The 70,670-nt window shown below is 33.2% G+C and overlaps 7 protein-coding genes and 1 long non-coding RNA gene across 9 annotated transcripts in view; 4 read left to right on the forward strand and 4 right to left on the reverse strand.

The window, feature by feature from the left end:
* The first annotated feature begins 16,578 nt into the window (after positions 1-16,578).
* Positions 16,579-17,510, forward strand: LOC136067491 (uncharacterized). Its single transcript, XR_010628962.1, has 2 exons — positions 16,579-16,760; positions 17,382-17,510. It is a non-coding gene; the product is annotated as an uncharacterized LOC136067491 (long non-coding RNA).
* Positions 17,511-17,857: 347 nt separating this feature from the next.
* Positions 17,858-20,413, reverse strand: LOC136067493 (uncharacterized). Its single transcript, XM_065773441.1, has 3 exons — positions 20,320-20,413; positions 19,383-19,485; positions 17,858-18,534 (listed from the first exon to the last, which is right to left on the reverse strand). The coding sequence occupies exons 1-3, from the start codon at positions 20,383-20,385 to the stop codon at positions 17,873-17,875; spliced, it is 831 nt and encodes a 276-aa protein (XP_065629513.1). The 5' UTR covers positions 20,386-20,413; the 3' UTR covers positions 17,858-17,872.
* A 1,881-nt stretch (positions 20,414-22,294) lies between these two features.
* Positions 22,295-23,740, forward strand: LOC112029655 (uncharacterized). Its single transcript, XM_024062347.2, has 4 exons — positions 22,295-22,454; positions 22,642-22,809; positions 22,901-23,008; positions 23,165-23,740. The coding sequence occupies exons 1-3, from the start codon at positions 22,335-22,337 to the stop codon at positions 22,955-22,957; spliced, it is 345 nt and encodes a 114-aa protein (XP_023918115.2). The 5' UTR covers positions 22,295-22,334; the 3' UTR covers positions 22,958-23,008; positions 23,165-23,740.
* A 12,348-nt stretch (positions 23,741-36,088) lies between these two features.
* LOC112029658 (SNAP25 homologous protein SNAP33) lies at positions 36,089-41,479 on the forward strand. 2 transcript variants are annotated; one of them, XM_024062351.2, is made up of 6 exons: positions 36,089-36,305; positions 37,471-38,085; positions 39,780-39,873; positions 40,071-40,201; positions 40,863-40,960; positions 41,149-41,479. In XM_024062351.2, the coding sequence occupies exons 2-6, from the start codon at positions 37,576-37,578 to the stop codon at positions 41,246-41,248; spliced, it is 933 nt and encodes a 310-aa protein (XP_023918119.1). In that variant the 5' UTR covers positions 36,089-36,305; positions 37,471-37,575; the 3' UTR covers positions 41,249-41,479. The 2 variants fall into 2 exon arrangements, with proteins under 2 accessions (XP_023918119.1, XP_065629515.1); XM_065773443.1 differs by lacking the exon at positions 36,089-36,305 and adding an exon at positions 36,479-36,602.
* A 4,247-nt stretch (positions 41,480-45,726) lies between these two features.
* Positions 45,727-46,262, reverse strand: LOC112029639 (uncharacterized). The gene has a single exon (XM_024062326.2). The coding sequence runs from the start codon at positions 46,157-46,159 to the stop codon at positions 45,875-45,877; it is 285 nt and encodes a 94-aa protein (XP_023918094.1). The 5' UTR covers positions 46,160-46,262; the 3' UTR covers positions 45,727-45,874.
* A 1,630-nt stretch (positions 46,263-47,892) lies between these two features.
* Positions 47,893-51,749, reverse strand: LOC112029649 (heparanase-like protein 1). The gene is made up of 9 exons (XM_024062340.2): positions 51,498-51,749; positions 51,197-51,233; positions 50,839-51,022; positions 50,547-50,692; positions 50,232-50,465; positions 49,633-49,825; positions 49,370-49,495; positions 49,138-49,237; positions 47,893-48,512 (listed from the first exon to the last, which is right to left on the reverse strand). The coding sequence occupies exons 1-9, from the start codon at positions 51,705-51,707 to the stop codon at positions 48,123-48,125; spliced, it is 1,620 nt and encodes a 539-aa protein (XP_023918108.1). The 5' UTR covers positions 51,708-51,749; the 3' UTR covers positions 47,893-48,122.
* Positions 51,750-54,070: 2,321 nt separating this feature from the next.
* LOC112029650 (heparanase-like protein 1) lies at positions 54,071-59,635 on the reverse strand. The gene is made up of 10 exons (XM_024062341.2): positions 59,260-59,635; positions 58,089-58,349; positions 57,921-57,957; positions 57,566-57,749; positions 56,654-56,802; positions 56,339-56,572; positions 55,584-55,773; positions 55,384-55,509; positions 55,159-55,258; positions 54,071-54,621 (listed from the first exon to the last, which is right to left on the reverse strand). Exons 2-10 carry the CDS (start codon positions 58,308-58,310, stop codon positions 54,229-54,231), a joined length of 1,635 nt encoding a protein of 544 aa, XP_023918109.1. The 5' UTR covers positions 58,311-58,349; positions 59,260-59,635; the 3' UTR covers positions 54,071-54,228.
* Positions 59,636-69,814: 10,179 nt separating this feature from the next.
* LOC111994725 (uncharacterized) overlaps positions 69,815-70,670 on the forward strand; it is a 10,016-nt gene continuing 9,160 nt past the window's right edge. Inside the window, exon 1 of the mRNA XM_024026604.2 lies at positions 69,815-70,444. Coding sequence (XP_023882372.1) covers positions 70,385-70,444 — 60 coding nt within the window. The 5' untranslated portion in view covers positions 69,815-70,384. The remainder of the gene's footprint in view (positions 70,445-70,670) is intronic.

Raw genomic sequence — 70,670 nt, forward strand, 5'->3', positions numbered from 1 at the left:
TTTTATAAGGTTCAATTCTTAATATTTTTCTAAAATTTTTTTTTTTACTTGTTTAAAAATAAATAGGCTTGGGAGGGACCACACCCTTAATTTTAGGCACTGTGGGCACTGTTCTACTGCTACAATTTGGTTTTTTGTTTGATATGCTAGCAACTCTGATTTGGTTAGTAACACAAGTATGTGGGTTATATAATATTTGCTTAATTTAGCAAGATACGATATCGTTTTCAAGCGCCAGAGACTCCAATTTGGCTGATATTTCAGGCATACTTCAACAAGAGACCATATCATAGGACACTCCGATTTGGCTTGTAACACAACAACAACTTAGGAAGATACGATACTAAGTTAAAGCTAATCAAATACTGGTGACTTGAACTATTAAACTCATGACTAATGCTTTGTTACTTTCAATTGTATGAAATGCAATACTAACGGTTTCCAAAAAAAGATACGCGTGTTGTTAAATTTATTTAGCAGCAATAACGGATTCATGAATGTCTTGCAATGTTGTGTCCAAATCAGCCTAAACAAAATTTGTGCTACGGCTGTCTTGCAAGATACTCTTCAATTAAAATTTATGCTTCATTACTAGTTTTAGTAGCACCATATTTAAGGATGATAATCATAAACAGTTTATTTTTTTTATTTACTTCCAAACTTTTGGAATATATATATATATATATATTTTAAAGTAAATTAATTTTGGTTCTAGGCTTTATACAGTTTTAATAATGCTATTTAATAGATTCTGAAAAACAAAAATAGTAAATTAAAAATATAGAAAGAAAAAAGAAATGAACCTTATAACAAAATTTTTATAATCACCTTATAATTCTTTTGCAAAAGGTTTAGAGTTCTAGTGCAATTTTTTTTTTTTTTTTTTTTTTTATACAAGATGGAAATTCTACTCTAACCTATTTTAAGTGTATATATACATTAATCTCATAATTAACAAAGCCGCAAAAGATAAACAGCATAAACATAAACATAACAACAACAGTTTCATAATAAAAAAATTAAAAAAATATAAATAAAATTTTGTAATTTTTTGCTTTCTAAAATATAAACTTTTGTTTTAAACATATGTAATACAAGTTAAAAAAAAAGGGGAAATTATATCAATTTATTGATATCACGATCCAAATTTGTGGCTCTTTTTAATAGTTTTAGTGGCAGCATATTTATGGATGACAATCATAGGCAAAACTATCTTTGGAATCATTGGGTTTAAAATCTAAGGGACATTGATTAGTATAATTGGAATCATTTTCACATTAGGGCAATTACTCTCTTATCACTGTATTCAAAGTTTTATTAAGGTCAATATTTTATTTTTGGTTTGATTTAATTCTATTATTCATATACTGTTATTTCAATTCAATTTATTTAAACCCTGCTTCTAACAATTCTAAAACAAAACAAGAAAAACTCATTACAACTGCAGTGGAATTGCACCTGTGAATTTAGCTTATTTTTGTGCCATTTTATTATATTCTACTGTTATGTTTTTTTATGAAACTATTTTTGGTATGTTTATGTGTATGTTTATTCTCATGTTTATCTTTTGCGGCTTTATTAAATATGAAATTATTGTACATATATCTTATGACTAAGTTAATTATCCATATATATATATATATATATATATATATATATATATTTTTAAATTATTTTTTTTCCAAAAATTTGAAAAAAAAAAAAGAAAAGCAAAGAAAAATAAATTGTTTATGATTATCATCCTAAAATGAGTGATTTAATTTGTAGGTTTTATGCAATTCTAATAATTTTATTTAATAGATTAAAAAATGTATCTAATAAATAATATATTAAAAGTATAGAAAGAAAAAACCATTTTCCTATAATTTTTATGCACGTAAAAAATTAAGAATTGAACCTTATAACGTAATTTTTTTAGTCACTTTATAAACTTTTGCAAAAATGTAGAGGAAAAAAAAACATATCTTTCAGGGTTTTTTGATACACCATTACATGCCCTATTTTTGTGACACACTAACTTTCAGGTTTTTACTCTTTTGATCACATATAAACACGAAAAACCACTAGAATGCTTGATTTGCCCCCAATCATGATATGAGCATGATGGAGATTCGAAAGTAGTCAACTCCAACACAAGAATTTGCCCTAGTAGATTCAGAAGCTATCGAGTGTTTCTCATATGCTGGCAAAATAATAACGACTTTGAAAAAGAATGAAAACTAGAATGCTAATTTTTGTAAGTACGTGTAGTTTATGGGATTTATTATCAAAATTCTCACTTAAGAGAATATATGCAAGCTGTAAATGCTCGCCATGGCAGATCCTAGTCACTATTGTGTACATGAAAGGGTATGACTAGATTGCAGTGGGTATGCAAATATCAAATGGCTCAGGGTCAAGGCAATGGCAAGCAAAAGTGGTAAACAAGAATTAGGTATTTGCTTGGAGGTAATGAAATTTGAAGAATACTTTAATATAATCCTTCCGCAAAAGGATAGAATGCTCGAGTATTGGATTAAAACATGCACGAATGTAAGATTTATGGTTTGACATTTTTTTTTCTATGAAGTTCTAATGCAAATAATCCAAACATGTACAGGAAAAAAAAGGACAAATTTTTTTAGATAACTAACAAAGCAAAATATAAACATAAACATTCACCTAAACATAAACACATGTGCTTCTTATATAAATCATGGAAGGTTGATTAAGAGATGAAAAGGCAAATCAATGTATCTATGTCAGGTTAAGAATGAATACAAAACTCTTAAAGTCCCCAAATACATCAATTGGACCAAAAAAAAAAAAAGAGAGAATATAATTTTTTTTTTTAAGATTTGGAATTCTAAAAGATATTAGAATAAAAGAGTATTCCCTCAAAAAAAAAAAAAGAATAAACGAGTAGATATCGAAAATGGTTGTGAGGGCTATTAATTACTCAAAATTGATCCTTAAATTACTCTACTTAGTGGAGGTTAAATGTACAAAGTTTTGACCTTAATTATCTGTAATTTTTTTAAGGTAAAAACTACAAACTTTTGTAAAATCTTATATATTCGTCTCCCATAAAAAAAATATTCATTCCCCACCATTAACTTCATTGCCTCTTTAGGATTCCTCACCATATAAATCTCATCACATTTTAACGTTTATTATTTCTTCTTCTACACTTAATAGCCACCACAATGTTCAGCTTAGTCAAGCTTTGTGTCTCTTCATTTTATTTGTTATGGTATTTTGAATCATACATGGTAATAATGATAGAATAATTAAGGTTTACAATTGAAAATAGTGGTTTAATTGTGGAAATTATTTTACTTTTATATTTCTTGGCCTCAACGGTTTTTTTATCATTAATTTAGGATTATATATATATATATGATGTTGTTTTTATTATTTAAAATTATAATATACTATTAAATGCTATTAGTAAAAAAAAATACTACTATAATTTTTTTAACTAATTTAGGATAACTAATTGTAATAACTGAAATCAATTAGTGGAAGGTTAGAGAAAGTATGAAGCAGCATCGGGTCAAGCCATAGATGGAGGGAAAACAACTTTATTTTTTAGTAAAAACACAAGGGCAGATGTCAAGCTTAATATTCAAGCTATGATGAGGGTTCAAATCATGATAAACTGTGAATAGCACCTTGGATTACCTATGGTCACCGGCAAATCCAAGGTAAACACTTTTAAAGGTGTAAGGGAGAAAATAGCCAAGAGAGTAATGGGATGGAAGGGAAAATTTATCTCTAAGGCGGGTCGGGAAATTTTGATCAAAATAGTGGCCCCGGCAATCCCAGCCTACACCATGAGTATTTTCAAGATTCCAATGAACTTATGTGATGACATAAATTGCATTCTTGCAAAATACTGGTGGGGGCAGTTGACAAATGAAAAGAAGATCCATTGGATTAGTTGGAAAATTTTATGTAATCTGAAAAATATGGGAGGAATGGGTTTCTGTGATATACAAGCTTTCAATTTAGCTATGCTTGCTAAACAAGCTTGGAGATTGCTTCATCATACCCACTATCTCTTCTATCAAGTCTACAATGTGAGGTATTTCCCAAAATGCTCTTTTTTGGAGGCTAAATTAGGACACAGCCCTTCCTATGTTTGGCGCAGCTTATTGGCAGCCAGGGAACAAATTGTGGAGGGATCTAAGTGGCGTGTTGGAGATGGTAGACATATTAAGGTGATGTCGCATAGATAGCTCCCACATCCCTCGGCTCTGGCTGGACAAGTTTCTACCTCATTGTGTGTTCGTAATCTCGTTAACGAGCAAACTAGGCAATGGGACCGTGGGAAACTGCAGGATTTATTTGCCCTACCTACTCACCAAGAAATTTTGGCTATACCTCTACCAAATTTGGGCTCCAACGATAAGCTTATATGGCAGGAAAATAATGCTCAGAATTTCTCTATGAAAACAACTTATTAGGTGGCTCTTTGACTTAAACAACAGCCTAGGGGTGCAATGGTGGCTCCGTATGAGTAATGCTACATTCACAACATTTTTTACAATAAAATTCAATGTGGTAAGTTATTACTAATTATAATTTGGGTCCAATAATGATATTATTTTTTTACTCACCAATAATAGTTTTTTACATAAGATTTACTGTAAAAATATTGTGAATGTAGTATTACTTCAAAATTAATTCTGCCCCCAAACATAATCCTTAATCCCTTTTTTAAAAACAAGGCTTAAATAATAACAAAAAATATTAGCCCAAATAACTAAACATAAACCAAACAAAAACAAGACAAGACCAAACAACAAGAAGCTAGCAAGTTATTCAACAAAAAGATAAAAATTGCTAATCATTTAAATTTGTAGCTCATTCAACTTATTCAATAAAAATAATCTCTAATTTCATTTTTCCTTAAAAAATGGTACTAAGAAAAATATTGTGGCTGTGAGTTCTCTTTGATAATAACAACAGTTTTACTCTTTTTGGCTTTGTAGTCGCAACAATTTTGCTCTCCTTAGCGACTCAACTCGCAGTTGTAGCAAATATTCAAGTTATTGTTTTATTAGATTTTGAATAATTTAAATTTCTTACTGACCATGATTTAGGGCATTTCAAGTAACTATATGCCTATATCTTAATCCATGTGTAACTAATTAGTTAGTTAGACGATTTCTTAAGCATTAGCTTATAGAATTTAGACACTTGTCACCTATCTAGAGGCTACCAATGCCAAACAACTAGTATAAGTAGGAGAATGTAAGCTTTTTGTAAATCAGTTTTGGTAATTGAATGAATTGTTAGCCTTTGTGTGCTATTTGGAACTAAGTGTTCTTGCAAAGGTACTTATACACCTATCAATTTGTTATAAGTAACTCAGCCCTTTCATTATTTCTAAACTATACATAAACAACCTATCACATTCCCTGCATCAGTTTGAATCAGAGATTGAGATCCTTAGGATTCAAGTTCGTTTGCAATTAGTTTCTTCATTTTCTGTCCAAGAACCTATCAAAATTCAATCTTGATTGCTTTTCCTAGTCTAAAATACATCTCTTACCAAAACCAAAGCCTTCATAAGTGCTAGCAATTAGTTTGAGTAGCAAGAAGCAATGGTTTTCGAGAAGACAAGGAAGGATAAAGGCAAGAAGCAAGCTGTTCTTGCAATAAAGGAAGATGATAATGCAGCCAATGGACCAATGTGTAGAAGGGTTCAAAATGGCTTAAAAGTTGAAGTGGAATTATTGAGGAGGTAACAACAAGCCTTGATTGAATAATTGAGAAGAGATAGGAAGATATAATAGCAATACTACCAGTATGATACTGCTGGAAGTGTAGCTATATAAGGAGGACTATGAACAACCTTTTGTTCATATTCCTAGAAGAAGACAAGAGAGGTGTGGCCACAATCCTGTGAGGGTTCAACCAAAGATGCCAAACAAGAATTGGGAATCAAGATTTGAGATTGGATTCCCTGAATTTGATGACAACTTGGATCATGAGGAGTTTGTGGATTGGCTTAGCCAAGTTGAAGAGATCTTTACTTGTTATGATATTCTAGAATCCAAGAAAGTTAAATTGGCAGCAAGGAATTTGAGAGGCAAGGCAAGATCTTGGTGGGAGTAGTTTGGAGATTCAAAGATTGAGGGAAGAAAAAACCAAGATTTAAACTTGGGAGGAGCTGAAATAGAAACTCATGATGTAATTTTTTTCGTACAGCCACATCCAAACCCACTATAGCAACTTGTACAATTGCTGGAAAAATTCAAATGTAGCAAATAGAGCAATGTTGATTAAGATTCAACAAACAAAGAGATCACAATCAACACCTTTCAATTCAAGAACCAGCCTAAGTGGTGGTGCTGCATCAAACTTCACTAAGCATTGGAGGTAGCCAACCAAGAATGTTGAGATTGGGTCAACTAGCGCTAGATCTAATGAAGTTTCCAAGATACTAGCCAAGAACCAGCTTATTTTATCAAAGTGTGAAACCTTGGTGGTTGAAGAGATATAAGATCTAGATTTGTTAGTTGAAGAGTTAGAAAGTCAAGACTTACAGGTTAAAAAGTTAGAAAGTCAAGACTTGCTGGTTATTTTTAATAGCTACATTGAAGAACAGATTGGTGAGGGAGGACAAGAATTGACTAAATGTATAATAAGTATGGTAGAATCTATGCATGTTCAGTATGTGAAAGAACGAGCAAATGTTGTTGTTAACGAAGCAAATGACTCTCCATTAGCAACAAGGGTTATGCAAGTTCTAAAACAAGAAGTGGAGGATGATAGACAACATAAAGGTTACGTTCTTTGTGAGGAGTAGCCATGAATGGGTTCCATCTTTTACATAGATGAGAAAAATCATATGAAGCTATCATGAGCAAAATGTGCAAAACACATAGCATGTACAAGCTAGTGCATCCACAGTCCTTGCAACCAAAGAAAGGGAAGGCAAGCCCCAAGCCAATGGTCAAGATGAAGAAGGTTGATTCACCAATGAAGAATAAAGCCTTGTAGTGTCAAAATATGCATGATTGATCATTAGCGAGGCAAAACATTTAATGTTCAATTTGGTGTACATGTTTTACATTTGAAAAGTCAACCAAATGTTCAATTTGGTGTCCTCTTAATGTTCAATTTGGTGTCCTCTTAATGCAGATGCATCTACATTGGTGTTGCATTTGTGTAGGACTTGGTTGTGCAGAAGCAGCAGCCTTTGGTGTGCCGCAACAATAGCAAAGTTATCATACAAGGCAACTGTATCATCCTGTAACTTCATACAAATCTTGTGGCAACCAAGAGCACTTGAGGTCAAGTGCTTCTTAAGAAGGAGAGTCCTGATGTGAGGCATTTCAAGTAACTATATGTCTATATTTTAATGCAAGTAACTATTTAGTTAGTTAGTTAGTTAGACGATTTCTTAAGCATTAACCTATAGGATTTAGACACTTGTCAACCATCTAGAGGCTGCCAGTGCCAAACAACTAGTATAAGTAGGAGAATGTAAGCTCTTTGTAAATTAGTTTTGGTAATTAAATGAAATGTTAGCCTTTGTGTGCTATTTAGAACTAAGTGTTCTTACAGAGGTACTTATCCACCTATCAATGTGTTCTAAGTAATTCAGCAATTTCATTGTTTCTAGACCATACACAAACAAACAATCACATGCCCTACATCAGTTCACCCTAAAAATAATTCCTAGAGCCATCACTGTAGGGGTGACCACTAACCACTCGCTTGCGCACTTGAATGGTAACACATGGAAAAAAAAATCTGGTGGGACCCATGAATAGCTTATTTAGCTAAAACTGAAAATTTTTTACTGAAAAAACTGTAGATAAAGCTAAAAATTATATGAAATAGTATAGTGAAACTCATTAATAGTACCAAAAAGTACAATGAAACCTATGAATAATAGCAAAAATAAGCTCAATAGTAAAAAAGTTGCCCAATATAAACTTATCCGAAACGTAACCTTAATGTACCCCCAAGGTTCAAAACTTTGTGTAGATAGCCTACTAAAATATCTTCCCAACACGAGACAAACTATAGCAGAGGAAGTTGATAGTGGACTTACAATGTGAATTCTGTTGCCAACATCTGGAGACCGTTTTGCCACGGTTCTACGGGAGTGCCCTTTTGCTCGCTTGAAATTTTTGGGCTATGGTTTGGGGTAGAATACAGCAATGTTCAAATGTTGCCTCAGATTTCTTTTCTTACTCTTATGAATGCTACGTGATAAACTAGACCAGAGGGATACAACAAACTGTTTTTTTTTTTTTTTTTTTTTTTTTAGAAACAGGTAAGTCAATATTATTAAGGAAAATTTGTCTAGAGTACATCATCCAATTTTTTTTTTTTTTTTTTTTTTTTAGAAACAGGTAAGTCAATATTATTAAGGAAAATTTGTCTAGAGTACATCATCCAAATCAGGTGTTAGCTCTTCTAACCACACATTGGTATTCGTAGCTAGAACTACTCTCTTAGTTAGGGCATGGGCTAATCTGTTAGCCCCTTTACGAACGTGAATAAAATGACAGAAATGCATACATTGACTAGCACTTTGTATATCTAGGATAATATGACCCAACTGGGACCTATTTAACTCAGAATTATTAATTGTCGAGACAACTTTTAAGGAGTCCCTTTCCACTTCAGCTCGCAAAATACTGATCTCTTAAGCAAATGTGAGAGCACGTCTTGCAGCCAAGGCTTCTACCATGTCCACTGATCTTGGAAGGCGGATTCTCTAACTGAAGGCAGCAAGTATTTTTCCATCAGAGTCTCTGATAGCAACACCCAGTCCTGCCCAACCCAAGTTGGCGAACACTGCACTGTCGAAGTTTATTTTGTACATACTCGAAGGAGGTGGCTACCACTTCGTCGTTGCTTGTGTGGTAACAGATCGGTGCTGTTAAAAGTTGACGTCTCAGAATTCCTGCAGCAGGTCTTGAGCCCTTTGAATAGTCTCACCAACATCCCATACTTGCTGACCCTTCCTGAGCTTGTTACGTCTGCCCCATATACACCACGCAACCTTGGCAAATAAGGCCGCTGTACTAGATGTCACCTCTGACAGCACAAAAGAGACTAGATCACAGAAATTATTGAAGTGTCTAGCTCTGGGGAAATTAAAGGTGGGGTCAGAGAGCCAAATGCATTTGCCGTGGTCACATATCCATAAACAATGCATGGCATCCTTGGGGTGGTCCTCACACAGATTACAAGTACCATTTACAAGCACATACCTATACTTAAGGTTAGACCGGGTAGGTAGAGCCTCACCTGAAGCCCGCCACATGAAGTGCCTAACCTTATTTGGAACCTGGAACTTCCAAATACCACTCCATAACTACTTTGAAGCTTTCAGATTAGAAGTACCAGACATGGTGAAAGGCCATGGCTAGCATCATATAAGCACTCCTCACCGTATAGGAGCCATCTAGGGTTTGGAGGCCATATTAGCAGATTTTTTGAAGTGCGAAAGCTCACCGGGATACTCTTGATACAGTTTGCCTCCAAGGGAATAAAGTTTATGTCTATTAGTTCTTCATCCCAGAGCTGTGTACCAGGGATAAACAGATCATGGACAAACTTTAAGGAGAGATCTCTCTGTGGCGAAACTATGAGTCCACCACCCATATCATCAATCCACCTGTGACCCCAAATGTCAATTGTAGTGCCATTACCTATCCACCACCTAGCCCCTTTGCAAATCACTACTCTAGTCTGTAAAATGCTCTTCCAGGCAAAGGAGCAGTGAGGAGTGATCTCAACATCAAATATTCTTCCATTAGGAAAATACTCAGGTTGGAAAACCCTATAAAGCAAGGTGTCCTTCTCATGATACATCCTCCACACCTATTTCCCTAAGAGAGCATTGCTAAAATCTCTATCACAAAAACCCATCCCACCAAGAGACTTCGGGGAGCATAAGGTGGACCATTTAACCCATTGCATCTTCTTTGTATTGCGTTGGTTTCCTCACCAAAATTTACGAACCATGGCCTCAATATCTTTTAATAGCCCAATCGGTAGGCAAAACACACTCATGGAATAAGTGGGGATAGATTGGATAACTGCTTTTATCATGACTTCCTTGCCAGCCTGGGAGAGTAGCCGCTCCTTCTACCCTTGCATTTTGGACCAAATTTGCTCCTTGATCTGATTGAAGCACACTTTTTTCTGTCTTCCAACAAAGAAAGGTAAACCCAGGTACTTCTTATAGTGTTTGATGGCCGGAACTCCCAACAAAACCTAGATTTCTTTTGCACTTCCTCCGATGTGTTTCTGCTAAAAAAGATGGTGGTTTTGTCTTTGTTCACTTGTTGACCCGAAGCTACCTCATACCATTCCAGAAGTTGTTGAATTTTGGCACACTTAACTGTCTTGGATCTGCAGAAAAGGAGGCAATCATTTGTGAAGAAAAGGTGAGTAATTTTTGGGCCTCTACGACACAAAGCTAGCCCCTTAATCTCCCCCTCATCCGCTACCTTGTTAAGGAGTGCATTAAGACCTTCTGCACAAAATAGGAAAAGAAAAGGAGATAGCGAATCACCTTGCCTCAACCCCTTTGATGGTTTTATAAATCCTTTTGGTTCACCATTGATTAGGATTGAGTAGGTAACAGTTGACACACATTCCATAATCATAGCCACCCATGATTCCTAAAAGCCCATCCTTACAAGGATTTTTTCCAAAAAAGCCACTCCACCCTATTGTAAGCCTTGCTCATATCCAATTTTAGGGCCATATAACCCTCTTTTCCTGAACATTGGGTTTTCATATAGTGCAAAGACTCAAAAGTAATCAAGATGTTATCTGTTATAAGTCTATCTGTAGTAAAGGCACTTTGAGCTTCTGACACTATAGAATTAAGAATAGGCTTAAGTCTATTAGCAATAACTTTACTGGGAATTTTATAAAGGACATTACATAAGCTTATGGACCTATACTCAGTAATATTTTTAGGATTGCTAACCTTAGGAATCAAAGTAATGAAAGTGTGGTTTATAGACTTGAGAAGTTTACTCAAATTCAAGTATGATAGGACAGCTTCTGCAACTTCTCCACCAATGTGCTGCTACAAAGAATGGTAGAAGAAAGGGGGCATTCCATCTGGCCATGGTGCCTTAAAGGGTGCCATTTGTTTGATAGCCACATCCACTTCTTCCCTACTATACGGTTTTAGTAACTTACCATTCATGTCATCTGTCATCACCTTCTAAACTCCTTCCAATACATGGTCAATGTCTGTAACCCTTGAAGAGGAGAAGAGCTTAGTGTAGAAATCCACAAAAACACTAGAGAGCACCTCATCTTTGGTCTGCCATTGCCCATTTGAATTTCTAACTCCCTTTATAAAATTTTTCCTTTTTCTTTGAGTTGCCACCCCATGAAAATATTTTCTGTTTTTGTCACCTTGAGCCACCCATTGGATTCTAGATCGTTGTCTCCACATCTTGCTCTCCTTGTCAAGCAGAACATTTAGCTCTCGGCGAAGCTGAATCACCACCTCGTAACATCCACCCCTAGTTGCGGTTTCCTCTACCTTCCATAAGGCCTCTTTCTTCTTGGCAATCTGATTTTTAACACTACCAAAATGTTCTTTACTTCAGGACTTCAACATTTTCTTACACTTCTTTAGCTTCTTTGCTACTTTAAACATTGGTGTGCCCTCTTGCTGAAACTACCAGACTCTCAAAACCGTATCACTACATCCACTATCACTGAGCCACATTTCCTCAAAATGAAATGGCTTTAGGAACCAATGTTGAGACTCATTATTTGGATTAAAAACCAGACTTATAGGGCGATGATCAGATAAGTGGCAATGGAGATGTATAACAGTAGCTACTGGGAATTTTGAAACCTAATCATAATTTGCCACGCCTTTATCCAGGCGTTCCCAAATCACATATTCATGCCGTCGTCCCTACCAAGTAAATTCCGGACTAGTATAACCAAGATCAACAAACCCACAGAAATCAAGAGCGTCTCTAAAAGCCACCATTTGTGCATTAGGTCTGATTCTTCCTCCTTGCTTCTCCTCGGTATGGAGGATTTTGTTAACGTCGCCCATACAACACCAAGGCAGATGTGGTTTAGCACGTAACATGCGAAGTATATCCCAAGATTCATCCCTGTAGTTAGTATCTGGCTCCCCATAAAATCCGGTAAAGCACCAAGATTCAGACGTACCACCATTTACTACTGTGTCAATATGATTTTTTGAAAAACTATCAACCCACACGGCATTGTCTATCTTCCATAAAAGAGCTAAACCACTACTTCTTCCTTGACTAGGAACAATGAAAAGGCCAGCATATTTAATCTTGCAATGTAACCTTTCTAACTGATCCTTCTTCTCAGACCAGGTCTCTGATAAAAAGACAATTAGGGGATCTTGTGCTCGAATGAGTTCTTCAAGCTCCTCCTCTGTCCGTAGATTTCCAAGCCCATGGCAGTTTCAGGCAATGCAACTCATTGTTCTCGACGGGGCCGCCTAACAGCCTCTACTGTTGTAAATTGATTGTTTGTGGTGACACAGCGTTTCTTTCCTAGGAAGAAGTTTGTTGCACTTCGTCTACATCTCTGCATGGTCTTTTTTCTGAATAGGTGCTAATTGGACTTCATTGGACTGTCTTTCTTGAACTAATCTTTTCCAACCATGGCCCTTCATCTCTATTTCTTGTGGCTTACACTCCTGGTCCATTACTTCTCTATTATCTTTGTTGGGTCCATATATAAAGGTGAGGATATTTTGGCCCACTACCCTATCCAAATCCACAATGGGCCCCTTAATGCTTGGACCTCCCACTATAGAGTCAAACTTAGAGATATTTGAGTCAGTATCATTCAAAATTTCCTGGAAATCATCCTTCCTATCTGAGATGTGCGCCTTATCATTTGAAACCCCTTAAATCTCGGACTCGTGATTAATGCTTGGCTGGAATATCGGAGTAACTACCTTACCACCACGATCCGTTTCGCTACCCTTCTCCTCCATTTGATCCACGGTGCTCCTCTCCCTAGCTATCATGCTCCCTTGAATCATCATCCACGCCCTCTACTCAAACTACTGCACACTTTCTGCTATTCAATATTGGAGCTTGGAGCCATGCACCATACTGCCTATCCTCCTTAGTTAAGGAGCCATTACTGCTAATCCAGATCTCGCAATCCTTATCACTGTGGGTCAATTTGCCACACCAAAACAGATGTTTGGCAGACATTCATATTTAAAGCTAATCCAACCAACCTCCCCTTCTTGCATCTGAATCTTTCGTCCTCGACAGAGTGGTTTGGAAGTGTCAACCTTAACTTTAATCCTCATAAAACTATTGCAATCGTGGTTACCCCACTCTCGATACCCCTTCTGAACTTCACCAATAACCCCACCAATTCTTGTTGCAGCCTCCTGATTCATCTCACCCATGGGGAGATCGTGTAACTGAACCAAAAAGGACGTTTTGTCAAAGACTAGATCCCGTATAGCAACACCCCTCTCTAATCTACAAAGTGAGACTAGATACTTGTCATAACTCTAAGGTTCACCCATTAAAACCCTATCCGCATCTGCTTTCTCGAAGAAGACAAATAAAACCAACGTACGTGCTATGGCTTCCATGTTTAAAAGACGATGAGTAAAGAATTTCGCCGCTATTGTCTTGCCCCCTATCATATCAATCGTACTACCATTGTACTCACACCCTTCTTCCTCTGAAAGTGAGAGTATTTTCCATCTTATTGATAAGTCCTCCATGAAGTCTTAAAAACAGGAACGCTAGAAGAAAACACTCACACTTGTGATCAAAAACCAGCGAGGAAAACAGAGAAAAGCCTAACCCTAGGGTAGGCACGACTTTCTACTGATGCGGCTAGGGTTTGGAGTGGCCACCCCCTACCTCAAAGAAACTTTAAATGCCTGTTTTTTTATTTTATTACAACAAATTGTTATCTGCATAATATATAATGTTAAAATTGGAATTTTATATTTGGTTAATAAAAACAATCATCTTGAGAGTCGCATAGCATTACATTCTGACCATCTTGGCCCATGAGTCATTAATTTAATTAAAAAAACAAATACGATGATTTTTTTTTTTTTTTTTTGGCCCTAGAAGGACCAATTGGACCATACATAACAAAACAAAGATCATATATATTATGTTATATGACCAATCAGAATGTGATGATTGTGGTTATCTAAGTGAAGTGTGACTGTCACTAAAACTAAAAACCCTCCTAAAAATAAAATTTGAAAATAACTGTAAAATTGTTAACAATGTTAGCGGTATCCATGTTCAGATCTCTTTATCTAGTTGGGTTTATTTGTTTGATGAGACATTAGTAGCGCTAAAATCTATGCAAAAACATTAAAACCATATTCATTAGATTTTAGGGCCCTCTTGTAGTAGAGTAATGTGTTTAAGTTTTGTGAGAGAGTGTAATGTGTTTAACAGTTAATTTGTTTTTCAAAAAAAGTATTCATTAGGTTTTATTTATTTATTTATTTATTATTATTATTATTATTGTTATTGTTATTATTATTATCTTACTTAGGAGCATATTATATGGTTCTAAATTTGTCATATTTTTGTTTCTAAATTTTTTATATAAAATTTTTGAAATATTCTCTTACATTTTTCTCATCTTATACTCCAATAAATTGTTGTTATTTATCTTTTTAATCATAGATCTCAAAAAACTATACAACATTTTTAAAAATAAATAAATAAAATCCCTCCAAATGGAAATTAAGTTTAAAAAAAAAAAGTTTTCACATTTTGAAGGCATGATCACACGAGTCTTAATTTTTTTTTTTTTTTGGTACTTAAATAACACAAGGTAAGAGAGAATGGGTACAAACTTAACTTAAAAATCATGATAACTTTTAAAGGATGATAAAACAAGTTACATCATATATATCATACCTTCTTAGGTAATGCAAGACAACTATCATTTTTTTTTTTAGAAAAAAAAACACACACAGTATTTAACTACTTACGTCATAAAACTCAAAATATACTACTCACAAAATCCTAAAATATGTTCTTTATGACAAATTATAGACCGACTTTTTAGTTTTGTTATTTTAAACTGTAGAATTTATAAATCATAATAATTTAAACACTTTGCCCATAAGTACCAAGAACCACTAAAAAAACAATAAATGCAACCTATTTATTGCGAAAATTTTCTTTTTATTATTTAGGGATTATTAATTACACGGCATTGTTTTGGTTTGAGCGCTTGTATATTTTTCCGTATTAAAGAGATGAAGAGGGAGATAGAGGACATGAAAAAATAAAAATAAAAATAAGAAAGAGTGAAACCGATATTTAAGATGAGTGAATTGAAATAATGAGTGTCAAAAACAGTTTCTTTGTTATTGGCTTTTATTAGATGCGGACAAAGTGTTAATATTGTCATAACTTATAAAGGTTGAGACTTAAAATGACAAAATTTAAGGAGTTTAAGTGATTGCCCGTCAAGGTAAGAGCCTGTAGCTCAATATGCACCTTGTACAGTTTTCAAACAAACGTTTAGGATTCAAATCTCCTCGTCCCTAACTATCAAATAATCTTCAATTATCAAATCATATATATATATATATATGAGTTTTACTAATGTATGCCCTTAAGGTATATGTTAGTAAACCATTTTAGAAAAATTTTTATTAAGAATTGAAAAAGCTATCAAACTTTTTGACAATTTTTTCAATTTCTGATAAAAAATTTCTGAAAATAGATTATTAATGTATACCCTAAAAGCATACATTAACCAAATCCAATAATAATGACATCATTTGTGGTGTCTCATCTTAAGTCTATTGAATCTCACCTCCGCATCTCCCTCCCTACTATCTACCTGTCAAAAAAATTGACAAATTAGAAACTTAGAATTTAATTTGTCATAACCATAAACCGAAATGTTTTTTTTTTTTTAAAAAAAAAGGAATTTCTCTTGTAATGTATTACTTAGAACACTTACATCAATCCATGTATAATAACATAAGAGTAATGTTTGTACATCCAACATTAGTCCATCTAAAATTGTGTAATTTAGATTGTTCCTATAGTAATCATATAAATATAGACAACTACTATTCACATGCAAATCTATTTTTTAATATTTCTTCATTCATATACACAAAAAGAGAAAGATAATTTGAAAAAGTAATAAAAAACTGATAAAAAATAATATTTTAATAAAATATAGTATAAAATAGACAATCTAATATAAGTATTTTTAAAAAGTTATTGCATAAAAAAAAAATTCTTATACAAAAATAAACCAAAAAAATTTTGCATGCCTAAACTGACAACAACACTAGGTCGAAAATTTCAGACATGACAACAACTCATGACAAAAGGTGTACACAACTTTATGGAATTGGCAAAAGCAAAATAGTTTAAAATTTAAATTCTAGAAGCTTTTCCTCCCAAATTAGGACCAAAATATTTTTATTTTTTTATTTTTTTTTTAAAAGACCAATTTTTTTTTTGTACCTACCCACTTTAGGTGGGCCGACCCGAATAAGTCGCCAGCTCAAACCGCTCCCATTCAAATCACTTGTCCAAAGTCCAAACTCCATAAGTGCAGTTTGAACTTTAAGCTGTCCGATAATATTAATATTAGTATCACCCAAAATTTAACAAAACTCTCTCTCGGAGTTTCAAAAAAACTTTCCCATTTGAAAATAAATATATATATCACAAATCCTAATCTCTTTGCCTCAAATTTGAAAACTTTCCAGACTCTGACTCACGCTTCCGAAGGTAAATATATATATATATATATATCGAAGAAATTTTTGTATTTTTGCTGTATTAGTATGTTATTTTTATTTGGATTATTCATGAATTCATGTTGAAGGCTTTCGCTTTATCACCAAATGATTCAAACCCATGTTGAATTTTAGCTTTTCTTTTTATAAATTACCATACCCATTACTGTTAAAGTATTTGATTCTTCATTTCTGGGTCAGTGAATGTTAGAAATTTTATTTATTTGTTTTTTTAATTGGGAGAAGATATTGTGTAAATTGTTAGTGGAAACTATACGTAAATTATAGGGTACTTGAAATACGTTTTTTGTTTGTTTTGTTTTGTTCTTTATGGGATTTTATTTCTTATCTTGTGTGGAAAATTTGAAAAATGACCCATATTTTTGAAGTTAATAGAGTCATGGGCCAGAATGCATTGTGTTCTTGTATTCCTGAAGGGACAATTATAAGCAATTTCTCACTTTTTTTTTTCTTATGGGTTTTTCTCTTTTTTTTAGAAGATTACATGAATATATTGAATTATCTATGTTAATCATTTGTTTACTATTAATGACATTAATTAATGTTGTTCTTATGTTGTGACGGGCTCTGATAGTTTAGTAAATGAATACAGGGTAATCATACATTTTGAACGTTTGTTTTGCTTTTCTGTGCACAAATGTCTCATTGCGTGAAGAATGATAGTGAGTACTCTTCTGACGTTGAGGAACTCTTACAGATTGGGACTAGATTTAGAGAGGTATATTTCGTGCCCATTTACCTACTTTTATGTATGTTTTTAAGGATGTTGTTAACGGAAATTTAATTTGTGGCCTTAAAATTATCTTAAGTGTACTTTTTTATTGATAAATTCTCCTAGAGTACTGTAAGCAGCTAGTTATTGAGTTGAACTGTTAACATTTTTGTTTTTTTTTGTTTTTTTTTTTTTTTGTTTGTTGTTTTTTTTTTTTTTTTTTTTTTTTTTTTTTTTTTTATAAACAAAGATTTATGGTTAGAGACTACAGATATATGGATAGCAAAAGTGCCTCTGGCAGGTGTAAAGAGCAGACAATAACAAAAGATTCTTCCCTTTCTCAGCATTATAATATTATCAAAAAACATTCTTTACTGGACATGAATCGCATACAAGTTAATTAGTAAACAAAAACAATTATAAGTTGAAATGTACCTAATTTCTTTATATATACTAAACTTGTTCTCTGGTTTACTCAAGGAAGTCTGAGACTTCTGATCTGATCTGTCCTTGTTTCCCAGCCATTCTTCAATTTTTTGACAAAATACCCTGGCATTCATTTCAGATTTATCAAGCTTTCCCTTCAGTTCCTTATTTTCCTTATCTAGGTGTTCCATAATTTTCTGTGCACTTCGAAACTGAATCTCAAGCTCTTCAATCAAACCATTCATCCCAGCTTTTTCTTGAACAGTTTCTTCCTGGATTTTCTTAGCCTCAAGGCAACTCTGCTCCAAAGCCGTGATATCAAGCCTCATGCTTTCTATTTCACATTCAGACTCTAATGCCATGGATGAGATTGACTCCTCTAGTTTCCCTATGCACAAATTTGAATTTTGTAGCTCCACTTCTTTGCTTTCCAGTTCCTGCAACAAGAACAACTGCTCTGAAGTGGATCTCTTCAGCTCCTCCCTTAGCCTGTCAACTTTCTCCGGTAAATCTTCCATGTCTGATAATTTCAGCTCAAGGCTGTGTACATGTTCTTCCAGGCAGTTCACCTCTGTGTTCCTTACATTTAGTTGATCCTGCAGGTAATCTGTGATGAATGTTGTGATTGGTTAAGCCAAAGAAAACTGTTAACATGTCAAGTCATGGATGGAGGACAGCATGCTGCCAAGGCCATCAATGTGCACACATCATTTTATTGTCATTGATAACTACCATAAAGGATACGTCCTAAAAAGCCCAGATGGCTGAAAAATATTGGAAAGCAAGAGTTAAAAAAGTGGAATCACATAATAACATGTGTGTTGAACACAAATGATCTCATTGTTGGAACCATAGATACATTAACTGCTTTTCCCTAAAGCCTGCGTAATCACTCATGAACTGTTTACAAAAGAGGGCATTTGGCCCTAACTCTTGATATAATTGATCAGAATACCTTATAAGGGATTAATTGGGGGTTATAATATCATGAGGAATTGCATGATACTGTTTCAGTTTCTACATTGCCGTAACTACCATACGAGCCCCAAAAGAATTTGGAACACATTCATCAAATAATAGAATGCTTACTTTAGAGGAAATAATACATTACAACACATTCATCAAATAATAGAATGAAATCAATGTCATCCATGGTTTGTATACCAAACAAAAAATGGAATAGAGCCTGAGGAATCAAATATAGACAACTTTATCAAATGCCACTGAAAAATCTATCATTATCAAAATGCATGTTTCAGAGATGGCAATTTATAATACTAAGAAGACATCATCAATTTTTTTCATGGGTAAATACACACACACTCAATGAGTCTTTTATGCAAACAAGCTACAATAGTTCCACACACAAGGAAATCCTGTTAAAAACAATCAAAATCAGCTGCAGAAACTTAACAACTTAAGCAAATATTTATCTTGAAATACAAGAATAACTACCTATTTCTTGAAAGCAGTTCAAAAGCTCTTTTTCCAACTTTTCAATGTGTTCCTTGTCTTCTGTACGAGCCTCTGACAATGATTTCACGTGTAGCTCTAGTCTCTGTGTCAAACAAAAGTCTGAAATCAGATACTATGCTGGAGATGATAGTTCTAGAACCTTACAGATATTCTGCCAGAATATATTTTCCTGGTTAAACAGCAACAACTTTTTTATAGACCAAAGAAGAGTAATGGAGCGGAAAGTTAAATCCACAATATTTTGTTTTTCCTTTTATATCCTTTAATTTCCCCACCATTTTTTGCCCTCGTATCAACATTTTTGCTTCAAATTAGGGAATTTCTTCACATGCTATTCTGAAAATTATAATTAGAAGATTTGTGGACAATTTGGAAAACAACTATGTTTGATCTGGACACTCCTTTTCCAGCAACTGATTCACAAAATAACCAGAAACAATTACAAAGGTATGTGTCACTTACAATATATACTAAGTTGGACCATTCAGTCTATCTTATTAGTTTACATGTCATAATATTCATTTCATTAAGAGGTAAGTATTCAAGAGGATTGATCATAACCGGCCTACACAATGTCACAACAGTCAATTATTCTCTTTGTAATCCACTATTTAATTCATGCAGTTCAAAGCATGCTACAACTGCATTTGAAAATATTATATTTTGTAACAACAATTTTTTCCCTTACTTCACTAGTTTCTATATTACAAGAAAATGTAAAAAGTAACAAACTGAAAGTAAATAGAAAATAAAACATGTAGAGGCCAATGAAATGGAAAAACAACATGCACGTACATAGTTCATTCATCCAAAGAGGAATCAAATAAATGACTTAAACATATCAAAGAAAATGAATTTTTTCTGTTTCACAATCTATTGAAATTAATAGAAAAGTTCTATAGAATCAAAACATTACCCTGATCAGATCAAAGCTTTGGGATTGTGAATCTTTCAGCATGTCCTTTTCTTTTCTTAACTGCATACAATTAAATAAATTGATCAGTAATAAAAGAGAAAGGTATCAATTGGCAAGACCACTTATAGATATCCAAATTAAAATATGAATTGATAACAAAAAAACATTGGCCCAGCCAATGGCTTGAAAATATTACTAAACTAAGGTCTTCCCAAATAGGACAAAGTGACAGCCAGGTTCTTTTTCTTTTTTTGTATGAATAGTAATTTTATTCAGACCAAGGATGCCTGCAAAGCAGGATACAAACAAGCAGCATAGCTGCAACTAGTCAACAATTACAAACACTACACACTGAAACTAGCAACAGCAAACAACACAGATTACATTTGAAGCCTAACAAAATATGAGTCTAACTGAGCACCCTCATGGACTGAATCCAGAAGCTTCCAGATGTAGCAGAGCTTCCTGTGACCTTAGGACCTTTCTCATAGCAGCCAACTGAAATCTTAAAGCCTCCTTTATTTGATGGATCAACTCTTCTCAATTCTAGCCCTTTCACCAGAAGCACAAGCATTCCCCTCCAACCAAATGAAATAGATTGAGGCAGTCCACACTAATCTGCTTAAAGTAGCCTTAAGACAAGTTTGTGTAGTAACAAATTTATCTTCGATGGATGCATCAGCTTATCCAAATTAGTTAATTAGACTAGAGAAGCTACAATCAAAGAAAAGACAGCTTATGTCTTCTACTTCACTCTGCTACTGAGAGGATCACCACAGAAACCCTTAAAAAAGCAACCTGTCCTTTGCAAAGAGTCTATTTCAACAGCCAGCCTACAAATGAAGGAACACTTTAAAACTGATTTCTGAACTAGATAGCTACCCACCAAGAAACTTATGGCAGTTTCCCTCCAATCATTTTAATGTTTCCTTGCAATAACAAATCCCACTTCTAGATGGAATCCAAAATGGCCAGTCAGCTTCACATAACAGAATGCTAGATAAGCCACTTTGAGTCTGAGCTAGAGCTTCAGATTTTGCGGGGAGCATCTTCCAGGTACCATTCAGCAGCACATCTGAAACCTTGGCTTTATTACCACCAGCAACATCATAAAGCATCTTTGACCAAATCTCACATAGAGAGGACAAAGAGGGTGCCAACAATTGAACCAGAGCAAGATACAGTCAACAGAACCAACTTTGAACTGAAACCACTGCCTCACACTTCTCTTAACAGAAGAAGGGATGGGAAAAAGTCACTGCTACTTTCAATTAAATTGTTCATGCAATCTAAGACAACACCTTGGTAGATTTTNGGTAATCACTCTGGCTCAATAAATCTACTTATGAAGGGTTTTTTTTTTTTTTTTTTTTTGGGATCTTGGACTGGGTAGTTACTTCTTATGGGATTTGACTTTGTCTTGATGTCTTCCTTGGTGGATCCATTTTTTTGGTGTTTTATAACAACTCTTGGTTGATGTTGCTTAAAAGTAACGAGTGGAATATTATGTAGTTTCAGTTACAATCTCTTCGAGGATAATCAAATGCAATTTATTTTTCAGAAAAAAGAGGTCCAAATGAGGAAAAAAAATGAATATTATATATATTGGACAGGGGGGTTCGGGGCAGGGGGAGCGGAGGGCATGGATGTGTGAAACTGCACATTGTTGACTTTCAAAATTTGCACCATTTTGGACGATGTTGGAAGAGGAAAGAAGGAATTCCTCAACTTATCTTCAATAGATTATAAACCATCAATTCTATTCATTTGGCACCTGCGTTTTAGGCCTCTAGTGGGCTTATCTTTTTAATTTTATAGTTTTTGACCCAAAATCCAAATGAGGAGATGTTAAACATGTATTTTTGTTAAGATTATCTTGAGGAAAAAATGCTGCATTAAGTTTTGTTTTTGAAGTCCTGAAAAGTTTTACTAATTGTATAAGTTTATATTCAGTTTCCCTTCTTTTGACATATGTATGATATTTTGATAATTTCTGAAGCAGTTATGGAGAAGTCATGGGTCAACTCCTCTCAAAATTGGCAATGGTACAGGCACCTGATGCAGATTCAAGAAATGAGATGGAGAAGATGTCACGACAGATCCAAGACTATGAAATTCTTGTGAAGCAACTTAAGGTATGACCATCCATGGAAGTGCCTCCTTTAACAGTATATAAGTGATCAATCTCAGTAAGCTGCATAAATAAATTTCGGTTACTAGTGAGATTGAGTACCCTAGGTTCCTCTCTTTTCTGGACTTTGGGGTTTTATGACTTGGTTTTAACCCATAGAAGTTAACATACTAACGGTTGCTACTTGCCAGGAAGAATTGAGAGAGGAAAAGTTAAGAGCAAAGGAAGAAGCAGAGGACCTAGCTCAAGAGATGGCTGAGTTTAGGTACCAAATTACAGGTTTGCTTGAAGAAGAGTGCAGGCGCCGCGCTTGCATTGAGCAGGCATCTTTGCAGAGAATTGCAGAATTAGAGGCACAGGTATTGATGTTTAAACTTGCAATCTTTCATGTAAGCATTAAAAGAAATACACTTAAATTGTAAAAGTTATAATCTTGTTTTTGCGATCAAGGTTCAAAAAGAAAAGAGGAAACCCTACACTGCTGTCATGCCTTACAATGAAGCATAGAGATTATCAAAAGCTTTCAGGGACCCATCATCCATGTACAGAAGTATTGAGGTTTGTATCACTTTAAAGTCTCTTCTAAATTGCTGATAATTCACTTGTAAAAGCACTCTTAACAGAATCACTTTCACTGTTTCTAGCTCATAAAATGATACTTCTTATCCATCTAAGGTGCTTCGTATTCCTGAATGCCTGAATCTTTCTGTGCAGGGGTTATGTGGTACTCCAGATGGAAACAATGCATGAAGCTGTCAAGATTGCAAACCTGGGAAGTCTGTCTATAGATTGTTTTGTGAAATAAGTTTTATAAAGCAAAACTTATTAATTGGCTTCCAAAGATGATGCAACAGTCCATAAAGCAGCCATATGTACCAAGGGATTGAAGAGTTTAGGTAACATAGGTTCTGTAACAAGTGGAATTTGTAATCGTGAAATCGATTGTTACCGCAGTATTATTGGTAGTTCTAACATCAATTAGTGTCCTTGTATGCGGTGCAAAGCTAAGTGATCATAACAATTATCACCACAGCAATGGAGCACACTGCAGATAACTTTTTATGGCTACAAAGCGCTTGCGTCAAACTTCTTTCTTTCTTTTTTTGGGTTTTTGTTTTTTTTGGGGGTGAGGAATAAGATTCAGCAATTGATGTAATCTTGTGGATATTCGAAGATTACAAAATGGCAAGGTCTTGTGTGTATTCACTTGCCATTTTTAATCTGATTGTCTATGTCAATGTGGTTGGCTTTTCATTACCATAAATCTCAATGAATCTATGATTTTTTTTTTTTAATACAAGATAGAAATTATACTCTACTTTAATTTAAGTATATATGTGTACCATAAATCTCAATGAATCTATGATTTTTTTTTTTTTTTAATACAAGATAGAAATTATAGTCTACTTTAATTTAAGTGTATATGTGTGTGAAGCTCCTTTTTAGATACTTGAATCCCGGCCTTTACTCCCAACACCCCACAAGCACTTACGATTAAAACTAAGATCAAAGTGTAACATTGATAAATAGTACTCTTTGAATAATTGAGCATAATTAATGACCAACATTTGCACATTTTTGTTAATATTTTTCTTCTCAAGTTTTGTAACCATTAAACTATTTAGACAATCTTCTAAGGCCCCTAAAATAAAATATGTTATATCTCTTTGTTTTATAGTATTGCACAAAAATAATTATAGAAAAAGTGAAACCTCTTACTTAGATTTTTTTTTTAGATACATCTTTTATTGATCGATATAATGTCTTGTTTATCTTATGATGTAAAATTTTTAATTAAGGCTTAAAATTTTAATAAATAAAAATAATTTTAAAAATATTATTCTCTTTTTGAATGCTCAACATTTTATTCATAGGTTTTACTATGTTTGTAGTAGTTTAAGAGTATTAAAAAAAAATTATCTTTCAAAAATTTTACTCTTCTTAAGTCTTCATATTTCATTTCAATCTTGTAACTTTACTTTTATTTATTTCAGTCTTCTATGTTTCAGATTTATCCAATTAAGGCATTTCTGGCCTTTCTGTCAACTTTTATTAAAAAAAATTTTGAAAAAAAAATCTAGAAAATATTTTTCAATTGTGGGTACCTAGGATGTACGGATCTTCGGGCCAAGGGCTTTTTGCCTTGTAGCCTTTTACACCGCATCCTCGGCATGTCCTTCAACGTCCTAGGACATCCTTGGACGGCTTCGCAACGTCCTAGGCATGCATGGCAACGTCCTAGGCATGCTTGGCAACGTTCTCGAACGGTGTCCTAGGAGTCCCACATCGAAGGAAAACCCCCTCACTTGCTGCATTATAAGCTGTGAAGCGAAGCGAATAACTATAAACCGATGGTACACTACTCCCTTCGCTTCACAGCTTATAAGGCAGCAAGTGGGGGGGTTTTCCTTCGATGTGGGACTCTTAGGACACCGTCCGAGGACGTTGCCAAGCATGCCTAAGACGTTGCCATGCATGCCTAGGACGTTGCGAAGCCGTCCGAGGACGTCCTAGGACGTTGAAGGACATGCCAAGGATGCGGTGTAAAAGGCTACTAGGCAAAAAGCCCTTGGCCCAAAGATCCGTACATCCTAGGTACCCACAATAAAATGGCCCTTTTATTGTGGGTACCTAGGATGTACGGATCTTCGGGCCAAGGGCTTTTTGCCTTGTAGCCTTTTACACCGCATCCTCGGCATGTCCTTCAATGTCCTAGGACGTCCTCGGACGGTTTCGCAACGTCCTGGCATGTCCTTCAACGTCCTCGGACGACTTCGCAATGTCCTAGGCATGCATGGCAACGTCCTAGGCATGCTTGGCAATGTCCTCGGACGGTGTCCTAAGAGTCTCACATCGAAGGAAAACCCCCCCACTTGCTGCCTTATAAGCTGTGAAGCGAAGGGAGTAGTGTACCATCGGTTTATAGTTATTCGAATAACTAAACCAATGGTACACTACTCCCTTCGCTTCACAGCTTATAAGGCAGCAAGTAGGGTTCGATGTGGGACTCCTAGGACACCGTCCGAGGACGTTGCCAAGCATGCCTAGGACGTTGCGAAGTCGTCCGAGGACGTTGAAGGACATGCCGAGGATGCGGTGTAAAAGGCTACAAGGTAAAAAGCCCTTGACCCGAAGATCCGTACATCCTAGGTACCCACATCAATCATTAGCTAAATTTTTTTATTTAAAAAATTTTGAAGAAAAATCTAAAAAATTGAAAAATTAATCGCAGCATACAACAAAAGTTGATGGAAAAACCTTAATAAAATAAACTTGAAAGTTAGAGAATTGAAATGAACAAAAGCAAAGTTAGAGAACTGAAATGAAATCTGAAGAAACTTAAAGGGTTATTTTTGCATTTTAGCCAATTAGAATTAATAGTTTTGGAGACAAATTTATAACTAAAATTCGTTATTCAATAAATGAAATCCAACACGGCCAAGAGAGACATTGACTATTTAAAATATGATATTTTATTTTGACACTGTTTAGATATATTTAGAATTAAAAGTTTTAAAATATGTTTTTATTAATATATGAAATTAATCCAATTAATGTATTAAATTATATAAAAATGTGGGTTTCTTTTTTCTAATTCATGTATTGCTTATAAATATTAAGTAACAATACATTTTAAATTTGCGTTTGACCCCAAAATGTGTTAAGTCAACCCTAAACTATAACATATTTTTTTGGACAGTGAATTTGAGCAAGGTTTGAAAATAATCTATTTGAAATGGAATTGATATATTATATAGAAATTATACCATTTAGAATTTACAAGTTTTTTAATCTTTTATTTTAAATTTAAAATACTATAAGTATATGAACAGTCTTCATAAGTGACCATATTTTGCATGAAAGTCATTTAACATGATAATAACATGGTTAATATTTCATGATTTTGGCATGATCATAGAAGTATTAGTACAATTAAGGCTAAAGTTGTTGAGAAAACAAAATCAATGGTTTTGCAAAGAAGTCTTAAACGAGTACCATTATTGGGATATTGGAAGAAACTAATAATTCTTCATAAAAGATCTCATTTTAAATTGTCAACTTAGGCCACAAAATGTATTGAGATGACTTTGTTTTTATGAAAAGACACAATTGATCTTGTTATAATTGCTATTGTTAAATTATCAATTTGATGACTTGTATGCAATTGGTAAAGGGATCAGAGAAAACTAATCTTAAGGCAAATTCAAGGGGCAAAGAACTAGGTTTTGTAGAATTAGTGGGAACAGAATCTAGTATGACAGATTTTGGTACTACAGAATCTGATATGACAGGAAGAATAGGGTCTAAAATTTGGTCAGAAACCTGAATAGGACTAGAAGCAGAAGATGGAATACTTGGTGAAGGAATAATAGGGTCTAGTAACATGAAATTAAGCGGAATAGCCACATTAGGACAAATGTGAGGAAGGAAAACAGAGGACTGTGGTGAAGTGGCACAAGAAATGAATGGGAAAACATTTTGATGAAAAGAAGTTGAATCACCGATTCAACAACTTGTATGCGACATTGCAACTGATTTATAACTTTAAAGATGTAAAGTACACAAGCTGGTGAAAGTGAGCAAACAGATATAGCTAAGAAAAATAACATCCATACCCTCCACGTGGATGGCTTTAAGTTACAAGAAAACATGTTTCAGTAAAGGAAGCCACGCCTTTGGCTCGTGCCAATAGCATGAGTGCAATTGAAGGAAGAATGTGTGCAGTCTGGTATGGACACCAAGCATTATCATGAGAGAGAAATCAGCTCTCTTTGGTCAGGTGCTGCAGAAGTTAGGACCACTGCCCAGGACACATATAATATCCTCAAACCTCACACTTTCCCTCTCTCCCTCCTTGGTTGTCCTTGACATAGTACAAAGCCACCCTTCAGCCCGGCACTACCTTTGTAGACATGGTTTTCCTCTCTCATCTAGCTGAGGTATGGTATAGATCATAGTTGTCTTAGGGTTTACAATGTGCAATAGGTTAGGACACCTGACCTTGTACAGCCAGCAACATTTATTTTACTATAAGAGGAGAATGTTGATAAGCAAGAAAGGGAGAAAAAATCTGGGTAGAAAGTTAAGGGCAAAAAAGTGTAAGGGTTTTGGGAAAGAAGGAACACTGTATAATACTTAGCTTTTATAATAAAAATTGCATAGTTTCTAAGGGATAAGGGCACTCCATCCTTCATCCAACCATGGTTTTTTTATTCCACGTATACACTTCGTCTTTCTCCCTTGCTTTTTTGTTCTGCCATTTTTTTTTCTCTTTTACAGTTTTATATTAAAAAAAATGTAATTTTTAATTTATACTGAGTAAGCATGACACCCAAATGTACTATTAGGGACAGGTTTAGGTCACAAACATCTAAACCTTTCTAAAAGCTATCTTGCACGTACAAAAAAAAAGTAATTAGTTGGTTGCTAAAATTGAAAGGAAACAGTTCTTGTATGTCACCTATGTTTATTAATATGGCATAATCTTTGGAAATGGTTTCAAGAAAATAACTATAATTACAATAAAAATGAGGTTTTAAATGTTTTAAATAAGCTGGCTTGTAAATTTAAACAATCTTAGATTTATCAGAGAACTAGGCATTGAACATAACCTACTGGCATTTCCTTAGCCATTAAGAATAGAAATCAATTAGCCAAAGGACTTTGTCGTGTTGCTTTAAAAACTTGAGGAGGATAGTCTTGTTTTCTGTGACAATATTAGTAATTGACACAATCATATTAATATAATCAATATCAATATATCAATATATATATATATATATAATTAATATTTTGACAGTTTTTTTCATTTCTCATAAAAGTGGTATCAAAACTTTCTTTAAATAGATTATTAACTAGTGCCCTAAGGGCACTCGTTAGTATTTTCCATATATATATATATATATATATATTGTGTGGATATTAGTAATTGACACAATCATATTAATATAATCAATATCAATATATCAATATATATATATATATATATAATTAATATTTTGACAGTTTTTTTCATTTCTCATAAAAGTGGTATCAAAACTTTCTTTAAATAGATTATTAACTAGTGCCCTAAGGGCACTCGTTAGTATTTTCCATATATATATATATATATATATATTGTGTGGGAGAGTATGAGGTTCTATTAAGTGATACATTCCTTGAGTCTCTCTCATTTAAGCTTCTATCTCGTCAAAATTTGTATTTATGTCAAATTTTAGTTCATTGAATGTGCCAATGGAGTGAATGCACATATAAATTATCTATAATTGAGTTTCCTAAAAATAAAAATTATCTATTGGTGTGCACTTATATATATATATATAAAGTATTTTATATGGTTTTTTTTTTTAAATTTTAGATAAGAAAATAAAAACTTCTTATTGGAGACCATGCAGTTATGCCATGTGGCGCTTTGTTAGAGTAATTTATATGTCTGTTTTTAGAGTAGTTGTAAGGACTAAAATTGTGGTCACCCAATAATCTCTCCCTCACAATGAAACTTCTGTGACTCGAACCCATGTCCTTAGCTCTGATACCATTTGTCATACCATGAGCTGTGTCATCTCATCTCAAAACCAATTGGTTATTAGGAAGATACACTCAAATCTTTTATGGCTTTCAACATCGCATCATGCGAGTTTGTTTTTAAAGTAGTTGTAGGGAGTCAAATTTTGGTTCCTCCAACAATGAGCAAATCACATAAATATGGAGTTTCCAATGCTTACACCCCTTCTTTGATGGTGTTTCCATGTGGTTTGGTTTGTTATACTTACACCCCATCTTTGATGGACCTCTTGTGATGTGCACATAAAAAATATTACTAAAAAAATGAAGAAACGATAATGCACATAATAGATACTAGCCTCATTATATGCATTTTGCACATGCAACGAAAATGTTTTTTAGGTTTATTGAGAGCACAACGGTAATATAGAAGCATAAACAATGATAAAATAGTAATAAAGAAGAAAATAGCAAAACAGATATATTCAAAATAAGTTAAAACAGAGTATGGAATATGAAAACAGAAACTATAAAATCTTACTTGAAAATACTTCTATCTTTGATTAAACTTGAAAATAAACTGTCTTTGATACAAGCTTGAAAATAAAGCACTGTCTGAAGAGTTACAAGATTACAAAGTAAAACTGTAAAGGGTTACAAGGTTATATCTGTCTGAAAGAGAAGGGTTACAAGATTACAAAAGTCTTTCTGAGAAAGTGAGAGAGCTATCTTGGACCTAAGCTTTAAACTTGGAATTGGATCTGAAATTTGAACCTAATAATTGGACCTTAGTTCTGGACCTATCTTTTGTCTTCGGAGTCTGTCCTTTTATAGATGAAATAAACCATGGTAAGTCTTCAAAAGTAACCTGAGTTAGATAAAGTGAACTCAAGTTAATCTGTTGGTAGAATCTTTGTGGAATCTTGAATAGTAAAAGTAAATCCTTGAACAGTAGTCTATCTGATCTTGTGGAATCTGTCAGAATGTCTATGGAAAACCTGTCGGAGTACGCGTGCAATTAATATCTTGTCAAATATCTCTCTAGATCTTTTTGTCTGCTTGCTTGTGAATAGTATTTTGTCCTTTTGTCTTTTGTCCTTTTATCTTATCTGTCACTTATCTATCACATATCATAGGGGTCTTGGGAATCTTGAAATGCTTCTGGATGAGTCCTATAGTTTGGAGAGGATGATTCCATTACTGTGTCATCTTCATCCTCTGATATCTGTGATGCAGCTTCAAGCAATTACTTTTTAAGCTGTCTTCTGTCTGAGACGGAGGCAAGCTGACACTGGACTTGGCTTTTTTCTAAAAAGAAATTAGGATTTTCTGTATGGGAGAGAGAGGTCCTTTTCTGCAATTCTTGGCAAATATGATCAAAATTAAACTTATTCCACCATTTAATTCAAACTTCCTGGTGAGCATGGGAAAAGGATACTGAGGATGCTTTTCTATCTTGTATTCCCATTTGATGATCCATGGGAGATCTGGAAACTTGTAAAAGAACTGTAAAAAATGTGGAAAATCTTTAAGATGTTGTATGTTTGGTTCTTTCTTGAAACTTTCATAGGCTTTTAGGAGATCAGGAGGAAGAATCATAGCTTCAGGGCCATAAGACATCCACCAGTCAATAAGCCATCAGGTACCATCATGTCTTTCTTTCTATACATATCAAATCGGAAAAACCAAGTGTGTCTGTGAATACTGTTTTGGAATAAAAGGAATCTGTCCCACGCTTCTATATAGTCATAATAATTATAGAACTGAGGCTCAAAGGGATGAGAAAATTTTCTGGGAATCCAGGGCTCTGCCCTCCACTGGGGAGGGGTGAGAATCTGTTTTATAACTACTTTAGAATAACCAATTCTGTTTGGGTCTTGGGAGCAAGGCATGTGTGTAACTAGGACTGAGTCTGTGTCAACTAAAATAAACACATAGAATGTCTGGGTCTTTAATATTTCTATCTTAGGGTGCTCCCATCCTGGGGGTAGCAGCTGTCTAACTAGTGAGAAGGGATCTGTAATATGCTGGTATTCTCTTTCAATCCATAAAATAAAATTCTAAGAATTTTTTAGGAGTTCAACACTGTGATCTTCTCTTAGGGTTTGCTTTTGAATTTGAGAGGTAGAGGGTATGTCTGTTGATTGTTTAGAGGGAGAGGTTAACGGGGGGAAAGAAGAGGCAACTATGTTAAATGGTGTTTTTAAAGGAGGAGGAGTTAAGGGAGGAGGAGTTGAGGGCATGACATAAGACTGTTTAGATGTTGGATTGGAGCTTGGAGAAAGTGGTTGTAAAGGGTTTAGCTACAGGGTATTGGGGTTCTTTCTTGGGGTCTGTTTGAAGAGGAACTAGGTGAGTTGAAGGAGGGACAAGGGAGAAATCTACTAGGGGGAGGAGGGATCGGTGGAGCAGCATAAGACTGTCTAGATCTGGGTTTTGGGGAGTTGCTCTTTGTTGCAGGGGAGCTCATCTTCTCTGTAGAAATTCACGGGTTAAGAAATCAGGAATAGAATTAGATTCTCCTTTAATATATTCAATATCAAAATAAAAAACACTTAAAATAGCCTGCCATCTTGCAAAACTCTGTTTGGAAACAAGATTTTGAACATCTTTCTGTAAAACTTCTTTAGCACTTTTACAGTTAACTCAGATTAAAAACTTTTGGTTAAAAAGATCATTTTGGAATTTTGAAACACACAATATAATAGATAAAATTTCTTTTTTAATAGTACTGTAGTTCTGTTGGGTAGCTGTCCAGGAGCCAGAATGGAATCTAACAATTTGTTCTTTAGTATCATCTTTTGTTACTTGTTTTAGGATTTCACCATAACCTATGTCTGAAGCATCTGTCTCAACAATCTTAAAAGCATGGGGTGAAGGAATAACAATGCAAGGGAGTTGTTTAACATATTTTTTAATATGTCGAACTATCATAGTATGTTTGTCTGTCTATGCATGGGGGGTTCTTTTCTAGCCTTTTATATAAGGGTCTACTTATTTTTCTTAGTCCTTGAAAATAATCTGAAACATAATTTAGGCTGCTAAGAAATCTTTGTAACTGATTTTTATCTTTTATTTCATCTGGGAATTTATCTGCAAATTGAATGGCTCTATCAATGGGACTTAAGGTTCCCTTATAAATATTATGTCCTAGAAATCGAATTTTATCTTGGAATAAGTTTATCTTAGTGGCTGAAACAACTAATCCATTGTGTTTAATTACTTTGACAAATATATCTAAATGTTTCCAATGGTCATCAATTGATTTAGAGAAAATTAACACATCATCTATATAGACAATTGAGAATTCTATAAAAGGTGTAAATATATCATTCATTATATTTTGGAATTCACTTGGTGCATTTTTTAATCCAAAAGACATAACATTCCATTCATAATGACCAAAAGGAAATGTAAAAGCAGTTTTATATCTGTCTTTCTCATCTATTTGTATCTGCCAAAATCCGCTTTTCATATCAAATTTAGAAAATATGGTTGCTTCATGAAGTCTGTCAAGTAAATCTTTCTTATTAAGAATAGGATATCTTATCCATTGTAATTCTGTATTTAAAGTTTTATAATTTATAACTAATCTTGGAACTCCTCGTTCCAATTCTGCCTATTTGTTAACATAAAAAGCAGTACAGCTCCAAGGAGACTTGCTTTTTCTGATTAAACCCTTATTTAAAAGATCTTCAATTTCTTTTTTACAGTGTTCTAATAATTCATTATTAATTTGTATTAGTCTAGCCTTAGTAGGTATCTGTTTTTCATTAAAGTTTTTTCATAAGGTAATTGTACTATATGTCGATGCCTGTGCCAAAAGGCGGTGGGGAGATTAGAACAAATTTCTGCCTCAATTTGTTGTCTGAATGATTTTATTTTATGATGTAGTATAGGGTCTATTAATTGATCAGTAATTCTTTTGTATATTATTTCTATCTTTAAAGATTCTAAATGTCTATTCTTTCTGTCAATTCTTTTTCTATCAATTTCCTTTATTATGGAAATGTTATCAAGGGAATAGATTTCTTTCAAGATAGGTGGCAAGATGAATTTAAAAAGTATGTCTTTTCCTAACACATTAGTTTTAATTCCTTCTTCTGTCGTTAAAAAGGGGTAAAGTAAAGCCATGAAGGGATTTCCTAGAATGATTTTAGAAGAAAGATCTTTAATTAAAACAAAAACTGTTTCAAAGCATACTACATCATTACATATGTGGACATTAGGTATTTTATAATTAATTATTAGCTTTTCTCCATTAGCTTGGGTTAATCTTTCAGATGATTTTTCATAATACTTTAAAGGTACTACTCCTTCTTTTATACAGTTCATATCAGCACCTGAGTCTATTAAAGCAATTTCTGTCAAGGAAAATTCTTTATTAATTACTAAAGTAATTTCTGTATACCATTTTTGGAAGATTACTCTGTCAATTAAGCTCAAAAAATTTTGTTTATTACCATTGTCTTTTTCTGATAAAGGTGGGGGTTTAGATAATTCTTTTAAATTTATTATTTCTGCAATATTCCCTTCATTTATATATATGTGATTATCTTCTTTAATATCTTTAATTTCTTGTTTGAGTATTTTCGCTTCTGTCATTAAATCTTGTAAAGTTAATGATTCTATCTCTTCGTTATCTTTTTTCTTTTCTATCTTTTCTTGCTTGTCTTTTTCTTTTTTGGCTTTTTCTTGTTTTCTACATTCTGTAACATGGTATCCATATTTTTTACATCTAATACAGGCAATAGGTATGTCTATAGATTCTTTCAGACTTAGTAAATAGTCCTTTTTGTCTTGATTAGGTAGATTATCTATCAATTTCATTATTATGTCTTTTTGTTTTCTTTTTCTTTTATTAACTTTAAGTGGGTTGGTTAATTTTAGTTCTTCCTTTTTCTTTACTCAATCTATCTCTTTTTGACTAATATTAAATATTTCCATTAATTCATCTATTGTATCTTTTTCAAATTCTAATTTACTAATTTGTTTAGCAATTTTATTCTGTCTAGCATATTGTTTTTTAGTATGTCTATATTCTTTACATTTATGACAAATAATATGTTTAACATGTCTGTCAGTTTTCTTATTATCTGATGACTCAGTAGTATTTAAAATTGCTATTTCTTTTTCCCTGTCTGTATCTAAAGGTGAATTTAAGATTTCCATCTTTCTTTTTAATTCTGCCAAACTGTTATCTATCATAGATTCCTCAATTAATTTTAGTCTTTCATCAATTACCTCTTTTAAACTATTATTTTTATTTTTCCTACTTTTGTTGACTATTTCTCTATCTAGTATAACCTCTTCTATTATGCTATTTTGTCTTTCTATGTCTCTTTCTATTTCTAGCCCCTTACATATAATTTGTACTGAACTAGCTTTTTTTTTTTGCTTTTCCACCACTTCTTTTGAACTGTTATTATTAGTTTTCCAACCATTATTAACTTTTTCTATCTTATCCTTTATATCTAGTTTCCTACATAGAGATTCTTCAAGAGTACTATTTTCTTTTGGTTTTAACATGTCCTTTCTTATAACTTTCCCTACATCTTCTTTTGTCTCTAGCTTTTTATTATCTTGTCTTTCTATTGTTTTTATCATTTCTTTTACCATTCCTTCTTTTATCATTTCTTTATCTTTTAAACGTGTTATTCTTTCATGAGCAGGGTCATCTCTCATGTTAACATAATCTATATTACTAAAAAAATGAAGAAACAAATTCCAAAAAAAGAAGAAGAAGAAAGAACTAAAAGGGCAAAAGGCCTCTTATTTTTTGTAATAAAAGAAGGAAAAAATAAGAGTATAATTATAATTTTGTACTTTGATGTTATTAATGTTAGTTATTTGCTCCATTTTTTTAAACTACAATGAATGTAAATGTTTGTAAAGAAATCATGTGAGACCTTCGTATCAATGAAAAATCATCAAAATGTGAATCTATAATGTGTTACAAAATATTTACAAGTAAGTTATATCATCAATTTTCTTTAAATTCATTAATTTAATATCCTCAAATCTAAATGCAATCCAAGTGAGTATTTGATAACTTTTTGCTAAATATTTGAATTGGAGAACTTTTTTTTTTTTTTTTTTTTTTAAGCTTGAATTTGATAACTTTTTTAGCAGATATACTTGTCATTCTAATGATTCACATCCACACTATCTTTTGTCAATTGCAACATGATATTAAAAGAATAATATACAAATTGTCAAATGTAGAGGTCATGAATCATGATATATATACTTTTCCATATTTAAAAAGAGAGAGACAGAGACAGAGACATGTTTGCCTTGTATTGATAGTTCAAGCCCAACTTCCAAAGGTCTTAACTTCCAATGGAAAAGAAATCGTCAAAGTCAAAAGAGTCGATCTGGTACGGGCGTGTCCCTTGTGGGAAAGAGAAGATATCAAAGTTTAACCGGCCCAATAAAACATAAAATAAAAATTATAAAATAAGATTTTGGTATATTACCAAAGGAAAATAAATAAATATAAACAAAAGAATAAATAAAAAGAAGGGTAGGTGGTGTAAATTGTGATCAAAGTTTATCCCCAATTTGTCTTATTCAGCCATAAGACAGTAAAAACAATTACAAGGACAATTTTTCTTAAGACAAATTATGATTAAGGGTTGCTTGTCATAGATATTATTTCATTATCTATTAATTATTAACGAGTCATTTAGACTTTGTAAAAAGAATGATAATTTTTTAATAAATTTAAAAAAGAAAAGATAGAATTTAACCTTTGAATGTACCTGTTGAAAATATTAAAAAATATTAACTTTTTTTTTTCAAATCGAGTAAAAATGGTAAGTTATGATTAGAGTATGATTACATAAATAACATTAATTGCACAATTTTTATTATACAAATAAAATATATCAAAAAAATAAAAAATTTAAAAAAAATTACAAAATTGAGTGTCCATATGATTATCGAAAATTTTATTTTTTATTTTAAAAAAACTGAGATAGAAGTGAAAATCACTTTAACAGTGACTTTTTATTTTTTTATTATTTTTAATAATAGATAGAAAAAAACAGTGAGTTTAGTCTTTACTCGGTTTTAAATGTTAATGCACTTTCGTGCCAATTTCCAAATTCCAAACTGTAGACTTTCTATAGTTTCTAGACTCACGCGATTTGAGTCGTTATTGCGTTTGTGTTTGCGTTTGTGTGTGTGCAGACTCTGCACAACATGCTTTGCTAAAGTCCTCATTTGAACCAGTCTAGCCGTCTCTTTCTCTCTCTCTAGAATATATTGGGTGTGTGTGTGCGCGCAAACCACAACTCTTCATCGTTGCAAGATCGTATCTTTGATTTGGTGGAACTTTTTTTCTGAGGTACCCAGATTGTGTTCTCTTATCTACTTGTCTTCCTCAATAGAAATTCAACTTGTTTCTTTTGATTCTGTTTCTGGGTCTTCGTTAAAATCTTTTTATCTATCTGGGTTTTCTTTAATTTCTCTCTTATCTTTCTTGTTATTATTGTACGGTCAACCAACTCCACTTGCATATGCTTTCCTTTTTCTTGTGTTTTAAGGCTATAAAAACGGGACCCATTTATTAGTTTTACTTAGCATGTATGTCTTTATGATCCCAAAGTAGAATTGTACTTCGACTCTCATTTCTGAAATTCAGGTACTTTTTTTTTTTTTTTTATCAATATCTTTGATGGGTTGTGTTCTGTTTTTAATTTTTTTTTGTAATCCTATGTTTGGTTGGTGAGAAATTGGAGGAAAGAAAATGAAAATGAAAATTTTGAAGTTAGGTACAAAAGAAATTGTTGTTTTGGTTGTTAGAGAATGAGGGTAAAGTCAACCAAATCCAATTGCTGCCTTAGGCTCATCTTAGATGATGTTTTAATTTGTTGGGTTCTTGAATGATGACTAATTTTAGATCCAAGAAATTTTTTTCCCCTCCACTTTTCTTGGAACCTAGCAGAGCATATGGGTATCTTGATTCTTTATGTGTGTGTTTTAATTTTTTAAAATTTATTCTCTTTTTGTTTAGGATTCTTGTAGTCTTTATATTTACTCATCAAGAAATTAATTTTCTTTTTCCTTTTGTTCTATTTAGTTTGTAGTCAAATTGTCCAACAGTATCTTTTCTTTGCAAGAATGTGAAATAGAAAAAGAAAGGAATATGATTAACTTTTTATGATCGCCTTGGTTGTATTCCCTCTTGATATAGGAATTTTGGACATGCTTTATGAGTCTCCTACTTTTATATCTAACTTTCCTGCATCATGGTGATGAATAAACCTTAGTTATATTGCTCCTTTGTGTTTATTTTATTTTATGTTTTTCCTCATTGAACCTTTCAGTTTTGGACTATTGTTTAAAGTTTTTCCTCAGCTATATTAATACTGTTAGGCTGTCCTTTAGTCTTGAAGGCTAGATGTGTTTACACTGAATGCTTTCTGAAATTGGCTTGTTGGCTTTTGATTGTTTCTCTTTATAATTACTGATACAATCTCATATGTATTTTCTTCTGTTTACTTCTGCAGGAACATCGTTGATCTGTGTACAGTTCAGCAGTATCGTGGTTTCATTTGCAATATCTTGTATGCCATCATCTTTCTGACTAGATTGTGCATAATCTTCATTTGAAAATGTTTGGTTTAAGGAAATCTCCTTTGAAGGTTGCTAAACATAACTCAGTTGATCCTGGATATCCTGTTCAAGCTAGCTCAAACCCTTTTGACAATGAGATTGATCATAAGCAAAAACATGATCATAAGCAAAAACATAATTCTTCAAGGAAGACTTCTCCTGAGCCTGCCCTAGTTACACCAAATTTTGGCACTAACCCTTTTGATGATGATGAGGGGAAAACAACCTCCTCTTCTTTGTATTCAAATGTGCCTGCTTCAACAGCTAGAAAGAATTACAAAAATGATTTCCGTGACTCGGGTGGATTAGAGAACCAGTCAGTGCAGGAACTGGAGAACTATGCTGTCTACAAGTCTGAGGAGACTACAAAGACAGTCAAAAATTGCCTGAAGATAGCAGAGGACATGAGAGAAGATGCTACACAAACTTTGGTCAGCTTGCACCAGCAGGGTGAGCAAATTACCAGGACCCACATGGTTGCTGCTGACATTGATCATGATCTTAGTAGGGTAAGGTTCTTATTTTCCAAATTGAGGATACCTGCTTATATATTTAAAATATATGTTTCGCTTATGTTTTATTTCCTTATGGTCAATGCTTCTTCTGCATTGACACTTCTCTTGAAATTTATGGGCTTTGCAATAGCATCTTTAGGTCCTTTGTTATATGTAAATTTTGAATAATTCTCTCTTTTACAAGTTGAAAAGCACTTTGTCTTTGATTATGGCGCATATATGCTTAATTGAACTTTTGTAATAGCATGTAGATAGTCAGTGATTTAGGATATCAGTTGTGCTTTAGAAATTTGATTATGAGTGTCTTTACCCCATGGGAGAATAGGTCTTCTTTATATGGTTTTAATCCTGATCCTAGTTTCATAATCAAAGGAGTCATAGCTTTATTAGTTTTGGTTTTGACCTTTTTAATAAAGAAGCAAGCTTTTTTTGACACACACAAACTCAAAATATCAACACAATGAAATTTACCAAGCGTTTTAGTCCCACCACTCTTATCCAACAAAACAAATATACATACTTCATTCTCTAATTTTGTTATATGGGATGAAACAATGAGAAAAAACTGCAAGGAAACGTGATCGATGAGTTCTGTGGATCTCTAACCTGGTGCTGTGCCATCTGTATCTAGAATTGTACAGCCACCCTACCATTATCTCCAGAACTAATCTACTGCTTTACTCTCTACCTGCACCACCGCCACATTGTTGTCATTATGATGCTGTTCCCTCCCCCCACATCTAGCAGCACATCTAAATTTTTAGTAGAAAATAGAATAGTATATTCTGTAGGCATTGAGATAAATGTTTTAACAAAAAAGTGATTAGTTATGTCTTGATGGAGTTGGTGCTTTTAAGATAATAGATGGAGTAGGTAATGTTATTTCATCTTTAGAATATCTAATATTTTTGATGAATTACTGTTTTGCCTCTTGGAGACATTTTTTTACTCTATATTGTTATCTGTTTGAGCAATTACCAACCCCCCCCCCCCTCCCCAAGCACAAGAGAGAGATTATTTTCATGGTCGTGCTGTCATGGAGTTTTTGATCATGGATTATTTTCATGTCTTCCTGGAATTGCAAAAGTAGACGCAAAATTTACTTACCAAGAAAAAAGGAAAGTCAGATTAAGAATGTCAAGACATATAACTTATAGTGCTCAGTTTCTCAGTAGTATATTCTCTCGAGTCTTGACCTAGGAAATATTGCTTCTTTTGGCATTGCAATGTAAGAAGCATGGTCAATCCTAAATCTCCAGCATGTTCCTGTTGAACATGGACACGCTGGAGACACTCTTGCATGGTTTCCTCAAGAGTGTTGGGAGGAAAATATAAATTTTTTTTCTTAATTTTAAAAACATGTATTTAATTATAGACATGTTTCCAAAGTTTTGATAGTTTTGATTTATGTTGAAAAATTAAAAGAAACATAAATATGGCTATAAATAAATAAAATACACCTAAAGATACATATTAATTAATTAATTAATTGTCATATCCCCACCATGTTTTTTTATTTTTCAAGAATGCTGTGTTGCCGTGTTCTGCATGTTTCCATACTTCTTAGATTGCAATCCTCTTATGGCAACTACTATAAGTCCTCTGGTTTTGAAGCTGTTGTTGCCTGGGCTTTTTTGCTTGATCTTCTGAAGTGAAAGACTGTTTAAATAATGTTTTGCTGATTTCAGGGTGAGAAGCTTCTGGGAAATCTTGGAGGTATCTTCTCTAAGACTTGGAAGCCAAAGAAGACACGCCAGATAACAGGCCCTTTGATTACACGAGGTAAATTTGCTTTCTCACTCCAAGACTCAGTTGTCATTTTCCCTTTTAAAATATCAAATATTATATTGGTTTTGGCAATCACAAAAAAGACTGGTGAGGATTGAGCCATCTTTGCCTTGCAACTTTGTGCACACTTTACTTTTTCTTTGTCTTCTTTTGTTTTGTTTTCTTCATGTGTGATATACTTGGTTATGCAGATGATCCATCCAGAAGAAATGGTAACCACTTGGAGCAGAAGGAGAAGTTAGGATTGACTTCTGCCGCCAAGGGACGATCAAATGCACTAACCACACCATCTGAACCCACAAATGCTTTTCAGACAGTTGAGGTTTGTATTTCTTTTTTATCAATTAAGCAATGATATACTGGTGTTCAAATACAACATGAAACAAATTTACTCCATTTTGTTAGAGGTGCACAAGGAACCCAACCAAAGGTTGAACCAGGTCAAACCAGCCTTATTGAGGTGGATTTGTTTTTGGAGGCTCCATCTGTTTGATTTGGCCTTGGTTCAGTAACCATAGAAAGTGAAACAACCTATTAAAACAACCTCTACGTATTCATTTGAGATTTTTCACTTGTGAACATACATCTTTTTGGTTTTTGAAATCTTGTCAGATCCATTGAAGTGGTCATATATGCAATTGCTCATAATTAAATATATATATATATATATATATATCATAGTTGACTCAAGTGAAAATGGGAGAAATTGAATATTTGGTTGGTTATTGGTGTGAGACCTATTTCAATTCAAGCCATGACTCTAGGTAGCCCTAGCTGGTCAAACAAACAGAACCAAACCAAACTTAGCTAAATTTCTTGTCTTTGTCCTTTTGGTGAGTTCAATGTGATTCCCGACCAACTCTAGTTTGGTTCTGGATTCTCCTCCGACCCAAAGCAAAGAGAACCATGCTTAAACACGCTTGCACTATTGGTTGTTTTCTTGGTATATGTATGTCATTCAATCTCACCATCTCTGTTTACAGGTGGAGAAGGCAAAGCAGGATGATGCACTGTCTGATATAAGTAGCATATTGGGAGAGCTGAAGGATATGGCTATTGACATGGGGTCTGAAATTGAAAGGTTGGTAATGTGGATTCATTTACATGGGAGTCCCAAAAACCTAGTTCACATCCCCCCTTCATCTTGTTATTAATAAACAAAGTTGGGATGCTACATTCTTGAAACTGTCAATTTTTATTTCAATCATCTTCTACTTTTTGGTTTACCGGAATAGATCTAATTATTATTATTGCTCATGATTACCACAGGCAGAACAAGTCTCTGGATCATTTCTATGATGATGTTGATGTGGTAGACATGCGTGTGAAAGATGCTAATCGACGTGCTCGTCATTTACTTGGAAAGTAGAGTGCAGGAACATCAGATTTGCGTTGCTAATACTAGCTTCCAACACTGTTGACCGGGGCAAAATTCTCTCATTGTTTCTCTTATGCACGGTTATGGGCATGGATTAAACAATCTTTGGTGTATATGTTTCTTGTTTTGTTTACACACATTTATAGCAGGATTTTACAGAGCTTTAAATCATTCATTAGGTCTGGCACATTTTAAATGCTAATGCCTTGCCCCTTTTTTTTCTTTCTTTTTCTTTTTTTTTCTTTTTTTTTTTAACCTTGTGTTGGGAATGTTTTATTTTTAAATGTAGACTTGCTGAGATTATGCCAGCAAAATCACCATTCACCAGGAACCACACTTGTGTAGAAGTCCGAAAGTGCCATATGATCAAAAGTGGAAATATTCATGACTTTTTGCTTTTCTTTTTTTGATAAACGAAATATTCATGACTTCAGAAAAGCAAAACCGTGTCCTCTGTCTAAACTCGAAGGGCAGCCAAAAGAAGCTGTTCTTATTTATTGATTTTTTTTGGAGGGAGGTGGGTTGTAAGACCTTCCCCTCTTACGATATCAAACGCATTGAAGCATAAGAGAAGCAGAGTGACATTATTTTTTAAAATACTTGAATAATCCAAAGGCCTGGTATATGCCTCCTGGGGTCTCTAGTCAGGCAGAAACCCTTCTATTCCTGAATTATCAGTCTTTGATAAATCGTCAATGACATACTGCAGATCTCTTCCAGAATTCCAGTCAATGGTAAGAAATAGAAATCCAGAAAGGTAACATTAATTCAATTCGATTTCTGAAACTGGGCTGACCATTACAAGATTTCAGTCAATCAAATAAGTTAAATTTTTTGATTTTTTGATTTTTTTTTTTTTTTTTTTTAAATCTTCCATCAAACTGCTATTGTCCTAAGAACCTTCCACAATTACAGCAACAGGCATCTAAGACCTTATATAAATTCTAATAATGCAAACAGAGGACACTGAAAACAGAGATTGAAAAAGTATTCCAACAGATTATACTAATCAGTTAGGAAAGCACATTAATTAACTAAAAGTACTAAACATGATTTTAAACTCGGGTTTGGTTTGAACTTTTTTTTTATTATTTTTATTTTTTTTTAGCATATGGTTTGACATTTTGAGAAGAGTTGCTCTTTGGAGAGCATAGTATGATGAAAGTTGCAAGTTGTATTCCGCCAGGGGGGGGGGGTGTTTGGGTGTTGGCCTCTATGGTAGAATCAGTCGGGGGTTTGAGAGGCGGCGGTTTACCCTGTGGCGGATGTCAGCGGTTCGAGTCTGCTTATCTCTAACTCGTGAACTTAGCCAATACAAACCTATATGATAGCACCCAATTATCCGATCCAGCAGTTCGACCTATAATTTCTCATTCATGAACATTGATAAGATCCTTCCATTTAGTAGCACCTTAGGATGACATAGCCTTAAAGTTAAGGGCAAAGTTCAAATGAGGAAAGGCTTACAGTGGACTAAAATAAAGTGACTATTGAATAAAGAGATTCAATCGAGAAAATAAGAAAAAAAACAAAAAAATTCCAAAAGAATGGTATGGATTTGCAAAAATTCTGTGAATAAAAACTAAAAAAGAAATATCAAAGCTATTCTGATGATTCAATAATAATATTATTACTTCAATTTTGAGTTCTTATTTTGTTCGACTATATAGATCTTAGCAATGGAATAATTAAGTCATAATTTATTGGTTGATTGTATCATTAACTATTTACTTATTTTGGCGTGAGGAACTTATCATGAATCCACTAATTTCTGCCACTTCTGTTATTACTGCTGGGTTGGCCTCTTAATCGCGGCAATTTCTACTCCTACTAATAGTTTAGCACACTCTTTGTTGTTACTATGGGGTCCAGAAGCACAAAGAGATTTTACTCATTGGTGTCAATTAGGCAATCTGTGGACTTCTGTTGCTCTCCACGACGCTTTTGGACTAATAGGTTTCATGTTACATCAATTTGAACTTGCTTGATCTGTTCAATTGCGATCTTATAATGCAATTGCATTCTCTGCTCCAATTGTTGTTTTTGTTTCACCTCCTTTTCAGGGAGGGCTAACGCTTGTTGGGTATTTTGGTTTGACACTACTTCACACTTCCATCCCAAAGCATACCTATTACATTATATATATTATATCAGAAAATAGATTTTCTATTTTATATCAGAATAAAAGAAAGATTGCCTAGTTGAGGTGTGATATGATTGCATCACAATGCCTAAGTACACGATCTAATAGGTCATTGTACTTCACTTAATTTCCTCTGCAATATTGGGCTTTGGCGGTATTTATCATGCACTTCTAGGACCTGAGTCCAATCCATCATAATAGAAGTGAAAGAGGGCATTTATGCTCGTCGTGTCCTTTATATGGAAATCAAAAGCCATGGTGCTATTCCTTTGACTCGTACTGAAATTAATATTAATGGTTTAATCCGTTTGAGGTAGAAACAAAGGTTCCATCGGAACAATTATTTATTTCTATTTCAGGGCATCTCGTCTCTCTTTTTTTTAATAACAAGAAAGGTGTGGATAAATAAATGACAAGAAGATATTGGAGCATCTGTTATAAGCATCCCAATCGTTTGGTAATTAAGAAGTACAAAAAGAAATAAAAGAAATATTGATTGACAAAAAAAAAGCATTCATTCTTTTCATTTTAGTTTCAAGTCATTTTTTAAAATACTTCAATTGGGATTACACAGAAAAAATTAATTATAAACACTAATATAATTAGATCAGCTCTTCATAAACAAACTTGGGATTTGCAATCCTAGGTAAGATCGGTTCATGATCATGGGATCCTTTTCTATCAGATAGGAAGGGCTGTTGAACAAAATGTATTTCTAAGTAATTGCTCCATACATCCTATATCTATCTATGAAGAAAAAATCATGTAACAAAGGGGATTCTTATTTGTACAAAAGGTACTTCAAACTTGGAAAACCACTATGATCCCCTATCTGAAAATTCCCAATTCCCCTTTAGGGGCAGCTCCCTCATATTCCCATGCACATTTATCAACCTTGATTAAGCAACCCAAGGCTTAGGTGGATATGAATTCAGATGTTGAACATGATTAGGATTTCTAGTTATTAGTTAGTTACAAATAGATAGGTTAGAATGAGTTAAGAGGTAGAGACTCCCTAGAAGTAGTCTCACTTGGAGAAGGTTACTCTCTCGAAGAAGTCACACACTTTCATTCTCATCATCACATTCACAAATCCATTCTAAAACCACCACCAACCATTCTATCCTTACTATCTAAGAACCCTAATTGCATCACATCAACCCTGAAGCATTTTCCCTTCAAAAACCCACCTCAAACCACACATACATTCTGCCCTAGCCATGTCCAACCTACCATGCCCTAAAATCCTCATCCTAGTCCTCACATCCTCAAGTATTCACACCCAACCATATCCCCTATGTGATCTTATCTTCTTCTTTTTTATAGGTCCCTATTGTGATCTTATCATAATCAAAGAAACATCTTGTGCTTATTTATGAAAGAGGGGGAAAAAGGGGGGGAACACTTCCACATAGTTGCAAGTTGCAACAGTTATAATGGAATACACTTGACATTGGAACTCCAAACAATCTAGAATGCATACCCAAGAATCCCTCACAGGAACCAATATGAGTCTCAACCTACATGGCCTGTTTTATCTCTTTTCATGTATGAGCTGCATTTACATTGCTCAACCACAAACAGAAACAGTCTGTATGAATAGTAAGTCTCTCAAGTTAGCTGTGCATCCTTGAATGCACTGCCTGTCAAGTGTCAAATGCATTGCATGTGCAGACTAGCAATGAATGATATATCACAAGACAACTCAAGTATTTGACTTGTCCAAGCTGAGTCTGCCAATATAACTGAATTGAAACCACCAGCTTTAGAGCCTAATCCCTTACCCTCAAGAGTTCAGCATCCACTACTCTTAACCCAATTAGTCCAACACATCATGAGGAAAACATTACTAAGTCGAAAACAATGTATTTCTTTTTCAGCAAACAGTTGGCTCAAAACTTCTATAATTCACACTGATAGTTGTACAACAACAAATCAACAATATCACCTCAAACATTTCTCACTTTACACAAGCTTATCAACAAACAAAATGCAAACTTGATTATCTTGCTTACACATTTCACAAGCCAAATATTCAGCAAACTAGTAAATTTCACAACTACCACACAGGTAAGCATCCTAATCTAAACATCAAACCCAAAAACCCAGCACCAACACTAAACCAATTCTTTCTCACTTTAGCATCAATTGCCCAACGTTTCCTATCTGGGCATTCCTCAAAACTCAATCATAAAATCCAAAACCCATCAAAGAAACCCTCAAAACCCATTATAAACAACTCACCAAAAGAACCCATAAATCCCTCAATCACCAACACCAGTCACAGAATCAAGCAAAATAAGATAAACCCATCAAAGCCTTGAAATCATAGCAAATAACAATTACTCAATTAAAACCCAATATCCAAAAATTCAAAACCCTTGCTCTATAACAACAACAACAACAACAAAAATTAGAGAAACAAAACACTTTTTGCCGCAACAAAAACTTCAAAAAAGAAAAAGAAACATAATCTATATTGAGTTACAGGGTTTGAGGTCCATGATGCTCTTGACTTTTGGAGCATAGAGAGAGTAAATCACAGCCTGTCTCTTCGCAATTTCGAGCTGGGCCTTTCCGTGTGAGAAAGCCGAGGCAATCGAATCCGGGTCGGATAGAGTCCGATTCTGGCGGAACCCGTCAATGGTTCGGCGCTTGGTGTATTCCCTGATGTTGTAGTCGCTGAACTGCCTGGCCGTACGTAGGAGAGACCGAAATAGAAACAGAACCTCCGACCTTGTTGGAACAACGTTAGCCATTTCTATGTTGGGTTTGGAGATTTTAATGAGGAAGAGAAAAAAAGAGAGAGAGAAAGAGAGAGGTTTATGATTATAATCTAAGGAGGCTTGAAATTGAATGTAAGATGAATAGAATAGAATCTATCCTTAGTTTAGTTTAGTTTTGCTTAGATTGGGCCTAACCCACTTTTATATCTCCAAAGTAAAGGCCCATATGGTGATTTTCGCTTGGAACTAGATTCGATTGTGTAAGTTTGTAAATAATTTCGTTTTGAAAACTTCGTTGATTTGTGAAGGTGTATAACAGTTTACTCGTGGTTTTACTATATATAGGTAAATAATAAGTTAATTGTTAGGTTTTGTGGACTAGATGTTAGCAACTCATGACCAAAAAAAAAGTTGAGTCTTATTGAGGTTTTGATGTATATTTATAAGTCCAAGACGAAAGCCCAAGATTTGTTGAAGAAAACCAAGTTTCTGTAATCTCGACTATAAGTTCAATTGATCGAGAATCTTAGATGTCTTTGTTAGAAACATTAAAAGATGCTAGTTGGGTTACTTTATATAACATTGTGCTAGTCATCATCTTGCGTTAGATCCTAAAAAAATAACTTTAGATACATCTTTATCATTCTTTATTTTTGCATGATGTGGGTGTTCTTAACAGTTAACATAAGTATTATATCGGGTTCAAGTGGTAACGCAACAGTAATAACATTTTTTGTAATCTCATGTCTGTGGTTTAAATCTCACTTTTCTTTTTCGTCACTATTTACCTATAAATAAATAAATAAAAATTATATATAAAAATAAAAAAACAGAGAAAAAAGAAGAATGTATCTTATAAAAATGTATCTCATGGATACTATACATGTGTTGGATGTCTGACAATATGTGAGGTTTTCTGGGTGTGGGAGCTCTACGCCAATTATGTGACATCTAATGCATATATCAGATATATTATATAATTTTCTTTTTTAAGCTTCAATTTGTACTTGTGCATGATAGCATGAGACTTACCATTCCAGATACTGAGTAAAAAAAAATACTAATCAAAAGAAATGAGATAGTAATAAAGATTCAAAAGTGATCCCTTTTTTTTTTTTTTCATTTTAATACCAACTTTATCGGACATTTTTCAATCTCCTATCCCAATTAACTTGGGAAAACACTCAAGTTATTATCAATTTTACTACAAAAAATTTACAAACTAATGTGATAATAAATACAATTGGTGTCATTTTCATAACATGATAAATAAATGTTTAAATTACTTTTTTGTAATTAGTGTCATATTAATTTGTAAGGTGAAGCTTGTGTCCATTGCCTTTTAGTACTGGACACAATACAATTTGAACATGTGTTTGTATCTTAGCGTGTCTAGTGCAAAAAAGCAATGAACACAAGCCGTATCCTAATTTGTAAGATTTATGTAATAAAATTTTTGGTATCCCTACCATTGCTTTGCAAGTTTTGTAAGGCATGCTTTAAATTCAATACCTTCTCCCATTTTGCAGTTTTTTCCTAGTATTGTTTCCTTGATTTACTACTTGAATGCAGTAACTGTTTACAACTTGTAGTGGGGATCCTGCGTTTAACATAACTAGGAAGAAATAAGAAAACGAAAACGATATTGGGGTATCATACATATTAATTTAACTTATAGAGAATCCAATTGTCATTAAAAATAGGATTATATTGCACTTGCTAGTTTGATCCAGCTTAAGTGAAATGGTATACATTGCAGATATACACATTGTCAACAATATTTTACAATTGATAAACAATATCAAATCAAGTTTCTCGGACAAAAAGGATTGGAAAAGATTAAGAATAAAATAAATAAGCAATGTCTACACGGGTATTAGCAACATTTCAGAGCAATAACAGCAAAGGATATATCATATCTTATTCACTCAGAAACATATTTTTGCAGAGGCTATGATTTGCTGTAATTACAACATAGCATGAGCGCAGATGAAAATTATGCACAAGCAGGAGCCTCAAAGTTGGGAATTACTATGAAGGCAATGGACAAAGGCGAGATATATATTGGAGAATTATCATCATTTAGGACAGGGTGCAATATTGGGAGTTCTCCATTTGTAACATTCAATGGATTTCCATTTAGAACTGTGGTTTGGCTTTGAATGTCCCCATCTTTTGGAGTTAAGTGATACTCTTCTCTGTATGATAGTCCATCCGAAGCTTTATTCTTTTCATCCCTTGAATTTTTTTGTTTCTGACCAAACTTGGAAGACCTTTTTAGCGGAATGCTCTTCTTTCCCTGCATATTGATGTTCACGCGGTTGTAGACAGTGATTATGAATTCAGACTGCTTGCTCAAATTAAGCAGCAGCAAAGTTACACCACCCTGTAACAAGGTAATGACAATTAGTTAAATTATGGTGGTAAGACCAGGGAATAGGAATATCAATATGAAAAATTATTAGTGTCAAAATAATGTTTCTTTTTATATGTTTAGTCGCCTTAAAAGGGTTTTAGGAACATAGTATGTTAAAATCAAATGCAATGCTTGAATCCTTAATCTGATTCCAGCTAGGCAATACAAAAAATCTGATTATAATTGATTCATAGTGTTGGACATTAAGCAAGCCACATGTAATGTATGCCTGGAGTGCTATAATCTAGGTGTGACCTTAGTCTGAAATGTGAAGCACAAAGGTCAAGTCTACACAGATCATGCAAGTTAGTACAATTATGAAACCTATGTGGTGCATATGCAATGGTTGGAACCCAACACAAATTGGGTTGGCCGATGTATATGTTCATGCCAAAGCTTGATCAGCTGTAAATGATCACAGAAGCAACTCAAAATGATTAAAAAAACAATTGGAGGTTCTGAACATCTCAGAATGTTATAGATAAACCTATTGTTCTCAAGATCAAAATTAAGAAACTATTGTTTTGAAACTCCAAAACTGTCCCTAAAATTTTCTTAATGACTTGGAACAAAATCAACATATATAGAGCCTTACTCTTCCTTTTGAGCAGTGAGCATAAATACGTAATTCTGGAGAAGCATCAGTATCAACTTCAAGAACACCTGTTCCCATAAGTCGATGCCACAGAAGTGCACTACTCAGAAGAAGAAATTCATAATAAGAAAACACTGCTCAATTAGATAGGGCTGTCCTTTTTCTTTTTCTTTTTTTTAAACCAACATATATTTTCTACATTATAGGTTTTATCAAAAGTTCATGCTCTTGCCTGTAGTAATCAGGGTTGGGTTCAAATGTGGTTCTGTTGAGGAGAGCGTAGTTGCCACCAACTAACGACTGCCTGCAATATACCTTAGTATTGTACTTAGCTGCCATTCCAAGCTGATCTAAGTACCTAAAATTCATAAAAAAAAATAAAGCAATGCTAGAATTGATTAAACAGAAACATTTTAGATTTAGTCTCTATTTCACTGACAAAATGAAAGAACAGGTAAGAGGAAATGATGCAAGTAATGAGGCAACCAAGATTACCAGAAGCTATTCACAAATCTGTCAGACACATTAGGAGCACCACCACCAAAGGCACCACCAGATTCTCCAACCCATATAGAAGCCCAAGGACCATTCTTTTGAACCGTTTGTTCAACATCTGTGAATGTGCCTAATATGGAGTTGCTCAAGTGAGATGGATCCAATATCTTATTTACAAGATTGCGATCGTTAGCTGAAAAGAAGAGGAGTTGTATCAGCAGAAAGCACTCTTCAACAAAGGCTAAACAAGACCAAAACTTTGTCTGTGTTCTTACTATAAACTGAATAGAGCTATGTCAAATGTCATTTATCTTACCAAATTGGATGATGAATAGTTAGAAGTGGAAAATTTTTGAGTTGATCCTCAATATCCTTCCTGTGAGGGCTCATTTAAAAAGAATTGCATACATTGAATGATTGAATTACTGTTTCATTGCCTTCTAACCATTTACTGTGGCTGTCTTAATTTCAGGGAAAAGAAAATTTTCTGAAAAAGTTAATTATTTTATATCTAAGCTATATAAGAAGATTTGTATATTATCAACTGTGGTAAGTGCATATATCAATGGTAAGAGAATTTTGGAACCATGATTGCATACCTGGGCCTAAATTGTAAATATGATATGTCACAATATTGACTACGCCTGAACCTGAATCCTGAAGAAGCCGATTAAACCAGTTCTTGTCATAGAATCCTCCAGGGGCAACAAGTTTAGGTTTGAAAGTGGATTTCCAGTACAACTCGTACATAATTTTTTTAAGGATGATCAGATCTTTTGCATACTGTGCAGCCTCAACTCTTGCCCCAATGCCACGTCCACTCAACTCATTACCTACATTTGCCAGGGTGAGGATAGGGGTGAAGCACAATAAGATAACAGCAATAACAAAGAGCTTAGTCTATTGGTACATACCAAATTCCCATGAATCTATATGGTATCCCTTTGAAATGGTATACTTGATTAGAGCCTCAGCATTACTAGGGTCCCAATCTCCTAGCCAGAGAATACCTTGATTATGCCTCCCATTGAGAGCATTCAAGCCAAATGTTACAATTGCCCTGCAAAGGAAAGGTTCAAACTACATTCACAATAATGGAAGCATGATTGCACAATTTCAATCTTGATGTAGTCTCATAAGACAATCAGAGAACATTTAAAATGAGTTTTGTATTCCATAGGTGTTAAAGAATGTCATGAATCTTACCCCGTCTTACTGAAAAACTGGTTCAACTCATCCCATCTGCTCATGGATAAACATCCTGTTGTATATCCAAACAAACCGTTTCCCTTTCTTTGAAATGGATAGCAAGGGTTCCCTGGATTTCCTACATCGTAAATTACTTGGTCTTCCAGAGAACCTCCAACTCTAATCCTTAAATGCTTAAAAGCTGTCAATCCACCCGCATTGAAAGAGTAAGATTATTTTGTAAGTCAAAAGTGTTTCCCAAAGATACTAATGTTAAAAGATATAGATCGCCATTTATCACTACTCTAAATGATACTAGAATGACATGAAAAGCTTCTAAAATGTTGCAAACTTATTGAAGTATACACAAACAAACCTTGAATTGTCTTGGCAAGTAAAGGATTAGACAAGTCCTGAAAAAACCAATCCATACTTCAATGAAATATGTTTAATATTGGATTCTCTCATGTTCATGACAGACACGACTCGTGTTGGTGAAATATCAACCATACTATGTTAAATGGATGGCTTTAATTTTACATAAAGGGGTCTGAAAATTTTTCTGTGAAATCATGAAAATAATTTTATTGGTGCATGGCTGAGATTTCACCAAAACAAATCATGTCATATACATGAAGATGAGAGGACATATACATATAAGTTTTCTAAATTCTCACCATGGTTATCGCAGATGCATTTTGCCAAGTACAAAAACCGTATCTACAATAATCACTGGGCCACCAATCAATAGTTGCACAAATGTAAGTATCATCAGTTTCAGCTGTCTCTGTAGTTCCATCAACTACAATTTTAGCAAAGTTAAGTTCTTGAGCCAAAATTGCAGGGAGAGAAACCAGCATGAACAACAAGGTGAGGCTGAATCCCATTGTTTGATAAATGACAACAGCCTCACCACCAACTCAACTTATACAAATTAACTGCAAAACAAAAAAAGAGAAAACATATAAATCAGAAACATATCTTCATAGGTGTGGTACCATTGTTACATGCTTATGGAATTGGATTACATGACATCAAAGTATTTCAACTCAGTTTAAGGGAGCTATAGAATTTACTATTGTCATTTTGTCGGATTTGCATCCTCCCACGTTCATGTATAACATGATTCATGTTGTAGAAATCTCAACTATACAGTATTGAATGTATGGCCATGATCTTGCAGCACCCTAACTATGTGCAACTCATAGTAGGAACCATATGTGGTGATAGGATCATAGGATTCATAGCCATTTATTTAACATTCATATGGACTAGATTTTATAACTTGAAAGTATTAAAGCACATTAATTTAGATATATATAGCATTGTAACATGACCCTAGGAAAAGAGAGAGAAAAGAGAAAGAAAAAAAAAAGTAACATCTACAAAGTGAAAACATATAACTTGAGATTCACATTTAAAATTGATAGAAAAAATTAATTTTAACTAAATAAATAAGAGTAAAAGAAAATTAGATACAATTTTCGTTTGAAAGAAATCCCAGGGCTAAAAAATATGAACAAAAGCTAGAAACAGAAACCATTAAAGAAAACTAACCAGGGATAGGAGCTAGGACATGCTAGAGATTTGAAAAATAAGTTAGAAGAAGAATATTTATAGTCTTTGAGAAAGGTAACAGAAACAAGAAGTGGAAAGCAACGCCAATGTTACTCACATTAATAATTACAATGCTATACTGACCAAATTAAATACTACAAAACCAGTTCCTAAAATTAAAAGAGTAACATTAAAAAACTCAAATAATTTTTTTAAAATAATTATTAAAAACAATAAAAGAGTACAATGCAGACTATTTTTGAAGAAGAGAGCAAAATCCAATTATTAAAGGGACAACATTACAATAATTTTATTTATAAAAAGAAAAAAAAAATCAGATTCAGAATTTCTATTTGTCACAATTTAGAAATTCAACTTTTCCCCAAAACAACTTAAAAGCTTGACAAAAAAAAAAAAAAAATGCATTAAAATTTGAATTTTCAGAAAGAACATGATTCAACAGTTTATGGTGTAAAATGTAATGAATTTTAAAAGGGGGAGTTACTGAGTTAGGATGTTAATTGAGAAAGAAAAGCAATGAGAAAATGATGCCTTTTCTTTTCTTTTTTCTTTTCTTTTTTGGAAAAAAAGAAGAAGAAGCTTTTATCCGTTACACAGGTAAATCTTTTTCAAAGGCAATTGAATAATGATTTCTATGCTAACGGTAATAGAAAATCAAAATCAAAAGTAGGTGAAAAAAGAAAAGAAAATAGAGGAAATTCCTTAATTGATTTTATTAAGAATTATTCTTTATTGACACAAAAGTTTTTTTTTTTTTTTTTTTTGAATAATTCAATAGTTAGGGGAGACAAAAGAGAAATTTGAATTATTAATGTCTCCAATAAAAATATCAAAAAGTGTCAACCAATTAAATAACAAGTTTTTTTTTGGGAGGGGGGGCATAACAAATTGTCAACATTTTTACAATAAATTAAGGTGTCAGCTCATCATCGGTCAAAATAAATAAAAAAAAATTAAAAAGAAATATTGCACCTAGATTCACGACGACTGAAAATAAGGGTGTTACCAAAATATTATGACAGACATTTTGTTGTGCACTCGTGGACTTTCTCTTCACACTACTTCCAGTTTATAAATTATGAGTAAAGCGTTCACATCTTTCTCATGTCAACTGTCAAGTGTTAAGCCTATTAACATGACTAATGGGCAAGAAGTGTGTGATTGATCTCAGCCATGTTGAAATTAAACGAATCCAGGTATTGAATAAAAATGATAGCAAAGGACTGATATTCACAGCATTTTAGGAATAAATCTTTCTTACTAGAATAATATCATATTATCATTCAGTTGATTCATTAACATTTTATGGTTGAGATCAAACAATCAGGACTGGTCAGAAATAGGCAAACTTGACAGAATACTATTTTTTATGAGGATATAAGATAGATTTCAGGGAAGAATGCTTGTAAAATTTTCCATAGTAAAGAACCTAATTGAAGGAGGAAATAGAATGGAAAATAGTACTTGCTGGGATTAAGCACAACTTGTGGTTTTGCTCAATCCAATCCAAAAACATTGATGTGGGTTTAAACAATTCCTAGGCTATCTGCGATAAGAATGTCATTTTGAGCCAAAAGGGAAAAATAATCACAAGAAGAAAAGGTTAAGATTCAGGATATGACACAAACTAGCAAGCAGAAATTTAAATGATAAATCTGTTCATCAGAAATCATTACATAAACTCAGGACTTTGATTAAAAAATAATAAGATTATAAATCAGCTAGATTATGAATAGTATCTTATTACATCAGAAATATCTTATTGAAGAGATTATTACTTACACTAAAGACATCAGAACCAAAAGCTCTGAGTCAAGAGTGAAGAGAAAATTATGCACAAGCAGGAGCATCAAAGTTGGGAAGTACTATGAAAGAAATGGAGTAAGGTGAAATATATAATGGAGAATGCACATTATTGAGGACAGGGGCCAATTTTGGGATTTCTCCATGATCTGTAAGCACTAATGGAACTCCGTTTAGAACCGAGGTTTCACTTCGAAGATTCCCATCTTTGGGGGTCAAGTGAAACTCCTCTCTGTACAATGGTCCATCTGAAGCTTTGCTTCCAACCCAAGCAACCGTTTTCTTAATACTATGCACGACAGAATTTCGGCTTTGGATTTTTCTCCCATTTGTGGTCAAATTGACGTTCATTAGATTTTCAACATTGATGACAAACCTAGTCTGATTGCTAAAATTAATCAGGAGCAAAGTAATACCCGCCTGTACAATGTGATAAAAATTGTCAAAATTAGTATAGCAAGATCATGGAATACAAGATATAAAAAGAGCAATAAGAAACTATACTTTTCTTTACAGATTCTGGAAAAAAAAAAAAAACCCAACCCCACGGGGGGGTTTGAGAATTGGGAGAAGATTGAAATTCCATTTCAAAAATCAAATTTTGTTTTAGTTGATTAAAAAAGATCTGTTGAAAATAGACTAAGCCATATGTATGCAAGTAAAATAAGCTAAGTATTGACAAATCAGCCTAGTTAGTACAATTATGAAGCCTATGTAATCAACATGCAAAAGTTGGGACCTAAGAAAACATGGGTGTCACTGAAAATATTGATGTTAAAGATCTGGGTTTAGATGGTCACAGGAATAAGGATGATAAAAGTATGATGCTTATAAACGTGTGACCATGATAAAGATAGACCTACACCTCCTAGTCCAAAATTGCCTTAAAACTCCTACATTGCCTCAAAATTATTTCCTTCTGATTGGAGACAAAGTTAACGTATAATAAAGCCTTACTCTTCCTTTTGAACAGTGGGCATAAGAGCGTAGGTGTGGTGAATCACCAGTTCTAACAGCAAGAACACCTTTTCCCATAAGTCGATGCCATAGAAGTGCACTACTCAAAAAAATAAAAAAATAAAAAAATAAAAAAAACCATCAAACAAAAGGAAATGATATGAATTAGATAAGCCCTGCAAGGACCTTCCCCCACAAAAAAAAATAAGACTTCAATGATCTTGCCTGTAGTAATCAGGCCTGGGGACAAATGTGGCTGTGTTGAGGAGACCATAATTCCCACCAACTAAAGTCTGCCTGCAATATGCTTTAGTATTGAACTTGGATGCCATTCCAAGCTGATCTAAGTACCTAAAAATTCATATATAAATAAGTCATTACCGAATTAATGAAAGAGATAGAAGTAATGAGGAGACCAAGATTACCAGAAGCTGTCCATGAATGAGTCAGACACGTGGCGACCACCACTGTTATAGGCACCACCAGATTCCCCAACCCATGCAGAAGCCCAAGGACCATTATGTTGAATAGTTTGGTGAAGACTGTTAAATGTCTCTGATATCTTGCTTAAGAAAGAGGGATCCAGTATCTTCTTTACAAGACTGGGGTCATTACCTGAAATGGAGAGAGAAACTGTAAAATCAGATATGGACACACCAATAAATACGAAGGGGGAGTGTATGTGAGTGCATGCGCAATCATGTGTCAGGTTATGAAAAATCTAATTTATTTCCATAAGAAAGACGTCATTCAGAAATCAGAGGTATTAAAATGCTTTTGACCTAAGCAACCAAAAGCAATGCATGAAACCAAAACAAACTTATAGTTGTCTTTTTGCCTTGTTGGGTTTTAACTTCCATACCAATTTCCAGTCAGGATACAGTTTATAAGAACGAAAGAAAAAACATTAATTTGCACATCAAATAATTTTTGCATGCTCTTAACCATTCATTGTTGCTGACATGCAACACTCTGACCCTAAGGGGAGAAAAATTAATGGGAAAAAAAGACACTGGAACATATCCTCTGCATACAATTCTCCTATGCACAATAAATTTCAAATTAAGCTATTTTTTAATATTATGCAAGTGCAAAATGTGTAGAATGAGCTTTTAATATCACCAGTATTGAAATGTACAGGTGTCAACACTAAAAGAAGTTTGGTACCATGGTCACATACCTGCACCTAAATTATATATATGATGAGTCACGAAATTGACTACATTTGAACCTGAAACCTGAAGAAGTTTAGCGAACCATTCTTGGTCATAGAAACCTCCAGGTGCTATGAGTGAAGGCTTTAATTTGGAATTCTTATACAAGCTATTCATAAAACTTTTAAGCTTGATCAAGTCTTTCCCATACAGTTCAGCACCAACACTTGCACCAATGCCATTTCCAGTCAACTCGTTACCTACAGTAGCAAAGGCAAGGATAGTGATGAAGAGGAACAAGATAACGGCAACAATAAAGAGCTTTGTCTATTAGTCCATACCCAATTCCCATGAATCTATCTGGTATCCCTTTGAAATGGAATACTTCATTAAACTCCTGGCATTGCTAGAGTCCCAATCTCCTCCCCAAGCATTCCCCTTAAGCTTGTGCCTCCCATAGAGAGCATTCAAGCCAAATGTCACAATTACCCTGAAAATGAAAGATTCACATAACAAGTAAGCATGCAAACCATACCCCCTCCCCCCCAACACACAGGAAAAAACCAAACAAAAAAACAAAAACAAAAAGAAGGAGAAGAAGAAGACAAAATTTTCCTTTCCTGAAATACCTCTAAAAACAAATTCATAAATTCAATACCATAGGGAAATCTTGTGGAAGTCAAAAGACGATCATAATAATTTGAAAACTTCAGGAAAAACTTGAATTATGTTTACAAATGTTTAATCTGAAAAGAACATGGGAGAATGGTAAAACACTAAAACTTGAGATATAGAAACCCAGCATTCCCAATTGGTAGACATAAGGCATTCTCAATGAATTTCCATAAGAAAAATAAGACAGCATTTAAAAAAGAGTTTACTCCCTAGGTGGTATGGTAACATGGAAGGAGTATCTGTACTGATGTTCTGTATGCATTGTATTCAATCTACGTACACGGAAGTCTAGTTTAAGATTGACAAAATAACTTTGTGATGCATGTAACAATTTTGAATTGATTACGAGTTTAGGGCATCTACTTTGCATATTATGTTTAAATTAATAATTAAGTAGAAAAGAGCTAGGGTTTTTCGGTCGCTATTAGGGTTGACAACACATAGACAAAACCTTGGTATGTAATTCTTTTTTCTTTTCTTTTTTTAAGAATTCAGGTTGATATGTAATATTCCAATTTTTTTTTTTGGGGAGGGAGGGAGGGGTTAGAAAATAAATGTTTGAATGTCATAAAGCTTACCCTGTTTTACTGAAAAAATGGTTCAGCGCATCCCACCTCCTCATGTATAAACATCCCTTTGAAAATCCAAACAACCCGACCTTCATCTTTCGAAAAGGATGGCATGGATACCTCAAATCTCCTACGTTGTACACCACTTGATCTTGCAAAGAACCTCCAATTCTTATCCTCAAATGATTGAAAGCTATCATTCCACCAAAATTAAAAGAGTAACATTATGTTGTCCATCAAAATATACCAACAAGATATCAATAATATAAGCAGAGGCTCTTGTTTATCATTATCACTCTAAATAATACTTGAATGACATGAAAATTTCCAAAATATGGATACATATTGAAGCAGACAGACAAACCTTGGATAGCCTTGGCAAGTAAAGGATGAGATAAGTCCTGAAAAAACCAAACCACACCGAGCAGTGATTCAAACTGCCTAACTGTTTTTCAGCAATTTAATGAAAAAAGTATTATATACTCTCAATGCTAATTTAGTCTTATACTGAGGTAAGTTTCTAAACCCTCACCAAATTAATAACAGATGTATTCCCCCATGGACAATGGTTGTAGTCACACTTATCACGAGGCCACCAATCAATAGTTGCACAGATGAAATTATCATCAATTTCAGCTACCCTTTTAGTGCCATCCACTAAAATTTTAGCAGTTCCAATATCTTGAGCCAAAATTGCAGGAAGAGAAACGAAGGCAAGAAACAAGGTGAGGCAGAATCCCAATTTTAGATCCATTGCAACTACCTCAGAATCACCTCAACTTACAGAAATTGACTGCAACAAAAAAGGAGAAAGTTTTTAATAAGAAACATATCTTCTAAAATGTGCTATAGCTAGTACATGTTTCTAGAAGTGAATTACAATACAGGAAAGATTTTTCAACTCAATTGGGAAGAGAGTTACAGACTTTGCAATTCCCATTTGGCCCAAACTACACTAATCATCTTCATCTTTTCAGCCAATCAAGAACTTGAAAGTCTCAAAGCTAGCATTTATTTCATACTAGTAAAATACTAAAATCCTTAAAGATAATAGAGAGTGCGAGAGAGAGAGAGAGAGAAGAAGAAGAAGAAGAAACCAAAACTAACATCTACAAACTGGAAAAAGATAAGTTTAAAATCAAGAACATAGAAATTAGTATTGTATCAGAAATTCTTGTTAGATCCATGAATAGTATTAGAAAACAGCTGCTTTACCCAAGTTAGGGGCTTTGAGAACAGAAGAAGAGTTATAGTATCTGAGAAAGTGCGATGACCACAACATATTGGTGTTATTTTCATATATAACAGATAACGAAATGTGGAAACACCATTACTAAACAAAACCAGTTCTTTAAACTCAGAAAGCATCATTAACAGGCAATTCTGTCAACTTCTTCTCTCTCTTTTTTCAACGGAAAAAAAAAAAAAAAAAAGCTTTTCACCTACCATAGGCAAACTGAAAAGGACCATAATCCAAAGCTCTACCCAAATACAATTTAGGATAGTTAAGGACAGCCAATATGAGAATCAACTTCAACATAATCAAATAAGAAATAAAGACAACCATAGCTCAATTCTTAAAGTAGCTTTCCTCATAGACACATGCATAAGAAATCACTATATCAGGCACATAAAGAAACAACATTCAAAGCAACCCAGATGGGATTTCAAGAAAAATAAGACTACCCCAGATGTAGACTAACCTCAAATGTACCAAAATCACCATTACTGATAACAGTGAAACTCAACTCTCAGAACTGGGAGTCTGAAGCAAGCAACTTTGTTCAGACAAAAAGTACACTGATCAATAATGTGGATCCTTTTTTTAGCTGAGGAACGAACCATGTGCCTTCCTTATCTTGACGTTTGCTAAGAAAACCATATTGGGTGAAATGGGTCGGTATCAGATTTGTCGGTATTGTAAAAAAGGTTCAGCTAAATTTAGCTGTGGATTTAAATCATTTTTACCTTTAACATGAGTTTCTCATTCTCAGTGAGTTTTAGGTGAGTTTTAGGCGTGTGGATACAGTTAAGTATCTTTTTGAGGAAAGAGTGTGAAAAGAGAATATATAAATAAATACATGTACTGATATACATTTATGAAAATTTATAAAAGGTGAAAACTTTTTGTGTGTGTGCAAGTGCTGCCATTGCTATTTTGCTGAGATTCCAAGTAGTGTGCAATGGGTTTAGCTTTGATTGAAAGTTATGCTCATGCCCACTAAATCTTTCTAACCCAGGACTTAGATTTTGATGGTGTTGTAAAAAAAAGGTTGAAGATTGAAGAATGTTTTTTTCTTTTTTTTTTTCTTTTGGGGTTTTGATTTTTTCGAGATTTGACTATGGCTTGAATCAAACTCAACAGCAAAGATCCGTGTAAAATGGGGTTGTCATATAGTGCTTGTATAGTTGTATTTTTATAAAGTTTCCACATGCACCAAATCAAGTGTTTGAAAAGTCATATAACATCTAGAAATTTGAAAGAGACATTCTACTACTAGACACTAGAGAATTTATGCTTCAATAAATAAATCATTTTTGTTTTGGAATAAATCATTCAACTTTTGAAAATAGCAATAATTATTATTAAGAGTCAATTTTTAAACTACAACTTGATAAATTAAATTTGAGCTTCTTGGTAAGTTAAAATATAAGTTTACTGATTTTGTTTTTTTTTTTTTTTTGGGAGCCATCCTCCTATCTCATTGGTGGTTACATTTGCCTTCATCTTTGGTTAGTGCTCATGTTTTCATAGTACTGGTCACAAAATCACTTGATACGTAGGAATATAATTTTTTTTTTATAATATAGTATATACAATTTGTTTTATATAATTTTTGAAGATAATTTGTTATCCTTCAAAATTTTAAAAAAAAATATATATATATATATATCTGAAAAAGTATTTTCCATATCTCTATATTTATAAATATATCATTCTATTATTTTTTGTATCTATATAGCTATATAGATTGTGTTTGATATAAACTTAAATTCTTACTTCCAAAATAATTAAGAATTAACTCAAACAGAACTCAAAACACATAACACTAAAACATATCAACTCAAAGTAGAGTTAAAATAAATAAAAATTAAAAAAAAAACATAAAAATTCAACAACTTAAAGTAGAGTTGCAATAAAGAATAATCACTTTTTTCATAAGAGAATGTGAGAGAGAATAACTAATGTATAGAAAAGAAACTGAGAAGAAGAAGAGTCAAAATAAAAGGTATAGTTATAAGCATCAACTATACAAGTTATACTATGTAATAGAATAGCAACAACAATCAAAGAAAAGGAAAGAACCTAGAAAAAAAAATATATATATATATATATATATATGTATAACCGGTAAAAAACACAGTCAATCTCATCAATCCATAGTAAAGTTTTAAAGAATAGTAGAGAAGAAACAAAGAATTAAAAAAATCCACTAAAAGAAATATAAAAATAGAGAGAAATAGAGTAATTACCTTTTTTTTATGTGGGAAAAATATGAATTAAATGTGAGAGAGAATAACACATTTATAGTAAAAGGAAGACAAAAGAATTGAGGAAGTGTAACAAAAAAGTTAGAAAGTAGTGGGAAGATAAAGAGATAAAAGCGGGAGGGAAATGTTGTTTCTCAAAAAAAAAAGTGTAATAGTAAGGTGAGATGTCAATAAGGATAAGAAGAGACAAAAAAAATAAATAAATAAATAAAGAGTTGAAAATAGATGGATGACACAGCACAATGAGAGTAACAAAATTAATAGCTTTGCTTTCATTTTTATATATATCATTATTATGTAAATAGATTAGTACTATTTTCCATAAGTGTAATAGTAATGTGAGAAATTAATAAGGATAAAAAAAAATTTAAAAAAAGTATTGAAAATAGGTGGATGACATGGCACAATTAGATAATAACAAAATTAGTTGTTATGCTTCTATCATTATTGTTACTACTATTATAGATTAGTATTATTTATCCGTAAAATGACCTTTATTTTTCTGATTCTCTATACTTTTTCATTATAAGCATGAGTGTATCACCCTTTTTTTTTTTGAGTAGCATGATTGTATCACATACTTGGAAAGGTAACTGTCTATCAAATTTTGCGTTTGAATTAGCTTTTTGTTGATTTGTAAAAAAGAGATAAAAAATACAATTGTACTAAAAAAAATGTAACTCTAAAAAATTGTAAATAAACCAATAATTTAAATTTTAAAGAAAATAAAAAAGCTAATTTAAATGCATGCTTAATTTAGGCGAAGGAATCGTTCATAATTCAACTACTTGGGGCTTAGGGCTATATTATGTAACAGCCGAAAACCAATCTTATCTCTTTTTATTTTTCTTTTCTTTTTGATAAATCTTATGTCTTTTCTTTGATAATAAAGAAGTTGCTACAATTCTTGCCTATTTTTTAATTAGGAATAAACAATATTTTACTACTAATAATAAAAAAAATAAAAAATAAAACCCAAAACCAAATAGCAAAGAACAAGTAAAGCATTAAAAGGGTATGATTAGTTACAACTGTAAGTCATGTATATGCAGTAGGACTTAGTCATGCATAATATATATTTATAAATAAATTCATATGAAAAAAATAATAATCATGAATGATCACAACCATGTGTAATTGTGTGTTTTTGTTTCTCAAAAAAAAAAAAAAAAAAAAAAAAGGTAATTGTCTCACATTACTTAAGAGAGAAACCATGTGTAATTGTGTGTTTTTGTTTCTCAAAAAAAAAAAAAAAAAAAAAAAAGGTAATTGTCTCACATTACTTAAGAGAGTGTATTGTATATAGTATAATTTGCCCTACCATCCCTTAAAAGTTACCGTGGCTTTTAAGTGGAGTTGTGGTGTGCCTTTGTGTTAGAACCCCTTTTCCTTTCTCCTGTTTGTTTGTTTCTATAAAAATAAAAAAAATAAAAAATTGCCCAATTCCTTGATTCTCCAAAAAAAAATAAATAAATAAATAAAATTCTAGCCAGTTCCTTAAATCTTGCCATGTTATGTGCCTATCATTTGTGATTTTGGCCATGTGTTTATTTTTTATTTTTGGCTAATTGGAGCAAAAGTACTTTATTTTTGTTGCAACATAACATGTACCTATCTTTTTGTTGTAAAATAAAGAGTCAAAATTACTTTCGTAGAGTTAAGGGCCCAAATCATATATTGGGCATTGAGCCTTAGCCGAGAGTATGAGTTATCCAAGGACGATTAAACAGTAGTTAGTGGTCTGAGCCCAGAGGTTCATGAACATAATATGACTGGGAAGGTGGTCCGAGGAGGAATACCTCCTTGGACAAGCTAAACACATACCAGATGTGGATCCCATTGATCAAGACAATCTTCTAGGAAGCTCCAGTGACAAGGACGTACACCTTGAGTGTACCAAAAAGTGGAAGCTAGGAGGTACCTAAGAAAAAGCTGTTACCACCACATTTAATGCACTGTAACTACTTTTCTGGCTGCATTTATGTGAAGAAAACCCCTGAACAGTGCTGCCTTGGCTATCACAACTCACAGAAAGCCAGAAGGAGTGTCTGATGGGACGATCACTCAAGTGTTGGCTTGGATGATCAACAAATGGAAGGTCAAGATCACCAATAGGGAGATATATAATGTAAGAGACCCTTGAAGGAAGGGGGATCGGAAAATTAAGAAATAAACATTGTAACAATCTAGAACTAGACTTGTGATAAAGTTTTAAGAGTAATATCTAAGAATCAGTCTCCTCGAACTTGGTTGAGGACATTTTTCCTTTAGTGAACGTCTATTGTCATTCTTTCTTTGTCATCAAAATCTATTGACTTGTTACTTAATTCACTAAAAGCCAAGTTTTTCAACCCATTCTCTACAAATTTATTGTTTTGGACTTTTTGGGCTAAAGTCCACACACCTGTTGGGCTAGGAGTTTAAATCTAGTCCTTACACTTTCTTTTTGGGCTCAAATAACTGATAGGTACATCATCACTTTAAGACTCAAGTCATTTAAAACTTTTTTTTGAAGCCCAAGTCATTTAAAACTTAAATTATTATTATTATTTAAATTATAGGATCCATAATATGTATGGGTTGCAATTACCTCAACTTATTGAATAAGAGATCTAAAGTTTAAATCTCCCTTAATAACAAAAAGAAGATTTATAATATAATATAAGGACAACACCTTATTAGCTAGGGTTTCTTATATAGTTAGATTAGTTTAGGATTTCTTTGTTTATTTTTTAGATTAGATAGGTATTTGTATTTGAGTTCAGTTAGGATTAGTTTTGGTATGTTGTTATTTTTATCTCTTTATTTTTCAGTTCTAAATAGATGTGATTAATAAAATTTAAATTAGATAATTTCCAATGGTTAGATGTTGATTCATAACTCATAAGTGACCCTAAGTGTTGATTCTTAGATTTATCCTTTATTTTTCTTTATTGATTTTCCTGCATCAATATATCTTTCACACTAGGTATAATCGCAAAATATAGTAGTAATAATAATTAGCTAGGGTTTAAAAGATATCTAAATGGTTCCTTTTTTTTTTTTTTTTTTGGTGGTGCCTAAGGGCTCAAGCTCGAACTCTAACAACCCCTCCCATGTATACTTACAATTAATGTACAACAACAAAAAAATATAAATAAAATAGTAATTATTTATTTATATAATAAGGACAAAACCTATTTTTCTTTACACCTATTAGTAAGTTAGTATGAACTATGACGTGCCAAATGTCTAGCTTGTTGGTGTGACTCGACTATAAAATTATAAATTAGAGATGGGATTTCCTTTGCCTATGATGTTTGTCCTTTGCCAAAAATTTAAATAATAAAAGATTAAAAAAAGAAAAAGAAAAAAAGAAAAGAAAAAGAAAACAAGAACCAGAGATGGGACCATCGTAGAACAATTTTATGGTTGTTTAGGTCTTTTTCTCTTCACGATCATGACCATAAGGTTTGACTAAGGCCAGGAATATGGACTTGATTTTTTTTTTTTTTTTACTTTCTCTTAGAAAGACTTGTTTTTTTTTAGAAGGATTTTTTAGAAAGAGTTAATTGTTAATAAAGCATGGAGAGCAGTATCACTAAAATAATTAAAACCATAATTAGAATTTAAAAAAAAAAAAAAAAAACAGCCATGCAAAAATTAAAATTTATTTATCTGCTTGTATATGTCATATTCTCATATACATCATCTGTTAATTATAGAAGACATTTTTGCTGCAGTCTTCACGTTTGGTTGAGGTTTGGTCGTTTGGTTGAGGATATATCTACTGCTTGATTTGATAGATCTTAGGGTAGAAACTAGAAACACATTGTATAAATGGTCACTAGTGGCTTGAATTATAGAGCCTGATTTGTTGGAAATTATAAAAATTAATTTTTTGATAAATCAGTTTGTTCAAGTCATTTGGTCGTATTTCTATTTTTTATTTCTAAAATAGTAAAAACTACTAAAAAGACACTGTACAGAATGATTTTTGGAAAACTCTAAACCACTGTTTCTGGGTTTTGTTTGTGTGGATTTAATTGCATCCTTTATAATACCTACTGGATCTCAATGCAGTATCTTTCGGTTTTGGTGGTGTCATGGAGCCTTTTTAGGGATGTATGTGTTGTTTGAGAAGGGTGGCAACCTTAGAGCATCAACAATGGGCCTGCTATATGCCTAATGTAAGAGGCCCAAAAACTACTCAACAATGAGAAGGCCAAATGGGAAAAGGCCAAAAGTTTTTTGACATATAGCTATAGTACCATCTCAAACATAAGATGGTACTGCAGCTGAATGGGATAAAAAAAAAAAAATTAATACTCTCTCCACGTTTTAACTCGGCAATTTCTCTCTCCTCTCTCATTTTTTCTCTTTCTTTTCTCTCTGTTCCTTCTCTCTTTCTCATCCCCTCTCTCTCTCACCATTGTCAAGCTTCTCTCTTTCTCACCGAATCACCAAGCCCACTTTTCTCTCCGAATCACCAAACCAGATCGGAGCTCACACATTGAGTCCGTGCAGATCGCTGGTGCTCAGAGCAACATGAGCTAATCTCTCAGTGGCGTGCAAAACCTTTGCGACGGAGCCAATCTTTCCGTGACGTGTTGTGGGTGCTGATTGAGTTTGTTTAGATCAGCAGGTGGCTAATGTGGTGGTTTTGTTGTGGGGGTTATGGTTTTGTTGTGAGTTTCTGGGTTCGGCTTTGTGTGTGTGTGTGTGTGTGTGTGTGTGTTTTTTTTTTTTATTCTTCCTCTTGGTGGTTTTTGTGGTGGCTGTTTCTTGTGGTGGTTGTTGTTGGTGGTGGGTTTGGTGGTTTTTTAATGGGTTTTGGTGGTTGGCATGGTGGTGGCTATTGTGGTTGTGGTGGTGGTTGCTAGCAAGTGGCTTGGTGGGTTTGCTGGGATGTGAGTGACGGTGGTTTTACACTGGTGGTGATGTTTTAGACCTAGAGAGACCTAGCTGGTTGTTTTTTTTTTTTTCCCTTATCTATTCTTGTGCCAGAGGTTAAGGGAGAGAGACGAAAAGGAAGAGAGAGAGAGAGAGAGAGAGAGAGAGAGAGAGAGAGAGAGAGAGAATAGTAAAAAATAATAAAAAGAATATTTAAATAAACTGGGAAAAAAAAGAATTTTAGGATGTTGGGTGTATTAAAAAATGGTATGTTATAATTGATAAAGAAACTTTTTGGGATGGTAAAATAGGATAAGATAAGATTTTTGGTTGTGGATGCTCTAAGGCTATGGATGCCTAAGATGTCAATGGACGGATCTTTGGTGATAGGAAAGGTTGGCAGAGCCACGAAGTTTTCTCAAGGGACTAGTGAATACACTTTTGTGTAATTTTTAGATTTATTACCAAATATAAATGAAGATAGAAAATTTCAAAAGCTAAAGAGGGCCATAGCCCCCCTTGGCACCCTCCTAGTTCCGCCTATGATTGCAAATGAGCCGTACTACTTATAAACAATTTAGGATCAGTTCAAGTAAAATTTGTTTATGCTAATTTATTTAGCAAATAAGCCAATTTCAAGTCAAAGTTTATACTCAACTATTAAATGTGCTAAACTCAAACATAACAACATGTTTATAAATTAACGTGCGAGGCTAAGGCTCACTTTAAGTACATATAATATTGCATGTCTATATATATGTAAGTATAAAAATATATGTACTTGGATTGTGCCAAATTGTAAATAAGTTTATATTACATCATATTGTTCTTATAATTGATTCATAATATAATTTTTAATAATACAGGGATGATGAATTCAATTTTTATAAGTTCATTAATAAAAATCATTCTATATAATTAACTCAAATAATGTAATTTCAATTGTAATTTAGTTATAACTCATAAAAGAAAAACTATTATTTAATTATTATTAATTATCACTATAGATTTTGTGAATCGGTAAAATTTTGATTTATGATGTTTACTATATATTGGAAAAGAACAAATCAATCAAATAGCTCGTAAACAAACTCAATCTTGTTTGATAAGAAAATTGACCAAGCTTTAGTATATAATCTAATCTGTTGATATTTATGCTCGAATCACATTCAAAATAAAATAAAATTAATAATTTTAATCTTTTATATGCAATGCATTTGTAGTCCTAAAAGTGGGTTTTGAGTCCATAATGAAAGTGTGTCGGCCAGATTGTTTGGGTTTGGTTGAAAAATGGATCTTGAAAAGTGAGATGTGGAAATTGAATGGGTGTTGGGTTGTTTTGTGATTTGTCATTGTTTATGGTGTTGTTTATTTGAGTTGCATCTTCAAAACCCATTTGTTTATTTTGAAAAAAGAAAATCTACAATTTCCAAAACAAAATTTTCAGAGTTTTTGAAAAAAAATAAAAAAAAATTGCTACCAATTAGGCCCTTATACCACTTATCAAGCTTCATGCAATAACTCACTTCTTAAATTTTCAAAAATTATTTAAAAAAAAAACTTGTTAGTGTTCGATAATGAAAAAATGTAGAATTTAATAGGGTCGACGTTTTACATGTATTTATAATTCAACCAATCTTTAAAGCTAAGTGTGGTAGTAAGTAGTAACCAAAAAAAGAGAAATCTCACCTACCTTATTAATAAGGGTCAAGTACCAAACACATTGCTATTATGTTATTTTCTTTTATACTTTTAAGGTCACCGACGTTTCCAAGCTACTATCTTTGTATGTTTATGTGTTACTTGTTTATTAATGTTGGTGTTAGGCTAATATGGATGATCAAAACCCACTTGTACATGAAGCCACCGACAAAATCCTTAACTTGCAAAGTGTGCAAGTTATTTGCATTGTCACAGAGTTTATTGAACAAAATTTTCACAAAATTATATAAAATGATAATTCTGTTCATAATGAAAAGGAGCAACGAAAATATATACCTGTTATTGAAGTTTGGTTCTTTGTTGAATCTACCACTCAATTGAAAGCCATAATGCAAGAGATACCTAAACTGAACCAGTTCCAATTGAAAACCAAGTTATACTTATATAGTATTGATGCAGTTATCAACTGATTTTGTAATTGAATTTGGTTAGGCATAATTTGACAATTTCTCAATATGAGAGAACTATTCCAATCCAAGTAGCATAAAACCATAATAATAACAACCCCCCCCCCCCCCCCCAACACACACACACACACACACACCCCTTTTTATTTTTATTTTATAATAAGTGTGTTGAACTTAGTAAATTAGGATTTATGCTAAATTAGGGAAAGATAACTCCCTTCCAGCCAATTGGATTAGATGAGTTACAATCATTGCCCAATTTTTTGTCTAATGGATAAGGTTGATATGGTAGTGCTTTCATTCATTGCGGTTTGTTTTGAGTGTCGACACTTAAGTTTTAGGTTGGAATAAGTCATACACTAATAGTTGTGTCATATAAAGCTCCATCAATATTATCTTATCTTATGGATTCTAGTTAGCTCAATTAGTGAAGTTGTTTGTCATCAGAAACGGATGCTATAGATTAAAACTCTTAATTTTTTTTTTTTTTTGTGTGATGATTATAAACAAAAAAATATTTTTTAAAAACCTTGTGTGTCCAAAATTCTTTGGGCAACTGATTATTCCCTAATATATGTAGTCCTATATCTTATACATATATACTAGATCATTATAGAGAAGAATTCATCAAAGATATCTCAGAATGCTAGTTGGGTGTTTTGAAGCCAAAATTTTATAAATATCGTAAAGATTTGGAAATCTCTAAACCAACCTTTTGAAGTTTTTAATTTTTTTTTTTGAAAAACAAAAAAGTTTTTAATATAATATGCTTAACTTATCATGAAAAAGGAGATCTAAAGTAATTGTCATCTGCCAAGACTTAACCCTTTAATCATCACACCTATCCCAATAATTTATGAAGATAAAAACACCATAACGATAATATATATATTTCTTTAATGTTTTTTTGACTTGGTCAATCTTAAAATCACTTTGTTTTTTATTTGAAGTAAAGCTTATACCACCACACACATTTGGTGCAATGGTCACTCTATAAGTATAAATGCTTGTAGGGTGTGAGGGGTAAGGGCCGGGGTTCAAGTTTCCAGGAGGGAGTTTTACACACATATACACTTAGATTAAGTTAGAATAAAATTATATCTTGTATAAAAAGAAGAAGAAGAAGAAAAAGAAGAAGAAGTAAAGCTCATTAAAGAAATTGTAACTATCCACCCTAAACTTTAGTGATAATTGTAACATACTTCTTGAATTTTTTTTTAAAAAAAAATTTACAATCAACCTTCTAATTTGACAATAATTTACAATTTTCATCCACTATCTAAACTATTGTTACACAATTTAAAATGCTCTTTTTAGTATGAATCGTAAATGCTTTCATAGGTAAGCACACTATAAATATTGTCATAGCTTAGGATGGGTAGTCACCCACTAAACTATTTATAGTTACACCAACTTAGAAGTTGGGAGAAAAATTGCAAATTATTATCTAATTAGGAAATTAATTGCTAAATTTTAAATTTTAGGGTACATACTACAAACACCCCTATAGTATGGGGTAGATGATTATAATTAGAAAAAGAAAGAAAAGGAGAGTATAGAACTTGTTAGTTGTTGCACAAAATCAAACAACTTGTTACAATGTGGTACCAAATTTTATCCAAAAGGAAATAATAAAAAGAGACAAAGTCAAAAAAACATAGTCATAGTCATATACAATCTCAAGCTGGACCCCTTTTATTAATTTTTTTTACCCAAAAAAAAAAAAAAAAAATTTGTGCCCTTTGCAAAACGAAAAAATAGTCACTCTGTTACCAATACCATCTCCCTCCTTCTACTCTTAACCTATATAACCTCACTCCCTACCAAGCTCTCCCTTCTCTCCCTCCTATTCTTTCCCCCAAGTCAAAAACCCTAGAAAAACCTTTTCCACCTCACACCTAAAATTCCACTTTCCCACTTCAAATTCTCCGCAATTTCATTCAATCCCAGTGGAATTCAATTCCCTTTGGACTTCCTTTTCCCCACTCTCACTCCCCATTTTCAGTGAAATCCGCAACCAAAATTTCCCCCAAATTTCTTTGCAATTCAAAAATTTCCAAGCTTTAACTTTTCTCCATTTGATCACTGATTTGTTGAATACCCATTTCGATTTCAACGATCATGATCGTGTATCATTAGGAAATTTTTCATGTTGTTGTATAAATTAAAGGAATTTGTTGTTTTTTCCATTTATTTATTTGGGTCTGTAAAAGATTAGGTCTTTGGTGTAATATTTGATATATATATATATATATATATTTTTTTTTTGTTTCCTGTAAATTATGGTGTTTTTTTGGGGGTGAAAGAATAATTTTGGGAATTTGATGAAGTGGGGATGGAGAACAGTGAAGAAGCTGTGGATGATCAGGGCTCTGGATGGTTCAAAGTGAAAAAGGTGTTCTTTTGAGTTCATTTTCTTCCATTTTCTTCATCAGCATTGTTCTAATTTTGTTGTTGATTTTTTTTTTTTCTTATTAACATTAAAAAAAGAATTATATTTAGCTGCTGTTTGGTCTCTGGGAATGCTGAGAGAAAGGAAAAGAAAACAAAAAGTGATAAGGAATGAAAGTGGTTTAATTGGACTTATTGGAGTGAGTTGTTTTGATTTTGAAATTATAATT

Source organism: Quercus suber, unplaced genomic scaffold (genome assembly GCF_002906115.3).
Source record: "Quercus suber isolate HL8 unplaced genomic scaffold, Cork oak 2.0 scaffold_75, whole genome shotgun sequence".
In the NCBI taxonomy this organism is placed as follows: Eukaryota; Viridiplantae; Streptophyta; class Magnoliopsida; order Fagales; family Fagaceae; genus Quercus; species Quercus suber.

What these genes read in the sequence shown, in the direction of transcription:
- LOC112029655 (XM_024062347.2), top strand. Translation starts at nt 22,335, where the DNA reads ATGGGTCAACTCCTCTCAAAATTGGCAATGGTACAGGCACCTGATGCA. An exon ending in TTCTTGTGAAGCAACTTAAG is followed by an intron (nt 22,455 to 22,641) that starts GTATGACCATCC and finishes GCTACTTGCCAG; the next exon opens with GAAGAATTGAGAGAGGAAAA. An exon ending in TTGCAGAATTAGAGGCACAG is followed by an intron (nt 22,810 to 22,900) that starts GTATTGATGTTT and finishes TTTGCGATCAAG; the next exon opens with GTTCAAAAAGAAAAGAGGAA.
- LOC136067493 (XM_065773441.1), bottom strand. Translation starts at nt 20,385, where the DNA reads ATGCAGTTAAGAAAAGAAAAGGACATGCTGAAAGATTCACAATCCCAA. An exon ending in AAAGCTTTGATCTGATCAGG is followed by an intron (nt 19,486 to 20,319) that starts GTAATGTTTTGA and finishes TGTTTGACACAG; the next exon opens with AGACTAGAGCTACACGTGAA. An exon ending in GAACTGCTTTCAAGAAATAG is followed by an intron (nt 18,535 to 19,382) that starts GTAGTTATTCTT and finishes CATTCATCACAG; the next exon opens with ATTACCTGCAGGATCAACTA.
- LOC112029650 (XM_024062341.2), bottom strand. Translation starts at nt 58,310, where the DNA reads ATGGATCTAAAATTGGGATTCTGCCTCACCTTGTTTCTTGCCTTCGTT. An exon ending in CATTTTTTCAGTAAAACAGG is followed by an intron (nt 56,803 to 57,565) that starts GTAAGCTTTATG and finishes TTTCATTTTCAG; the next exon opens with GGTAATTGTGACATTTGGCT. An exon ending in CCCAGGCCTGATTACTACAG is followed by an intron (nt 55,259 to 55,383) that starts GCAAGATCATTG and finishes TTTTTTGAGTAG; the next exon opens with TGCACTTCTATGGCATCGAC.
- LOC112029649 (XM_024062340.2), bottom strand. Translation starts at nt 51,707, where the DNA reads ATGGGATTCAGCCTCACCTTGTTGTTCATGCTGGTTTCTCTCCCTGCA. An exon ending in CAGTTTTTCAGTAAGACGGG is followed by an intron (nt 50,693 to 50,838) that starts GTAAGATTCATG and finishes TTTCCTTTGCAG; the next exon opens with GGCAATTGTAACATTTGGCT. An exon ending in CTCACTGCTCAAAAGGAAGA is followed by an intron (nt 48,513 to 49,137) that starts GTAAGGCTCTAT and finishes ACCTTGTTACAG; the next exon opens with GGTGGTGTAACTTTGCTGCT.
- LOC112029639 (XM_024062326.2), bottom strand. Translation starts at nt 46,159, where the DNA reads ATGGCTAACGTTGTTCCAACAAGGTCGGAGGTTCTGTTTCTATTTCGG.
- LOC112029658 (XM_024062351.2), top strand. Translation starts at nt 37,576, where the DNA reads ATGTTTGGTTTAAGGAAATCTCCTTTGAAGGTTGCTAAACATAACTCA. An exon ending in TTGATCATGATCTTAGTAGG is followed by an intron (nt 38,086 to 39,779) that starts GTAAGGTTCTTA and finishes TGCTGATTTCAG; the next exon opens with GGTGAGAAGCTTCTGGGAAA. An exon ending in ATGCTTTTCAGACAGTTGAG is followed by an intron (nt 40,202 to 40,862) that starts GTTTGTATTTCT and finishes CTCTGTTTACAG; the next exon opens with GTGGAGAAGGCAAAGCAGGA.